Source organism: Acipenser ruthenus, chromosome 2 (genome assembly GCF_902713425.1).
Source record: "Acipenser ruthenus chromosome 2, fAciRut3.2 maternal haplotype, whole genome shotgun sequence".
NCBI lineage: Eukaryota > Metazoa > Chordata > Actinopteri > Acipenseriformes > Acipenseridae > Acipenser > Acipenser ruthenus.
In genome coordinates this window covers 115,126,841-115,194,807 of record NC_081190.1, presented here as the reverse complement: position 1 = coordinate 115,194,807, position 67,967 = coordinate 115,126,841, and the positions used below count along the sequence as shown (strand labels likewise).

The window sequence follows — 67,967 nt, the reverse complement described above, 5'->3', positions numbered from 1 at the left end:
CAAGCCCAAGGAGGGCTATGGCACCCAAACCCCAAACTCATGCAGTTATGGGCTTGGCCCCTGAACGGGAGCGCCTGTCAGCCTTAGGGCTTTCGACGGCGGTTATATCGACCATTCAGAGTGCGAGAGCGCCCTCTACTCGGTCGCAGTATGCGTATAAGTGGCAATTGTTTCAGAGTTGGTGTCTGGCTGAGGGCCATGACCCGGTCTCCTGCCCTATGGCAGTGATATTACAGTTTCTGCAGAAGCTGCTAGATGAGGGGAAATCTCCCTCTACACTTAAAGTGTATTTAGCCGCTATTTCGGCTTGCCATGTACGCATTGACGGGTTATCACCTGGTTGCCATTTTCTGGCATCTCAGTTCCTAAAGGGCGCAAGACGCTTGCGGCCTCCAAGGTCGACCAGTTTACCGTCATGGAGCCTTGATGTGGTGCTAGAAGCCCTTACCAAGGCACCGTTCGAGCCTCTCCACAGAGTGGATATGAAGTTCGTGTCTATAAAGACTGCGTTTTTGCTATCAGTGGTATCAGCATAAACGTGTGGGCGAGTTACATGCACTTTCGGTGCATTCATCATGTACTCGTTTCGCAGGAGACGGTTCTAAGGTCTCCATGCGTCCAAATCCGGCCTTTTTACCCAAGGTCATATCCACCTTTCATATGAACCAACCAGTCGAGTTGATGGCGTTCCATCCTCCTCCTTTTTCTTCCCCAGAGGAAGAGCGGTTACACATGCTCTGCCCTGTGCGGGCATTGAGGTGTTATATTGACCGCACAAGGACTGTGAGGCAAACAGAACAACTGTTCATATGCCATGGTTCTAAGACTTTGGGTCAGCCGTTGTCTAAGCAATGCCTTTCTCATTGGATAGTGGATGCTATTCAGTTAGCATATGATTCTGTGTGCCTTCCGCCACCAGGGCAGTTGAAGGCGCATTCCACTAGGGGTATGGCAACATCCTGGGCCCTCTTTAGAGGGGTGCCGATGTCTGACATTTGCGCTGCAGCCAGTTGGGTTACACCGCATACATTTACGAGGGTCCACCGGTTAAATGTACTGGAATCCTCTGCTCCGTCATTTGGAGCATCTGTGTTACACTCTATGACGCCTCAGGTTGCGGACGTGTAGAGTGGTTGACAATATGGTGTGACTATTCCACCTTAGGACAGGTGTCATTGCGAGCATAGACGCTGAGGCGCAGCTCCACATATGTGTAGATGTACTGCCTACGCAGTTGCGTTATGACGTAAGTCTGTCCTACTGCCGAGAATCCTCCCTCGCGACGGCTTGGGTACACTGTTCCCATACCTTGATGGTTATTTTCGACTTGAAAGGGAACGATAGGTTGCGGATGCAACCCCGGTTCCCTGAAAGAGAAAATAACCATCAAGCCGCGAGGTCGCTCTGGAGGCCTTCATGGCCTGAAGGGCAACAGAGGAAGTGACTCTCCGCGCGTTGCGTATAGTAAGCTCCCAGGGGGGCGGGCTTACACGGCAGCTTGCGCGGAGGCCTATCGGCAGCTTTGACATAAAGCTCAGCCAATCCCTACTGCCTGACGGCAATGTCCCATACCTTGATGGTTATTTTCTCTTTCAGGGAACCGGGGTTGCATCCGCAACCTATCGTTATACGTGATGACATGTTTAGGTTTCTGTTATGTTATATGCATAGTCATTACAGAAATGATGAGTGCAATCAATGTACCAGTGGCTGCCAGTTATCGGATAGTGTTGCGTTATTATCATGCTTATTTGCTAAGATTCAAGGTGGGGGAGAGGCAGAGATTTGCACACAGACACTGTGTTTTAAAGTGAGTTGAAAGCTGCCATAAACAAGCTTCCTTCGTTGGAAGTTTAAAATCAGTTGTTTGTCCATTTACTCAAAATACCCAGATGCAGTATGGAACACAAGCTTGCATATACCTAATAAACAGTGCGTTTATTTTGTATAATCGCTAATTACTGCTATCTGCATCTTGGAATTATTTCAAATATACTGGTCTGGCAGCTCTGCCCTCGAAGGGGCCCCAATGTCTGGGGCCCAGTGGGCAAACGCGCCACTGATAAATGAAACTTTGATTAAAACTATGCAACTCCCCCTTTCCACATTTATTTTGTTAAGTTTAATTCAATTTGACAGTTTTCACTTGTGTGTACAGCTAAAAATAAAAGGCATAAGTAAACCTCAGTATTGCTATTACTTATGAAAATGTGTCTTTTGCCACTTTGTTTATTGCGAAGAAACGAGTGACAGGGATACAAAAAAACGTGATGCCTGCATCTGTGTGTCAACCTTTGCGTTATATACGTATAGTTTATAGTTGCTTTGTGGGGTAAAGTAAGCGCTTCACAACCTATTAACCTGGGCTATTTTAATGCCGTTTTACATATAATTGTAGTAAATAAAAGCATTGCAAATCGTTGTGCTTGTGTTAGATTTAGCTGGGGATTGTGCAGCATGTGACTGGAACAGGAACGTGAATGCAGTTTTTATACTTATTTTTACTTCAATACGTTCGTAAAGTACTCTTGGGTATTGTAGTAATTATTTATATAAATTAATCTGAACGATTGGACTGTTATGTTTGACTCTATGTTGAAAACAAAAGTAGCAAAACAGCTCATTTATGTCTCGAGTCCAGTGTATGTTTAGGGGCTGCAGTGAATTGAAATCCAGTACACAGTGGGAGGGGCTGCCGTGTTTTATTATCTTGTTCTTTATTTTCTCCTCGGTCATTTATCAGAACGGCTATTGTGTAGCTCACACCACGCCAATCGGTTACTTCAAGATAAAGTTTGCGCTTCAGTTGTGGAGTGCTTACAAAAACAAGACGGTTCTTTTTCAATGGAGCGGTTTACCGGACGGCTGTTCGTAAGTATTAAGATTCACCACTGAGAAACATCCCGACAAACAAAGCCATGTGATTTGATTTAAGGATCAGGATTTGCCGGAGCCGTTTCTTCCCAAATCTAACAATGTTCATTATTTATTTATTTTTTTTAATAATAAAAAAAAAAAAAAAAAAAAAAAAAAAAAAGATGTTTGCATTGGCCGGGAATCGAACCCGGGCCTCCCGCGTGGCAGGCGAGAATTCTACCACTGAACCACCAATGCTTCACATACGAAATATTTAAATGAGAAAACTGAATATTAATGCTGCAAATTTCAGATTTTAAATCAATGGACAGGTGTGAGAGGCGGAGAAAAACAAAAGAGATGCGTGTTTCAGGAGACACGGAGAAAGAAGAGAAGATACATGTAATAGAACACAATAATAAAGCAACGTCGAACCCGCGTCTCCCTAAACGATTTCCCATTCATTCTCTATGGGTAATGCTAAACCACTACGGATGTAATACTGCTGCCGCCGCTACATGGTTTTGGCGCTGTTGTGCAGGTCTGTGCGTAAACCAGAGCTCTCCAGAGTGAGTACAGTGAGTGAGATATCAACAGCATAACATGCTCGCGTAGTATGTTCCCTTTCAAGTCGAAAATAACCATCAAGGTATGGGACATTGCCGTCAGGCAGTAGGGACTGGCTGAGCTTTATGTCAAAGCTGCCGATAGGCCTCCGCGCAAGCTGCCGTGTAAGCCCGCCCCCCTGGGAGCTTACTATACGCAACGCGCGGAGAGTCACTTCCTCTTTTGCCTTCAGCCTCAGTAGCGGTAGAACTTAGAGCTGTACACTGATTGTACTCCATAAGCTTAGGCTTGAGAAGCTGGTTTTTCCCCTTCTCTGAGTTTATTTCAGTGATTATTATTATTGTTATTATTATTATTATTTGTTAGGCGTGTTGCGTTGGCCTTGGCCCACGCGCATTTCTGCATCCTCGGTCTAGCTTAGGCTAGACCGTGCATGTGCGTGTAGTCTGCTCTGCAGTGTTCCTTCCCCACCGCGGCGCATTCCCGCCACGTGGTAATTGTACTACACCCGCTTACTTGTATTATTGCTGCAGCGTCCAGCAAAAAAAAAAAAAGAAAAAAGAAAATCCCTTTCACTATACAGAGGAAGACAACCACCAACGTGCAAAATCCCCAGCACCATCAGGTAGGTATTGCACAGCATCAGACACCGTACCAGCACTTAGCGTCTCCGCTTGGCGGGTCAGCTGACGCGTAGGCATCTGTGCTAGCGTTCCGCGCTTCGGCGCTCGCACTCCGGCGCTTTTGGTGTCAGCGCTTGTGCGCTTGGTGCAGCGCTTCGGCGCTTTGTGCAGCGCTTCTGCGCGTGGTGCTTAGTGCTTCTGCACTTGGGACTCAGTGCTCGACGCTCGGTGCACGTTCCATCAGCGCTCGACGCTCGGTGCTCGACGCTCGGTGCTCGACGCTTCGGTGCTCGACGCTCGGTGCTCGACGCTTCGGTGCTCGACGCTTCGGTGCTCGACTCTTCGGCCCTCGACGCTCGGTGCTCGACGCTCGGTGCTCGACGCAAGCACCCTCGACGCACGCACCCTCGACGCTCGACGTACGCACCTCAGCGCTTGATGCGGCGGTGCTCGACGCACGCACTTCGGTGCTCGACGTCAGTGTTACACGCTTCGGCGATCCACGCACGCACATCGGCACCATGTCTGGGTTCCACCACTGCGTGACCTGCCAGGCCAAGTTGCCTGCCAGCGACCCACATGAGGATTGCGTCGCATGCTTGGGGCCGGACCATGCCGCATCTGCCCTGGCAGATAGGGCATACTGCCAGCTATGTGCGGGGTTTCAGACGCGCACCCTTCGCCAGAGAGCTAGGAAGGCGGTTGGAGGTCGTTCCCCATCCTCGGGCTCGTCCCACACCGTCTCAGCCCCACCGTCATCTGTTGTGATGCCGCCGGTGTCGTCTCAGCTCCCTCGGAGCCCATCCTCCCAGCTTACAGCTGGTCAGAGGTCTCCAGCCAGGCGTACTCGGGAATGTTCCCGCAGTCCCTCCTCTCGCGGGGCGCGCCCCCGTCGGGAGTCTCGATCCAGATCTTGGTCGCCTTGCCGGAGAAGGCACTCTCACTCCCCTCGAAGGGGCAGGCGTTATCAGGACAGTAGTGACTGAGCTCACCTCCAAGATGTCACAGTTCATGGAGCTCATGATGGGACAGCAATCCCTCCTCATGACCCTAGCGAATGTGGCGCCTCGGGCCCCAGAGCTAGCAACCGGACCCATCGCTAGTCAGCCGATGGTTCCTCCACCAGTGCGTCACGGCCAACCCCAGGAAGTAGAGTGGGACGCCGATGCTGTCTCAAGGGAAGCATCTGACGCAGATCCGCTCTTTGAAGAGAGCACGGAGCCTGAGGTGGCATCCCAGCACTCTGGGCAGTGCTGCACCGCTGCACAAAGCGCCGAAGCGCTGCACCAAGCGCACAAGCGCTGACACCAAAAGCGCCGGAGTGCGAGCGCCGAAGCGCGGAACGCTAGCACAGATGCCTACGCGTCAGCTGACCCGCCAAGCGGAGACGCTAAGTGCTGGTACGGTGTCTGATGCTGTGCAATACCTACCTGATGGTGCTGGGGATTTTGCACGTTGGTGGTTGTCTTCCTCTGTATAGTGAAAGGGATTTTCTTTTTTCTTTTTTTTTTTTGCTGGACGCTGCAGCAATAATACAAGTAAGAGGGTGTAGTACAATTACCACGTGGCGGGAATGCGCCGCGGTGGGGAAGGAACACTGCAGAGCAGACTACACGCACACGCACGGTCTAGCCTAAGCTACACCGAGGATGCAGAAATGCGCGTGGGCCAAGGCCAACGCAACTTAGGCGTGGACTGGCCTGCGTTAGAGCCAACACGATGCTCTCTATTTGAGTTGCCATCGGCTCTGCCCCTTCAGTCCAGGATGCTCCCGGCATTCCTGGATTTTATTAAGGAGGTGCAGTCCACCTCGACGGCCCTGGCCTCCGCCCCTGCAACGTCTCGCAAGGGCGAGCGAAGCTGGGTTAGCGTCCTTTCCGCCAGTGGGCGCTGCGTTCGCCGTGCTAGTAAAGGCGCCGACATTATCGGGGCTGGCTAAGGACCCCTCCTGCCCTAACAGGCAGTGTAGGATTACGGAGGCCCACCTGAAAAAGGGGTATGCCTCGGCTACAGAGGCAGTTAGGCTGTCTAACGTGGCCAGCCTCCTGACGGTCTACCAGGCGGCGCTGATTCGTGATCTGCCTGAGTTCCCATCTGTTGGACTTAGGACCGAGCTGGGTGCAGTTGCACAGCTTTTGGTTAAACTAGCTCAGCTGAATGCGCGAGCACAGGGCAGGAGCATTGCTTCTCTTGTGGTGGCAAGAAGGCAGCTCTGGCTCTCGCAGGCCAGGGTACAGGAGCCTGATAAGGCCCCATTGCTAGATGCTCCTATATCCCCGGGGCACACATTTGGCCCAGCGGTTGAGGAGATGCTGCAACGCTCTGTCAAGGCGCGTGAGGCGTCGCAGCAGTTGGCAAAGATGTGGCCAAGCAAACCCTTCCAGCCAAGGCGGCCACAGGAGCACCAATGGCGCAGGGCACCGCCGCAGCAGCAAGCGCACCCACAGGGCAGTAAAACCGCCCCTTTGGGGGTTTCAGCACGCAGCCAACCCGCGTTTGCAAGACCGCAGCGCGGAGGGTGGCGCCCTAGAGGAGGTGGCAGACCGCGTCCTCGTGGCTCTGGCCAGGCCCCTCGCGAATGAGCGCAGCCTAAGCAGCCCTGAGAAACCCCGGCAGCCGTTAACCCAACCCTGCACTGTTCCACAGCTCCTGTTCTGGCAACAATGCACCAACGACATCTGGGTGCGCAAAACTATACTCACCGGGTACACCCTTCAGTTCCGGTTAACCTCCCCCCCCCCCTTCAGGGGAGTGGTGGTAACTGCAGTGAAGGACTCGGTTCAGTCCTCAGCTCTAAATGCGGAAATACAGGCATTGCTCAAGAAGCGTGCCATTCAACTAGTAGACCCTGCTCTGACCGACCAGGGGTTCTACTCCAAATACTTCCTAGTGCCAAAAAAGGGCGGCGGGCTCCGCCCTATTTTAGATCTGCGACTACTGAACAAATACCTACGGGTGTTGTCGTTCAAGATGCTTACGCACAGGCACATCGTCCAGTCTGTCCGGCAGGGCGACTGGTTTACCACCGTAGACCTCACAGATGCATACTTTCACGTTCCCATCTGTCCGGGTCACAGGAAGTACCTACGATTCGCATTTCAGAGCAGGGTCTACGAGTTTTGTGTCCTGCCATTCGGCCTGTCTCTAGCTCCTCGAACCTTTTCGAAGTGTATGGATGCCATTTTAGCTCCCTTGCGGGCTCAGGGCGTCCGACTGCTGAACTATCTGGACGACTGGCTCGTCTGTGTGCAGTCAAAGGAGCAGTTGGCACAGCACACAGTGACGGTTACAAACCATCTTCACCGGCTAGGTCTGAAGGTTAATTCAGAAAAGAGCCGCCTCGTGCCGAGCCAACAGACCGAATTCTAGTTGCCTCGCTGGAGCGGTGTCTCTCCGTATTCAGGTTGAGAGAAACAGTCAGAATGGAGCTGTGTCAGCGCATGCTGGGGTTGATGGCTGCCGCCTCGCAAGCCCTTCCTTTGGGCTTACTACACCAGAGACCTCTGCAGGCCTGGTTCAATGCCTTCGCGTTGCATCCGCGGAGGGACAAACACCGCAGGTTGAGGGTATCCCGAACCTGCTGGGAAGCACTGCGCTGGTGGAAAGTTCCGTCGAACATCCGCCAGGGCGTACGCTTGGGTCCCATCTTCCGAAGGGAGGTTATTACGACCGACGCTTCCAACCAGGGTTGGGGAGCAGTCTGGAACGGGTCGGGGACTCGCGGAGTGTGGTCAGGACCCTGGAGGTCGGCCCACATCAATGCTCTGGAACTCAGAGCGGTGGTCCTCGCCCTTCAGCACTTCTTGCCAGTGCTTCTAGGCAAGCACGTGTTAGTGCGGTCAGACAACACCACGGTAACACGGATGGTAACACGGCTGTTGCTTTGGGCACAAACACGTTTAGACTCTCTGCGTGCGGTTCACCTACCGGGCAGAGTCAATTACGCAGCGGATCTCCTGTCCAGAGGAGGTCCTCTTGCAGGCGAATGGCGTCTTCACCCTCGGGTGGTAGAGTGCATTTGGGACTGGTTCGGCACAGCGCAAGTCGATCTCTTCGCTTCGCGAGAGACCACGCACGGTCCCCTTTGGTTCTCGGTGAAGGACCTCGACAGCCCCCTAGGAGTCGATGCACTGGCTCACGAATGGCCGCCAGGGCTCCTGTATGCATTTCCACCGATTCCGATGCTCCCCGCCTTCTTGGAGAAGGTCAGGGTAGAGCAAGCGACAGTGATTCTGATCGCTCCTCGGTGGCCTCGGAAGATATGGTTCCCGAGTCTGGTGCAGTTGTTGCACGGTCGCCCGAGGGAGCTCCCTCTGCGAGCGGACCTGTTGTCCGAAGCCCAAGGAGGGCTATGGCACCCAAACCCCAAACTCATGCAGTTATGGGCTTGGCCCCTGAACGGGAGCGCCTGTCAGCCTTAGGGCTTTCGACGGCGGTTATATCGACCATTCAGAGTGCGAGAGCGCCCTCTACTCGGTCGCAGTATGCGTATAAGTGGCAATTGTTTCAGAGTTGGTGTCTGGCTGAGGGCCATGACCCGGTCTCCTGCCCTATGGCAGTGATATTACAGTTTCTGCAGAAGCTGCTAGATGAGGGGAAATCTCCCTCTACACTTAAAGTGTATTTAGCCGCTATTTCGGCTTGCCATGTACGCATTGACGGGTTATCACCTGGTTGCCATTTTCTGGCATCTCAGTTCCTAAAGGGCGCAAGACGCTTGCGGCCTCCAAGGTCGACCAGTTTACCGTCATGGAGCCTTGATGTGGTGCTAGAAGCCCTTACCAAGGCACCGTTCGAGGCTCTCCACAGAGTGGATATGAAGTTCGTGTCTATAAAGACTGCGTTTTTGCTATCAGTGGTATCAGCAAAACGCGTGGGCGAGTTACATGCACTTTCGGTGCATTCATCATGTACTTGTTTCGCAGGAGACGGTTCTAAGGTCTCCATGCGTCCAAATCCGGCCTTTTTACCCAAGGTCATATCCACCTTTCATATGAACCAACCAGTCGAGTTGATGGCGTTCCATCCTCCTCCTTTTTCTTCCCCAGAGGAAGAGCGGTTACACATGCTCTGCCCTGTGCGGGCATTGAGGTGTTATATTGTCCGCACAAGGACTGTGAGGCAAACAGAACAGCTGTTCATATGCCATGGTTCTAAGACTTTGGGTCAGCCGTTGTCTAAGCAACGCCTTTCTCATTGGATAGTGGATGCTATTCAGTTAGCATATGATTCTGTGTGCCTTCCGCCACCAGGGCAGTTGAAGGCACATTCCACTAGGGGTATGGCAACATCCTGGGCCCTCTTTAGAGGGGTGCCGATGTCTGACATTTGCGCTGCAGCCAGTTGGGTTACACCGCATACATTTACGAGGGTCCACCGGTTAAATGTACTGGAATCCTCTGCTCCGTCATTTGGAGCATCTGTGTTACACTCTATGACGCCTCAGGTTGCGGACGTGTAGAGTGGTTGACAATATGGTGTGACTATTCCACCTTAGGACAGGTGTCATTGCGAGCATAGACGCTGAGGCGCAGCTCCGCATATGCGTAGATGTACTGCCTACGCAGTTGCGTTATGACGTAAGTCTGTCCTACTGCCGAGAATCCTCCCTCGCGACGGCTTGGGTACACTGTTCCCATACCTTGATGGTTATTTTCGACTTGAAAGGGAACGATAGGTTGCGGATGCAACCCCGGTTCCCTGAAAGAGAAAATAACCATCAAGCCGCGAGGTCGCTCTGGAGGCCTTCATGGCCTGAAGGGCAACAGAGGAAGTGACTCTCCGCGCGTTGCGTATAGTAAGCTCCCAGGGGGGCGGGCTTACACGCCAGCTTGCGCGGAGGCCTATCGGCAGCTTTGACATAAAGCTCAGCCAATCCCTACTGCCTGACGGCAATGTCCCATACCTTGATGGTTATTTTCTCTTTCAGGGAACCGGGGTTGCATCCGCAACCTATCGTTATACGTGATGACATGTTTAGGTTTCTGTTATGTTATATGCATAGTCATTACAGAAATGATGAGTGCAATCAATGTACCAGTGGCTGCCAGTTATCGGATAGTGTTGCGTTATTATCATGCTTATTTGCTAAGATTCAAGGTGGGGGAGAGGCAGAGATTTGCACACAGACACTGTGTTTTAAAGTGAGTTGAAAGCTGCCATAAACAAGCTTCCTTCGTTGGTCCATTTACTCAAAATACCCAGATGCAGTATGGAACACAAGCTTGCATTTACCTAATAAACAGTGCGTTTATTTTGTATAACCGCTAATTACTGCTATCTGCATCTTGGAATTATTTCAAATATACTGGTCTGGCAGCTCTGCCCTCGAAGGGACCCCAATGTCTGGGGCCCAGGGGGCAAACGCGCCACTGATAAAAGAAACTTTGATTAAAACTATGCAACTCCCCCTTTCCACAATTATTTTGTTAAGTTTAATTCAATTTGACAGTTTTCACTTGTGTGTACAGCTAAAAAAAAAAAAAGGCATAAGTAAACCTCAGTATTGCTATTACTTATGAAAATGTGACTTTTGCCACTTGTTTATTGCGAAGAAACGAGTGACAGGGATACAAAAAAACGTGATGCCTGCATCTGTGTGTCAACCTTTGCGTTATATACGTATAGTTTATAGTTGCTTTGTGGGGTAAAGTAAGCGCTTCACAACCTATTAACCTGGGCTATTTTAATGCCGTTTTACATATAATTGTAGTAAATAAAAGCATTGCAAATCGTTGTGCTTGTGTTAGATTTAGCTGGGGATTGTGCAGCATGTGACTGGAACAGGAACGTGAATGCAGTTTTTATACTTATTTTTACTTCAATACGTTCGTAAAGTACTCTTGGGTATTGTAGTAATTATTTATATAAATTAATATGAACGATTGGACTGTTATGTTTGACTCTATGTTGAAAACAAAAGTAGCAAAACAGCTCATTTATGTCTCCAGTGTATGTTTAGGGGCTGCAGTGAATTGAAATCCAGTACACAGTGGGAGGCGCTGCCGTGTTTTATGATCTTGTTCTTTATTTTCTCCTCGGTCATTTAGCAGAACGGCTATTGTGTAGCTCACACCACGCCAATCGGTTACTTCAAGATAAAGTTTGCGCTTCCGTTGTGGAGTGCTTACAAAAACAAGACGGTTCTTTTTCAATGGAGCGGTTTACCGGACGCCTGTTCGTAAGTATTAAGATTCACCACTGAGAAACATCCCGACAAACAAAGCCATGTGATTTGATTTAAGGATCAGGATTTGCCGGAGCCGTTTCTTCTCAATTCTAACAATGTTCATTATTTATTTATTTTTTTTAATATAAAAAAAAAAAAAAAAAAAAAAAAAAAAGATGTTTGCATTGGCCGGGAATCGAACCCGGGCCTCCCGCGTGGCAGGCGAGAATTCTACCACTGAACCACCAATGCTACACATATGAAAGAATTAAATGTGAAAACTGAATATTAATGCTGCAAATTTCAGATTTTAAATCAATGGACAGGTGGGATAGGCGGAGAAAAACAAAAGAGATGCGTGTTTCAGGAGACACGGAGAAAGAAGAGAAGATACATGTAATAGAACACAATAATAAAGCAACGTCGAACCCGGGTCTCCCTAAACGATTTCCCATTCATTCTCTATGGGTAATGCTAAACCCCTACGGATGCAATACTGCTGCCGCCGCTACATGGTTTTGGCGCTGTTGTGCAGGTCTCTGCGTAAACCAGAGCTCTCCAGAGTGAGTACAGTGAGTGAGATATCAACAGCATAACATGCTCGCGTAGTATGTTCCCTTTCAAGTCGAAAATAACCATCAAGGTATGGGACATTGCCGTCAGGCAGTAGGGACTGGCTGAGCTTTATGTCAAAGCTGCCGATAGGCCTCCGCGCAAGCTGCCGTGTAAGCCCGCCCCCCTGGGAGCTTAGTATACGCAACGCGCAGAGAGTCACTTCCTCTTTTGCCTTCAGCCTCAGTAGCGGTAGAACTTAGAGCTGTACACTGATTGTACTCCATAAGCTTAGGCTTGAGAAGCTGGTTTTTCCCCTTCTCTGAGTTTATTTCAGTGATTATTATTCTTGTTATTATTATTATTATTTGTTAGGCGTGTTGCGTTGGCCTTGGCCCACGCGCATTTCTGCATCCTCGGTGTAGCTTAGGCTAGACCGTGCGTGTGCGTGTAGTCTGCTCTGCAGTGTTCCTTCCCCACCGCGGCGCATTCCCGCCACGTGGTAATTGTACTACACCCTCTTACTTGTATTATTGCTGCAGCGTCCAGCAAAAAAAGAAAAAAGAAAATCCCTTTCACTATACAGAGGAAGACAACCACCAACGTGCAAAATCCCCAGCACCATCAGGTAGGTATTGCACAGCATCAGACACCGTACCAGCACTTAGCGTCTCCGCTTGGCGGGTCAGCTGACGCGTAGGCGTCTGTGCTAGCGTTCCACGCTCGGTACTCGCGCTTCGGCGCTCGCACTCCGGCGCTTTTGGTGTCAGCGCTTGTGCGCTTGGTGCAGCGCTTCGGCGCTTTGTGCAGCGCTTCTGCGCTTTGTGCAGCGCTTCTGCGCGTGGTGCTTAGTGCTTCTGCACTTGGGACTCAGTGCTCGACGCTCGGTGCACATTCCATCAGCGCTCGACGCTCGGTGCACGTTCCATCAGCGCTCGACGCTCGGTGCACGTTCCATCAGCGCTCGACGCTCGGTGCTCGACGCTTCGGCGCTCGACGCTCGGTGCTCGACGCTTCGGTGCTCGACGCTCGGTGCTCGACGCTTCGGTGCTCGACGCTCGGTGCTCGACGCTTCGGTGCTCGACGCTCGGTGCTCGACGCTTCGGTGCTCGACGCTCGGTGCTCGACGCTTCGGTGCTCGACGCTTCGGCGCTCAACGCTTCGGCGCTCGACGCTCGGTGCTCGACGCTCGGTGCTCGACGCTCGGTGCTCGACGCTCGGTGCTCGACGCAAGCACCCTCGACGCACGCACCCTCGACGCTCGACGTACGCACCTCAGCGCTTGACGCGGCGGCGCTCGACGCACGCACTTCAGGTGCTCGACGCTTGGTGCCCGACGCTTCGGCGTTCGACGCACGCACCTCAGCGTTTGACGCGGCGGTGCTCGACGCACGCACTTCGGTGCTCGACGTCAGTGTTACACGCTTCGCCGATCCACGCACGCACATCGGCACCATGTCTGGGTTCCACCACTGCGTGACCTGCCAGGCCAAGTTGCCTGCCAGCGACCCACATGAGGATTGCGTCGCATGCTTGGGGCCGGACCATGCCGCATCTGCCCTGGCAGATAGGGCATACTGCCAGCTATGTGCGGGGTTTCAGACGCGCACCCTTCGCCAGAGAGCTAGGAAGGCGGTTGGAGGTCGTTCCCCATCCTCGGGCTCGTCCCACACCGTCTCAGCCCCACCGTCATCTGTTGTGACGCCGCCGGTGTCGTCTCAGCTCCCTCGGAGCCCATCCTCCCAGCTTACAGCTGGTCAGAGGTCTCCAGCCAGGCTTGCTTGGGAACGTTCCCGCAGTCCCTCCTCTCGCGGGGCGCGCCCCCGTCGGGAGTCTCGATCTAGATCTTGGTCGCCTCGCCGGAGAAGGCACTCTCACTCCCCTCGAAGGGGCAGGCGTTATCAGGACAGTAGTGACTGAGCTCACCTCCAAGATGTCACAGTTCATGGAGCTCATGATGGGACAGCAATCCCTCCTCATGACCCTAGCGAATGTGGCGCCTCGGGCCCCAGAGCTAGCAACCGGACCCATCGCTAGTCAGCCGATGGTTCCTCCACCAGTGCGTCACGGCCAACCCCAGGAAGTAGAGTGGGACGCCGATGCTGTCTCAAGGGACGCATCTGACGCAGATCCGCTCTTTGAAGAGAGCACGGAGCCTGAGGTGGCATCCCAGCACTCTGGGCAGGACGACCCTGAAGTGCTGGATACTAATGACCCTATCTGGTCAGTGGTGGAGAGGGCAGCCCGTCACTTAGGCATGGACTGGCCTGCGTTAGAGCCAACACGACGCTCTCTATTTGAGTTGCCATCGGCTCTGCCCCTTCAGTCCAGGATGCTCCCGGCATTCCTGGATTTTATTAAGGAGGTGCAGTCCACCTGGGGGGCCCCGGCCTCCGCCCCTGCAACGTCTCGCAAGGCTTCGGCCTTCACCATTCACGGGGCGAGCGAAGCTGGGTTAGCGTCCTTTCCGCCAGTGGGCGCCGCGTTCGCCGCGCTAGTAAAGGCGCCGACATTATCGGGGCTGGCTAAGGACCCCTCCTGCCCTAACAGGCAGTGTAGGATTACGGAGGCCCACCTGAAAAAGGGGTATGCCTCGGCTACAGAGGCAGTTAGGCTGTCTAACGTGGCCAGCCTCCTGACGGTCTACCAGGCGGCGCTGATTCGTGATCTGCCTGAGTTCCCATCTGTTGGACTTAGGACCGAGCTGGGTGCAGTTGCACAGCTTTTGGTTAAACTGGCTCAGCTGAATGCGCGAGCACAGGGCAGGAGCATTGCTTCTCTTGTGGTGGCAAGAAGGCAGCTCTGGCTCTCGCAGGCCAGGGTACAGGAGCCTGATAAGGCCCCATTGCTAGATGCTCCTATATCCCCGGGGCACACGTTTGGCCCAGCGGATTGAGGAGATGCTGCAACGCTCTGTCAAGGCGCGTGAGGCGTCGCAGCAGTTGGCAAAGATGTGGCCAAGCAAACCCTTCCAGCCAAGGCGGCCACAGGAGCACCAATGGCGCAGGGCACCGCCGCAGCAGCAAGCGCACCCACAGGGCAGTAAAACCGCCCCTTTGGGGGTTTCAGCACGCAGCCAACCCGCGTTTGCAAGACCGCAGCGCGGAGGGTGGCGCCCTAGAGGAGGTGGCAGACCGCGTCCTCGTGGCTCTGGCCAGGCCCCTCGCGAACGAGCGCAGCCTAAGCAGCCCTGAGAAACCCCGGCAGCCGTTAACCCAACCCTGCACTGTTCCACAGCTCCTGTTCTGGCAACAATGCACCAACGACATCTGGGTGTGCAAAACTATACTCACCGGGTACACCCTTCAGTTCCGGTTAAACCCCCCCCTCCCCCCCTTCAGGGGAGTGGTGGTAACTGCAGCTCTAAATGCGGAAATACAGGCATTGCTCAAGAAGCGTGCCATTCAACTAGTAGACCCTGCTCTGACCGACCAGGGGTTCTACTCCAAATACTTCCTAGTGCCAAAAAAGGGCGGCGGGCTCCGCCCTATTTTAGATCTGCGACTACTGAACAAATACCTACGGGTGTTGTCGTTCAAGATGCTTACGCACAGGCACATCGTCCAGTCTGTCCGGCAGGGCGACTGGTTTACCACCGTAGACCTCACAGATGCATACTTTCACGTTCCCATCTGTCCGGGTCACAGGAAGTACCTACGATTCGCATTTCAGAGCAGGGTCTACGAGTTTTGTGTCCTGCCATTCGGCCTGTCTCTAGCTCCTCGAACCTTTTCGAAGTGTATGGATGCCATTTTAGCTCCCTTGCGGGCTCAGGGCGTCCGACTGCTGAACTATCTGGACGACTGGCTCGTCTGTGTGCAGTCAAAGGAGCAGTTGGCACAGCACACAGTGACGGTTACAAACCATCTTCACCGGCTAGGTCTGAAGGTTAATTCAGAAAAGAGCCGCCTCGTGCCGAGCCAACAGACCGAATTCTAGTTGCCTCGCTGGAGCGGTGTCTCTCCGTATTCAGGTTGAGAGAAACAGTCAGAATGGAGCTGTGTCAGCGCATGCTGGGGTTGATGGCTGCCGCCTCGCAAGCCCTTCCTTTGGGCTTACTACACCAGAGACCTCTGCAGGCCTGGTTCAATGCCTTCGCGTTGCATCCGCGGAGGGACAAACACTGCAGGTTGAGGGTATCCCGAACCTGCTGGGAAGCACTGCGCTGGTGGAAAGTTCCGTCGAACATCCGCCAGGGCGTACGCTTGGGTCCCATCTTCCGAAGGGAGGTTATTACGACCGACGCTTCCAACCAGGGTTGGGGAGCAGTCTGGAACGGGTCGGGGACTCGCGGAGTGTGGTCAGGACCCTGGAGGTCGGCCCACATCAATGCTCTGGAACTCAGAGCGGTGGTCCTCGCCCTTCAGCACTTCTTGCCAGTGCTTCTAGGCAAGCACGTGTTAGTGCGGTCAGACAACACCACGGTAACACGGATGGTAACACGGCTGTTGCTTTGGGCACAACCGCGTTTAGACTCTCTGCGTGCGGTTCACCTACCGGGCAGAGTCAATTACGCAGCGGATCTCCTGTCCAGAGGAGGTCCTCTTGCAGGCGAATGGCGTCTTCACCCTCGGGTGGTAGAGTGCATTTGGGACTGGTTCGGCACAGCGCAAGTCGATCTCTTCGCTTCGCGAGAGACCACGCACGGTCCCCTATGGTTCTCGGTGAAGGACCTCGACAGCCCCCTAGGAGTCGATGCACTGGCTCACGAATGGCCGCCAGGGCTCCTGTATGCATTTCCACCGATTCCGATGCCCCCCGCCTTCTTGGAGAAGGTCAGGGTAGAGCAAGCGACAGTGATTCTGATCGCTCCTCGGTGGCCTCGGAAGATATGGTTCCCGAGTCTGGTGCAGTTGTTGCACGGTCGCCCGAGGGAGCTCCCTCTGCGAGCGGACCTGTTGTCCCAAGCCCAAGGAGGGCTATGGCACCCAAACCCCAAACTCATGCAGTTATGGGCTTGGCCCCTGAACGGGAGCGCCTGTCAGCCTTAGGGCTTTCGACGGCGGTTATATCGACCATTCAGAGTGCGAGAGCGCCCTCTACTCGGTCGCAGTATGCGTATAAGTGGCAATTGTTTCAGAGTTGGTGTCTGGCTGAGGGCCATGACCCGGTCTCCTGCCCTATGGCAGTGATATTACAGTTTCTGCAGAAGCTGCTAGATGAGGGGAAATCTCCCTCTACACTTAAAGTGTATTTAGCCGCTATTTCGGCTTGCCATGTACGCATTGACGGGTTATCACCTGGTTGCCATTTTCTGGCATCTCAGTTCCTAAAGGGCGCAAGACGCTTGTGGCCTCCAAGGTCGACTAGTTTACCGTCATGGAGCCTTGATGTGGTGCTAGAAGCCCTTACCAAGGCACCGTTCGAGGCTCTCCACAGAGTGGATATGAAGTTCGTGTCTATAAAGACTGCGTTTTTGCTATCAGTGGTATCAGCAAAACGCGTGGGCGAGTTACATGCACTTTCGGTGCATTCATCATGTACTCGTTTCGCAGGAGACGGTTCTAAGGTCTCCATGCGTCCAAATCCGGCCTTTTTACCCAAGGTCATATCCCCGTTTCACATGAACCAACCAGTCGAGTTGATGGCGTTCCATCCTCCTCCTTTTTCTTCCCCAGAGGAAGAGCGGTTACACATGCTCTGCCCTGTGCGGGCGTTGAGGTGTTATATTGTCCGCACAAGGACTGTGAGGCAAACAGAACAGCTGTTCATATGCCATGGTTCTAAGACTTTGGGTCAGCCGTTGTCTAAGCAACGCCTTTCTCATTGGATAGTGGATGCTATTCAGTTAGCATATGATTCTGTGTGCCTTCCGCCACCAGGGCAGTTGAAGGCACATTCCACTAGGGGTATGGCAACATCCTGGGCCCTCTTTAGAGGGGTGCCGATGTCTGACATTTGCGCTGCAGCCAGTTGGGTTACACCGCATACATTTACGAGGGTCCACCGGTTAAATGTACTGGAATCCTCTGCACCGTCATTTGGAGCATCTGTGTTACACTCTATGATGCCTCAGGTTGCGGACGTCTAGAGTGGTTTACAATATGGTGTGACTATTCCACCTTGGGACAGGTGTCATTGCGAGCATAGACGCTGAGGCGCAGCTCCGCATATGTGTAGATGTACTGCCTACGCAGTTGCGTTATGACGTAAGTCTGTCCTACTGCCGAGAATCCTCCCTCGCGACGGCTTGGGTACGCTGTTCCCATACCTTGATGGTTATTTTCGACTTGAAAGGGAACGATAGGTTGCGGATGCAACCCCGGTTCCCTGAAAGAGAAAATAACCATCAAGCCGCGAGGTCGCTCTGGAGGCCTTCACGGCCTGAAGGGCAAAAGAGGAAGTGACTCTCCGCGCGTTGCGTATAGTAAGCTCCCAGGGGGGCGGGCTTACACGGCAGCTTGCGCGGAGGCCTATCGGCAGCTTTGACATAAAGCTCAGCCAATCCCTACTGCCTGACGGCAATGTCCCATACCTTGATGGTTATTTTCTCTTTCAGGGAACCGGGGTTGCATCCGCAACCTATCGTTATACGTGATGACATGTTTAGGTTTCTGTTATGTTATATGCATAGTCATTACAGAAATGATGAGTGCAATCAATGTACCAGTGGCTGCCAGTTATCGGATAGTGTTGCGTTATTATCATGCTTATTTGCTAAGATTCAAGGTGGGGGAGAGGCAGAGATTTGCACACAGACACTGTGTTTTAAAGTGAGTTGAAAGCTGCCATAAACAAGCTTCCTTCGTTGGTCCATTTACTCAAAATACCCAGATGCAGTATGGAACACAAGCTTGCATATACCTAATAAACAGTGCGTTTATTTTGTATAACCGCTAATTACTGCTATCTGCATCTTGGAATTATTTCAAATATACTGGTCTGGCAGCTCTGCCCTCGAAGGGACCCCAATGTCTGGGGCCCAGGGGGCAAACGCGCCACTGATAAAAGAAACTTTGATTAAAACTATGCAACACCCCCTTTCCACATTTATTTTGTTAAGTTTAATTCAATTTGACAGTTTTCACTTGTGTGTACAGCTAAAAAAAAAAAAAAAGGCATAAGTAAACCTCAGTATTGCTATTACTTATGAAAATGTGACTTTTGCCACTTTGTTTATTGCGAAGAAACGAGTGACAGGGATACAAAAAAACGTGATGCCTGCATCTGTGTGTCAACCTTTGCGTTATATACGTATAGTTTATAGTTGCTTTGTGGGGTAAAGTAAGCGCTTCACAACCTATTAACCTGGGCTATTTTAATGCCGTTTTACATATAATTGTAGTAAATAAAAGCATTGCAAATCGTTGTGCTTGTGTTAGATTTAGCTGGGGATTGTGCAGCATGTGACTGGAACAGGAACGTGAATGCAGTTTTTATACTTATTTTTACTTCAATACGTTCGTAAAGTACTCTTGGGTATTGTAGTAATTATTTATATAAATTAATATGAACGATTGGACTGTTATGTTTGACTCTATGTTGAAAACAAAAGTAGCAAAACAGCTCATTTATGTCTCCAGTGTATGTTTAGGTGCTGCAGTGAATTGAAATCCAGTACACAGTGGGAGGCGCTGCCGTGTTTTATGATCTTGTTCTTTATTTTCTCCTCGGTCATTTAGCAGAACGGCTATTGTGTAGCTCACACCACGCCAATCGGTTACTTCAAGATAAAGTTTGCGCTTCCGTTGTGGAGTGCTTACAAAAACAAGACGGTTCTTTTTCAATGGAGCGGTTTACCGGACGCCTGTTCGTAAGTATTAAGATTCACCACTGAGAAACATCCCGACAAACAAAGCCATGTGATTTGATTTAAGGATCAGGATTTGCCGGAGCCGTTTCTTCTCAATTCTAACAATGTTCATTATTTATTTATTTTTTTTAATAAAAAAAAAAAAAAAAAAAAAAAAGATGTTTGCATTGGCCGGGAATCGAACCCGGGCCTCCCGCGTGGCAGGCGAGAATTCTACCACTGAACCACCAATGCTACACATATGAAAGACTTAAATGTGAAAACTGAATATTAATGCTGCAAATTTCAGATTTTAAATCAATGGACAGGTGGGATAGGCGGAGAAAAACAAAAGAGATGCGTGTTTCAGGAGACACGGAGAAAGAAGAGAAGATACATGTAATAGAACACAATAATAAAGCAACGTCGAACCCGGGTCTCCCTAAACGATTTCCCATTCATTCTCTATGGTAATGCTAAACCCCTACGGATGCAATACTGCTGCCGCCGCTACATGGTTTTGGCGCTGTTGTGCAGGTCTCTGCGTAAACCAGAGCTCTCCAGAGTGAGTACAGTGAGTGAGATATCAACAGCATAACATGCTCGCGTAGTATGTTCCCTTTCAAGTCGAAAATAACCATCAAGGTATGGGACATTGCCGTCAGGCAGTAGGGACTGGCTGAGCTTTATGTCAAAGCTGCCGATAGGCCTCCGCGCAAGCTGCCGTGTAAGCCCGCCCCCCTGGGAGCTTAGTATACGCAACGCGCAGAGAGTCACTTCCTCTTTTGCCTTCAGCCTCAGTAGCGGTAGAACTTAGAGCTGTACACTGATTGTACTCCATAAGCTTAGGCTTGAGAAGCTGGTTTTTCCCCTTCTCTGAGTTTATTTCAGTGATTATTATTCTTGTTATTATTATTATTATTTGTTAGGCGTGTTGCGTTGGCCTTGGCCCACGCGCATTTCTGCATCCTCGGTGTAGCTTAGGCTAGACCGTGCGTGTGCGTGTAGTCTGCTCTGCAGTGTTCCTTCCCCACCGCGGCGCATTCCCGCCACGTGGTAATTGTACTACACCCTCTTACTTGTATTATTGCTGCAGCGTCCAGCAAAAAAAGAAAAAAGAAAATCCCTTTCACTATACAGAGGAAGACAACCACCAACGTGCAAAATCCCCAGCACCATCAGGTAGGTATTGCACAGCATCAGACACCGTACCAGCACTTAGCGTCTCCGCTTGGCGGGTCAGCTGACGCGTAGGCGTCTGTGCTAGCGTTCCACGCTCGGTACTCGCGCTTCGGCGCTCGCACTCCGGCGCTTTTGGTGTCAGCGCTTGTGCGCTTGGTGCAGCGCTTCGGCGCTTTGTGCAGCGCTTCTGCGCTTTGTGCAGCGCTTCTGCGCGTGGTGCTTAGTGCTTCTGCACTTGGGACTCAGTGCTCGACGCTCGGTGCACATTCCATCAGCGCTCGACGCTCGGTGCACGTTCCATCAGCGCTCGACGCTCGGTGCACGTTCCATCAGCGCTCGACGCTCGGTGCTCGACGCTTCGGTGCTCGACGCTCGGTGCTCGACGCTTCGGTGCTTGACGCTTCGGCGCTCAACGCTTCGGCGCTCGACGCTCGGTGCTCGACGCTTCGGTGCTCGACGCTCGGTGCTCGACGCTTCGGTGCTCGACGCTCGGTGCTCGACGCTTCGGTGCTCGACGCTCGGTGCTCGACGCTTCGGTGCTCGACGCTCGGTGCTCGACGCTTCGGTGCTCGACGCTTCGGCGCTCAACGCTTCGGCGCTCGACGCTCGGTGCTCGACGCTCGGTGCTCGACGCTCGGTGCTCGACGCTCGGTGCTCGACGCTTCGGTGCTCGACGCTTCGGCGCTCAACGCTTCGGCGCTCGACGCTCGGTGCTCGACGCTCGGTGCTCGACGCTCGGTGCTCGACGCTCGGTGCTCGACGCAAGCACCCTCGACGCACGCACCCTCGACGCTCGACGTACGCACCTCAGCGCTTGACGCGGCGGCGCTCGACGCACGCACTTCAGGTGCTCGACGCTTGGTGCCCGACGCTTCGGCGTTCGACGCACGCACCTCAGCGTTTGACGCGGCGGTGCTCGACGCACGCACTTCGGTGCTCGACGTCAGTGTTACACGCTTCGCCGATCCACGCACGCACATCGGCACCATGTCTGGGTTCCACCACTGCGTGACCTGCCAGGCCAAGTTGCCTGCCAGCGACCCACATGAGGATTGCGTCGCATGCTTGGGGCCGGACCATGCCGCATCTGCCCTGGCAGATAGGGCATACTGCCAGCTATGTGCGGGGTTTCAGACGCGCACCCTTCGCCAGAGAGCTAGGAAGGCGGTTGGAGGTCGTTCCCCATCCTCGGGCTCGTCCCACACCGTCTCAGCCCCACCGTCATCTGTTGTGACGCCGCTGGTCAGAGGTCTCCAGCCAGGCTTGCTTGGGAACGTTCCCGCAGTCCCTCCTCTCGCGGGGCGCGCCCCCGTCGGGAGTCTCGATCTAGATCTTGGTCGCCTCGCCGGAGAAGGCACTCTCACTCCCCTCGAAGGGGCAGGCGTTATCAGGACAGTAGTGACTGAGCTCACCTCCAAGATGTCACAGTTCATGGAGCTCATGATGGGACAGCAATCCCTCCTCATGACCCTAGCGAATGTGGCGCCTCGGGCCCCAGAGCTAGCAACCGGACCCATCGCTAGTCAGCCGATGGTTCCTCCACCAGTGCGTCACGGCCAACCCCAGGAAGTAGAGTGGGACGCCGATGCTGTCTCAAGGGACGCATCTGACGCAGATCCGCTCTTTGAAGAGAGCACGGAGCCTGAGGTGGCATCCCAGCACTCTGGGCAGGACGACCCTGAAGTGCTGGATACTAATGACCCTATCTGGTCAGTGGTGGAGAGGGCAGCCCGTCACTTAGGCATGGACTGGCCTGCGTTAGAGCCAACACGACGCTCTCTATTTGAGTTGCCATCGGCTCTGCCCCTTCAGTCCAGGATGCTCCCGGCATTCCTGGATTTTATTAAGGAGGTGCAGTCCACCTGGGGGGCCCCGGCCTCCGCCCCTGCAACGTCTCGCAAGGCTTCGGCCTTCACCATTCACGGGGCGAGCGAAGCTGGGTTAGCGTCCTTTCCGCCAGTGGGCGCCGCGTTCGCCGCGCTAGTAAAGGCGCCGACATTATCGGGGCTGGCTAAGGACCCCTCCTGCCCTAACAGGCAGTGTAGGATTACGGAGGCCCACCTGAAAAAGGGGTATGCCTCGGCTACAGAGGCAGTTAGGCTGTCTAACGTGGCCAGCCTCCTGACGGTCTACCAGGCGGCGCTGATTCGTGATCTGCCTGAGTTCCCATCTGTTGGACTTAGGACCGAGCTGGGTGCAGTTGCACAGCTTTTGGTTAAACTGGCTCAGCTGAATGCGCGAGCACAGGGCAGGAGCATTGCTTCTCTTGTGGTGGCAAGAAGGCAGCTCTGGCTCTCGCAGGCCAGGGTACAGGAGCCTGATAAGGCCCCATTGCTAGATGCTCCTATATCCCCGGGGCACACGTTTGGCCCAGCGGATTGAGGAGATGCTGCAACGCTCTGTCAAGGCGCGTGAGGCGTCGCAGCAGTTGGCAAAGATGTGGCCAAGCAAACCCTTCCAGCCAAGGCGGCCACAGGAGCACCAATGGCGCAGGGCACCGCCGCAGCAGCAAGCGCACCCACAGGGCAGTAAAACCGCCCCTTTGGGGGTTTCAGCACGCAGCCAACCCGCGTTTGCAAGACCGCAGCGCGGAGGGTGGCGCCCTAGAGGAGGTGGCAGACCGCGTCCTCGTGGCTCTGGCCAGGCCCCTCGCGAACGAGCGCAGCCTAAGCAGCCCTGAGAAACCCCGGCAGCCGTTAACCCAACCCTGCACTGTTCCACAGCTCCTGTTCTGGCAACAATGCACCAACGACATCTGGGTGCGCAAAACTATACTCACCGGGTACACCCTTCAGTTCCGGTTAAACCCCCCCCTCCCCCCCTTCAGGGGAGTGGTGGTAACTGCAGCTCTAAATGCGGAAATACAGGCATTGCTCAAGAAGCGTGCCATTCAACTAGTAGACCCTGCTCTGACCGACCAGGGGTTCTACTCCAAATACTTCCTAGTGCCAAAAAAGGGCGGCGGGCTCCGCCCTATTTTAGATCTGCGACTACTGAACAAATACCTACGGGTGTTGTCGTTCAAGATGCTTACGCACAGGCACATCGTCCAGTCTGTCCGGCAGGGCGACTGGTTTACCACCGTAGACCTCACAGATGCATACTTTCACGTTCCCATCTGTCCGGGTCACAGGAAGTACCTACGATTCGCATTTCAGAGCAGGGTCTACGAGTTTTGTGTCCTGCCATTCGGCCTGTCTCTAGCTCCTCGAACCTTTTCGAAGTGTATGGATGCCATTTTAGCTCCCTTGCGGGCTCAGGGCGTCCGACTGCTGAACTATCTGGACGACTGGCTCGTCTGTGTGCAGTCAAAGGAGCAGTTGGCACAGCACACAGTGACGGTTACAAACCATCTTCACCGGCTAGGTCTGAAGGTTAATTCAGAAAAGAGCCGCCTCGTGCCGAGCCAACAGACCGAATTCTAGTTGCCTCGCTGGAGCGGTGTCTCTCCGTATTCAGGTTGAGAGAAACAGTCAGAATGGAGCTGTGTCAGCGCATGCTGGGGTTGATGGCTGCCACCTCGCAAGCCCTTCCTTTGGGCTTACTACACCAGAGACCTCTGCAGGCCTGGTTCAATGCCTTCGCGTTGCATCCGCGGAGGGACAAACACTGCAGGTTGAGGGTATCCCGAACCTGCTGGGAAGCACTGCGCTGGTGGAAAGTTCCGTCGAACATCCGCCAGGGCGTACGCTTGGGTCCCATCTTCCGAAGGGAGGTTATTACGACCGACGCTTCCAACCAGGGTTGGGGAGCAGTCTGGAACGGGTCGGGGACTCGCGGAGTGTGGTCAGGACCCTGGAGGTCGGCCCACATCAATGCTCTGGAACTCAGAGCGGTGGTCCTCGCCCTTCAGCACTTCTTGCCAGTGCTTCTAGGCAAGCACGTGTTAGTGCGGTCAGACAACACCACGGTAACACGGATGGTAACACGGCTGTTGCTTTGGGCACAACCGCGTTTAGACTCTCTGCGTGCGGTTCACCTACCGGGCAGAGTCAATTACGCAGCGGATCTCCTGTCCAGAGGAGGTCCTCTTGCAGGCGAATGGCGTCTTCACCCTCGGGTGGTAGAGTGCATTTGGGACTGGTTCGGCACAGCGCAAGTCGATCTCTTCGCTTCGCGAGAGACCACGCACGGTCCCCTATGGTTCTCGGTGAAGGACCTCGACAGCCCCCTAGGAGTCGATGCACTGGCTCACGAATGGCCGCCAGGGCTCCTGTATGCATTTCCACCGATTCCGATGCCCCCCGCCTTCTTGGAGAAGGTCAGGGTAGAGCAAGCGACAGTGATTCTGATCGCTCCTCGGTGGCCTCGGAAGATATGGTTCCCGAGTCTGGTGCAGTTGTTGCACGGTCGCCCGAGGGAGCTCCCTCTGCGAGCGGACCTGTTGTCCCAAGCCCAAGGAGGGCTATGGCACCCAAACCCCAAACTCATGCAGTTATGGGCTTGGCCCCTGAACGGGAGCGCCTGTCAGCCTTAGGGCTTTCGACGGCGGTTATATCGACCATTCAGAGTGCGAGAGCGCCCTCTACTCGGTCGCAGTATGCGTATAAGTGGCAATTGTTTCAGAGTTGGTGTCTGGCTGAGGGCCATGACCCGGTCTCCTGCCCTATGGCAGTGATATTACAGTTTCTGCAGAAGCTGCTAGATGAGGGGAAATCTCCCTCTACACTTAAAGTGTATTTAGCCGCTATTTCGGCTTGCCATGTACGCATTGACGGGTTATCACCTGGTTGCCATTTTCTGGCATCTCAGTTCCTAAAGGGCGCAAGACGCTTGTGGCCTCCAAGGTCGACTAGTTTACCGTCATGGAGCCTTGATGTGGTGCTAGAAGCCCTTACCAAGGCACCGTTCGAGGCTCTCCACAGAGTGGATATGAAGTTCGTGTCTATAAAGACTGCGTTTTTGCTATCAGTGGTATCAGCAAAACGCGTGGGCGAGTTACATGCACTTTCGGTGCATTCATCATGTACTCGTTTCGCAGGAGACGGTTCTAAGGTCTCCATGCGTCCAAATCCGGCCTTTTTACCCAAGGTCATATCCCCGTTTCACATGAACCAACCAGTCGAGTTGATGGCGTTCCATCCTCCTCCTTTTTCTTCCCCAGAGGAAGAGCGGTTACACATGCTCTGCCCTGTGCGGGCGTTGAGGTGTTATATTGTCCGCACAAGGACTGTGAGGCAAACAGAACAGCTGTTCATATGCCATGGTTCTAAGACTTTGGGTCAGCCGTTGTCTAAGCAACGCCTTTCTCATTGGATAGTGGATGCTATTCAGTTAGCATATGATTCTGTGTGCCTTCCGCCACCAGGGCAGTTGAAGGCACATTCCACTAGGGGTATGGCAACATCCTGGGCCCTCTTTAGAGGGGTGCCGATGTCTGATATTTGCGCGGCAGCCAGTTGGGCTACGCCGCATACTTTCATGAGGTTTTACAGGTTAAATGTACTGGAATCCTCTGCTCCGTCATTTGGAGCATCTGTGTTACACTCTATGACGCCTCAGGTTGCGGACGTGTAGAGTGGTTGACAATATGGTGTGACTATTCCACCTTAGGACAGGTGTCATTGCGAGCATAGACGCTGAGGCGCAGCTCCGCATATGCGTAGATGTACTGCCTACGCAGTTGCGTTATGACGTAAGTCTGTCCTACTGCCGAGAATCCTCCCTCGCGACGGCTTGGGTACACTGTTCCCATACCTTGATGGTTATTTTCAACTTGAAAGGGAACGATAGGTTGCGGATGCAACCCCGGTTCCCTGAAAGAGAAAATAACCATCAAGCCGCGAGGTCGCTCTGGAGGCCTTCACGGCCTGAAGGGCAAAAGAGGAAGTGACTCTCCGCGCGCTGCGTATAGTAAGCTCCCAGGGGGGCGGGCTTACACGGCAGCTTGCGCGGAGGCCTATCGGCAGCTTTGACATAAAGCTCAGCCAATCCCTACTGCCTGACGGCAATGTCCCATACCTTGATGGTTATTTTCTCTTTCAGGGAACCGGGGTTGCATCCGCAACCTATCGTTATACGTGATGACATGTTTAGGTTTCTGTTATGTTATATGCATAGTCATTACAGAAATGATGAGTGCAATCAATGTACCAGTGGCTGCCAGTTATCGGATAGTGTTGCGTTATTATCATGCTTATTTGCTAAGATTCAAGGTGGGGGAGAGGCAGAGATTTGCACACAGACACTGTGTTTTAAAGTGAGTTGAAAGCTGCCATAAACAAGCTTCCTTCGTTGGAAGTTTAAAATCAGTTGTTTGTCCATTTACTCAAAATACCCAGATGCAGTATGGAACACAAGCTTTCATATACCTAATAAACAGTGCGTTTATTTTGTATAATCGCTAATTACTGCTATCTGCATCTTGGAATTGTTTCAAATATACTGGTCTGGCAGCTCTGCCCTCGAAGGTGCCCCAATGTCTGGGGCCCAGGGGGCAAACGCGCCACTGATAAATGAAACTTTGATTAAAACTATGCAACTCCCCCTTTCCACATTTATTTTGTTAAGTTTAATTCAATTTGACAGTTTTCACTTGTGTGTACAGCTAAAAAAAAAAAAAGGCATAAGTAAACCTCAGTATTGCTATTACTTATGAAAATGTGTCTTTTGCCACTTTGTTTATTGCGAAGAAACGAGTGACAGGGATACAAAAAAACGTGATGCCTGCATCTGTGTGTCAACCTTTGCGTTATATACGTATAGTTTATAGTTGCTTTGTGGGGTAAAGTAAGCGCTTCACAACCTATTAACCTGGGCTATTTTAATGCCGTTTTACATATAATTGTAGTAAATAAAAGCATTGCAAATCGTTGTGCTTGTGTTAGATTTAGCTGGGGATTGTGCAGCATGTGACTGGAACAGGAACGTGAATGCAGTTTTTATACTTATTTTTACTTCAATACGTTCGTAAAGTACTCTTGGGTATTGTAGTAATTATTTATATAAATTAATATGAACGATTGGACTGTTATGTTTGACTCTATGTTAAAAACAAAAGTAGCAAAACAGCTCATTTATGTCTCCGGTGTATGTTTAGGGGCTGCAGTGAATTGAAATCCAGTACACAGTGGGAGGGGCTGCCGTGTTTTATGATCTTGTTCTTTATTTTCTCCTCGGTCATTTATCAGAACGGCTATTGTGTAGCTCACACCACGCCAATCCGTTACTTCAAGATAAAGTTTGCGCTTCCGTTGTGGAGTGCTTACAAAAACAAAACGGTTCTTTTTCAATGGAGCGGTTTACCGGATTAAGATTCACCACTGAGAAACATCCCAACATTCAAACGTGATTCGTAGACGCATGCGCAGTTTATACACGCCTTATACACGCCCAAACCAGCAACAACACAAACGAAGCCATGTGATTTGATTTAAGGATCAGGATTTGCCGGTGCTGGCTGTTTCTTCCCCAAACTAACAATTTTCAATTAAAAAAAAAAAAAAAAAAAGATTACTTATTTATTTTCTTTTTTTTTTTTTTTTTAAAAAAAAGGTGTTTGCATTGGCCGGGAATCGAACCCGGGCCTCCCGCGTGGCAGGCGAGAATTCTACCACTGAACCACCAATGCTACACATATGAAGATAAAGGGAGAAAAACAAGAGATGCGTGTTTCAGGAGACACAGAGAAAAACTAATAGAACACAATCATAAAGCAACGTCAGGACACAATGCTCACATATAATGAAGATTACAAACGGCATTTTCTAACATCACAATATGTGACATCCATTGTCTCGCATCCTCAATATCAAAATATTTAACGAGTTAGCTGGTAATACGAGTTCTCTTTTTTTCTTGTGTCTGACACAGTCTACTTAATAAGAGCTCATTCTAGATCGTATCCGTATTCTTTTTGCTATCGCAGGTGCTTTTTAAATCATTTAAAATACCCAGCGAGACTTGGTAAAGTGTAGTTTCTATGTCTTTATAGTTTAAAATAACGTAGAGACATAAGTATGAACTGTCACGTGATTTTGGATAATAAACCGTGTATTTCTCAAAAGTTCTGTACTAAAATTAGGACACACCACGCCTCCAAGTGTCAGAATGACCAAAGATTCCTTTGTCCAATTATGCTAAAGAATAGAGCTGTGTCGTGAACCAATCCGATGGCAAACTGTGTTATCCAATCTGGTTTTAGTTCATTGATTGTCTCCCTCTCCATGGAAACGAGGATTTCGACGTCTTGAAAGAGGGTCACTGGGGATGTAGAACGGTATTGCTAAAAACCAAAACAAAACAAACATCTTAATTTCAACATGAAACGATTTCTTAAATCCAGTGTGATTTTTTAAAAAGACAATCATGAAAACTACAGGCAATGTATGCATCTCCGGCCGTATTCGCTACACTGCAGTGAGTTAAATCTCTGTCTCTGTAATCCCAGTAATTAATCCAGACATTGCGAACGTCGTTGTGTTTATGCGCCGTATGCATAAATAATTATTTGTAAGTATAAAGCCATTTTGAATACTTATTAAAGTTTATCCCGAGCTAGAGAAGATGGAAATAAATCTGAACCGCGTTGATTATCTCCAGGTAAGACCACTTTTTTATTTATTTTTATGGCTAAGCAGTACAGTATCTTATAATATTTTGTATTTATTTATGTATTTATTTTTAAACAAATATATTCGACTGCTTTATCTCAACGTTATTTGTTTGAATTCTACAGCAGGAAGAATCGGTCAAATGATGCAGAGAGTAACGATAATAATAATAATACAGTATCAATCAATCAATCTTTATTTTATATAGCGCCTTTCATAGTGGACCAGCATCACAAAGCGCTTAACAAGATGCAGTGACAACAAGAAAATCCACAATACTTTAAATACAGAGAAATACACAATACATTAACTACAGTATGATCCTATGAAAAACAATGTCGTCCCAATCGCAAACTCATTAGTCCTGTCTGAAATAAGACGCGTGCACACCTCAAAATGTTAGAAAAAATCTATTATTTTCTGTCCTTACTTCATCAGTGGTGTGAGGGATACTTAGATGGTACATTACAGCACGCTTGCCATGTTTGCAGATTAGATTTGCTGATTCAATGTCAATTTAGAGTGAATGTGCTTCTCTTAAGCACATTTTCAGGTCAGTGTGTATTTCATTTATAACAAATACCAAAGCAAGATGTTTTCAATAGTATACTGTAGTTATACTATAGTCTATTATAGGAAAGTATTTTGGGCCACAGGGTCACTAAAAGTTCCAGCTTTTGAGAGGTATATGTTCCAAAAAGATGCACTAGACTCTCCTTACAGCATGCCAAATTTCTATCAAGAATGGTTTGTATACATTTTGTATTTATTTATATTTTCATTAGAACTATATATATATATATATATATATATATATATATATATATATATATATATATATATATATATAATCACCTGTTATCCAGAAAAGAGAAGGACTGGAAGCTGTCTGCTTTTCAGAAAGCTGGTGTTTTATCTGGAGACGCATTAAGGCTACAGATGGGGTAAATTTATCAAATTAAACCAGATAGAAAGTTTACTTTTAAAAATAAACAGTGGACATGTGGAAGCAGATGTTTTACAGAGGTATAGGACTAATCTCACAGAATTACCAAAACCCTGAAGTTTGGATACCAAATATTTAAAAATGCATTAAAAAATTGAAATGTTATAATGACTATTAGGTCTGCGCAGTGTATAGGAATTTAAAAATGTATTTTGATATGGCCATCTAAATAGGTTGCCAGTTTTCACCTAATCCCATTCAAGATAACAGCCCGTTTGGTAGTCCTGTGTTTCTGTTTTATTTATTTGTTGATAACATATCCGGGGGTTGAGCAAAAAATGCCACAAATCTATTACTTTTATACAGAATGGTTATTGAACTGTAACACAAGAAAATGTGGCTAAAGGATCGATATGAATGAACTCCAGGCTTTTACAGGAATACCTGCTGTATTTAAATGACGTGCATGGAGTCATGATGCAGTACAGTATGTACCTGACCAGGCTTTAAAGTCATCACACATATTAGCAGGGTTGATTTATTAATGGTGAAGGATTGAAATGTCCTTTTCTTATACTGTAGGTTGGAGTGACATCACAGAAGACGATGAGGCTTCTTCCAGCATCAGGACGCAGAGCAACGCAAAAGGTAGTGCCTTCCTTGAGCAGAACAAGACACACATTTAAAATGAAATTACGGATTCATAGAACTACCAAATGTGCATTTGTTGTTGATGCATAACGTGTACCTGCCATCTATACTGTTTCAGTATCTGCTTGTATCATTCTGCTAAAACTAATAAGGTTTATCTGAGCGATCAGATCTCTTTCAGAGAATGATTAATGCACAGCGACTCAAAGAGAGAGATGTAGCATACTGTACCATATTCTGAAGTAAACATGAAAAAAAATACTTGTGCACAATGGATTTAGACTGATCTTGTTTAAAAATAGAGAAGTGTTGGTATTTAAACATGGTTTCTTTGTTTGTTAATTACATCTTCAACCACTATGTTAATGTATTATATATGTAATTATTATTATTAATTTTTATTTATTTATTCATTTATTTATTTATTTTTTTAAGGTTGCAGTTGCAGACCAAGATGGTGTCATTACTTGTTTTGGAATGAAAAAAGGCGAGCCTGTGGTAAGTTCATTCCAAATATTCACCAAGACATGGACATGATCAAATCTATGATTGGATACAGTTAGGAATAGTATCTTTCATCAATGAAATAAACAAAGTAAGGAATACTGCTCCTTGGTTTGTTATCCTGAAGATGCTGTTGGTTTTCCAGCCAGTGTTCAAGAGCTTACCAGGACCGAAGATTTCTAGGCTGGAGCTGGGGGGAGCCCTCGGTACACCAAAGGAGAAGATCTTTGTGGCTGCAGGGTCAGAGGTCAGAGGATTCACAAAGAAAGGGAAACAGTTCCTTACATTCGAAGCTAACCTTGCAGAGAGCATCAAGGCCATGTATGCATCCTTTTTACTTATATGCTTTACATGTAAATGTTTTAGTGCTTGTTTTTAAATCACATTGCAGTACTGTAATAACATGTCAATAGCATGTTGGAAATGGTCATGATATCCAGTTGTAGTTATCAACCTTAGTTTTTAGCAACTTTAGCATTTAACCACCTTAGCATAGCACTCTATACTTATTCCATTGAACAACCGTAGCATAGCACTCTATTTATTCCATTTCTGATAGCCTCAGACAAACGTTTTGGCACCATATGTCTCCCACAATCCAAGGTAACAGATTAAGGACACGCTTTTAGTAAACTTCAACCACTTTTTAATAAAAGAAAAGGCAAAATACGCAATCTCCAGGAATTTAACAAATACTCTTTATCCAAAAACCACCCAACTTTTTTATTATGGCTTTCCTATGTTTATAATAATTATTAACCAGTATGTTACATCTTGTTGGTGTAATCTGGGCCCATTTTGTCTTGTATATTTCCTTCAGCTCAGACAGACTGGATACACAGTGCTTGGCTGCAGCTTGTTTCAGATCAGTCCAAAGCATTTCTATTTGATTGAGATGTGGTGACTGTGAAGGCCGTTCCAGATCTTTTATGTTTGTGTTTTTTTTTCAGTTGAATTAGCGTATACTGTGGGTTGTTTGTCGTGTTGGAAGATAAACTGTCTCAAACATGAATCCAACTCCTTTGTCTTGACCATCATCTGCTGTGTTGCCAAAACTTTCTTCTTCACAGATGTTGGAAATAATTTCCTCTTTTTGTGGCTATTGACTTTATAATGCAGCTTAGTTACTGTGTGTAGTGGTTTTCAATTGCTGTAATGGTTTTCATGCCATTTTTCTGATGTTCATATCATGTCTCTTTGTGTTGCTATAGAAGTAGTGTTACACTTGATTTGTTTGTCTGTCTCAGGTATGTTTCAGGTGCGGACCTCTTTGTTTGTGCCAGCTACATCTACAACCACTATTGTGACTGCAAGGACCAGGATTATTACCTGTCTGGGGATAAAATCTGTGACATTGTCTGCCTGCCTATGACCAAGCTGGGACAGACCACTCCAGTGCTAGCCTGTCAAGATAGAGTTCTCAGAGTATTGCAGGTTCAGTGGCTTTATATTTTCAAGTTACCCACTTTTGTATATGCTATTAAGTGTGCACTCTGAAATTGATAACCTGGTATTTATAAATTATAATCATGTTGTATTTTGATTTAGTATGATGTTATTTATGTATTTTGTGCTGTAGGGATCTGAGCTAGTATATGACATTGAAGTTCCTGGACCTCCTGCTGTCTTAGAAATAAACAATGCTAAAGAAGGTATGTGGATTTCAAAATGTCGTATTGCTTTTCAATGTAGACATTAAATAGCAAAAACAATTAGGGTTATTATGTTGAAGGTGCTAACCTACAATGTGTGTTTGTATGCAAAGATCGGTTCTCTATGCTTTGAAGAGTCCAATCTGAATTCAGTTTTTGAAGACAGTGGTGTATCTTTGTGTTTAGGAGAAATTGAAGATGAACTTTTGTATGGCACAACTGATGGAAAGCTGGGGCTTGTTCAGGTTACTGACACCTCTCCAGTATATAAATGGGAAGTGACCAATCAGAAGAAGAGAGGAGGTATGCACATTTTTCAAAATTTCAACTAAAATGTATTCATGACAGTATCCTTTGCTCATTTTTAGTTGTTCTGGCCATGATTCTTAGTAGGGATGCAAGTCGGTTCTGATTCTTAGTAGGGATGCAAGTCGGTTCTGATTCTTGGTAGCGATGCAAGTTGGTTCTGATTCGTTCTTTTTTTTTTTATCAAGTCTTTCAGCTATTTTTGACAGTTTTTCGGTAAAACCGAAATGAATGTTTTAAAGCGAAAAAAACAGCATTTGTGCAGCCAAGGGAACAGGCACACAGTTATTACAAGTGGTTTTTTAAAAAAAAAACTGTGACAAATAAGCTCAATACAGTGTTATTGCAAGGCTTGAAGTTAATGTATTTTTGGTAGCATTTTGCTACCCAAAGCTCTTAATTTGCTGCTAGTTTTTTTATGCAGTAGCATTTTTCTGATCCCTTACGCTGCAGTTGACCGACCCTGAGTGAACACGTACATAACTACCGGTATTAGTTTTTTTTAAACACATACATTATTAGTATCTTTTATAAAGCAGGAAAGCATTGCTAATAGAGCTTCCCTCTAGATGACTGAGGTTTGTACAGCCCCATGTAGATACGCGCGAGATTCGCAATGCAAATCGTACTCGACAGTGGAGTACAAATACTGTCACAAATCACAATGCGGATACAATTTAAAGGTAAGAAGTTTATTTTATATACCAAAAGTAAAATTAAATAAAAACATTACGATTTTATAAGATAACAGGAAGTGACCAAACAGGATATTAAGTTTCTTCAGTGTCTATTAAATGCTAATTTAATCTGTCATGGAGATTATTTTGTTATGTTAACCCTGGTTTCACCCACACTCCAAATGAACACATAATAGGTAGATAATTATTACTGTATCAAAATTCTGACTACGAAAAAAAAAAAAAAACAGGAGCAAATAGCTAGCTGTAACGTGATCCAAGTAACAGCTTTGTTGTTTCATCAGTACGAATAATGAAATACAATTTTATATATCTTTTCTTTTTATAATATATTGTCACTACCTTGCGTACTTCTCTGTTTAATGTGTGCTTTAACAAAAAATATTATATTGTTCAAAATAAAATTCTAGATATTAGAAATGAAATCATAGACTCATCCTATTATGGATGAACCTTGCTTAGCCAATTCATCTAGTCCGGTTAAGCATATGGTGGAGTCTTTTTCAATGATTTCTTTAGAGGACCTGACAGAGCTAGTTCTGCATAAGAGACCAGCGACATGCTCTCTTGATCCCATGCCTTCTAAATTATTAATAGAAGTATTTTGTGTTTTCAATACACACATAAAATAAATTATGAATGAATCACTTGCCTCTGGCATAGTTCCTTTAGCACTCAAGGTAGCAGTGATAAAGCCATTACTTAAAAAAACAAACTGAGACCCGAAAGACCTCAATAACTTTCAGCCAATTTCCAATCTGCCATTTTTTAGAAAAGGTTCCTGAGCAGATTGTTGTAATATATATATATATATATATATATATTAGTTTGTTATATACAAAAATGCCTTTTCTTTTTTCATTCCCCCCTAAAATTTTGGAATCCCCCCATTGGCTGCAGCATAGGGGGGAAATCCCCCCCAGCACACAGAAATGAAATTCAAGCCCTGCCTCTACTGGGGTGCTGTTAGTTGCATGCCTTACTGACATAAAGTGCTGGATGTCAAAATATTTAAATGTTGAATTCCGACAAAACAGAGGTCATGCTTGTGGGCTGTCAGAACCAAATAAAAAGCATTCTTCCAGGAGTTAGGGTTCAGCAGTTTGTCATCAAATCAAAAACTGGAAATGAGGAATTTGGGGTGACTTTTGATCCAAATGTATAATTTGAGCCTCATATTAAAAAGTATATTTTTATCATTTGAGTACCTGACTCTGAAAAGCTAATGCATGCCTGTTTCATCCAGAATAGATTATTGTAATGCTCTTTCTGGAATTCCTAAATATGTGGTGTTTCATTTCCAGCTAGTTCAAAAGCTTGTCTGACTCAGATGTCAGCTCTGTCCAGGTTGATGTGGGCTTTCATGTCCCTGCCTACCTGGACGTCAGTCTATCCCGGCTGAGGCAAGCTTACCTCTTCCCTGCTTACACACACACACAGGGTCCTTAGCCCAGTCATGTAAATCCCGGGTCGTTACAATGTATACAGTATAATAGGAACTGCTATTCCACCAGTTATTTAAAGTGTATATTTTTTATAATAAATGTTGTAAACTGTAAATAAATAACACAGAATCCAAGGACGTTTCTACACACTAGTATTGTTTCGTACTTGTTTTGTAACATTAAACCTTATGTTGACTCAGAAATATCTTCATCTAGACAATGTGGGGAAGCTATAAAAAAGGCTAACAAGATGCTCGGATATATTGTGAGAAGTGTTGAATTTAAATCAAGGGAAGTAATGTTAAAACTCTACAATGCATTAGTAAGACCTCACCTAGAATATTGTGTTCAGTTCTGGTCACCTTGTTACAAAAAGGATATTGCTGCTCAAGAAAGAGTGCAAAGAAGAGCAACCAGAATTATCCCGGGTTTAAAAGGCATGTCGTATGCAGACAGGCTAAAAGAATTGAATCTATTCAGTCTTGAACAAAGAAGACTACACGGCGATCTGATTTAAACATTCAAAATCCTAAAAGGTATTGACAATGTCGACCCAGGGTACTTTTTTGACCTGAAAAAATAAACAAGGACCAGGGGTCACAAATAGAGATTAGATAAAGGGTCATTCAGAACAGAAAATAGGAGGCACTTTTTTACACAGAGAATTGTGAGGGTCTGGAACCAACTCCCCAGTAATGTTGTTGAAGCTGACACCCTGGGATCCTTCAAGAAGCTGCTTGATGAGATTCTGGGATCAATAAGCTACTAACAACCAAACGAGCAAGATGGGCTGTATGGCCTCCTCTCGTTTGTAAACTTTCTTATGTTTTTATGCTCTTATGTTCTAATGGACAGCTTGTTTTTACTTTTAGAAAAATAAAATACAGTGCAAGCATGGTAGCTTTATAAGTACTATATGTCCCAGTTTCAACTTAAATGGGTTTAAATACGGTAATGTAAAACAACAATAAAACCCAACGTTTGTGAGTCAAATTGCATTGTGGGGGAAATGGGAGCCACAACCTTACCGTGTTCTAACTGGTTCCGCACTATAACGGGTCACATTATAACGGGGTAGCATTGTATTACCCCCATCTTAGCCTCTTTGCACTGGATTCCTGTGCATTTTAGAGTTGATTATAAGATTTTGTTTTTAACTTATAAAACCTTAAATGGATTGGCACCAAGTTATTTCCAGGAGTTGTTGACCCATTAGAATCCAAGTCGTACTCTGAAGTCACATGATGTAGGGCTGTTTGTTTTTCCGAGAGTGAATAAAGATGCATTTTTTAACAGAAGGTTTAAGTGAGGGTACGGGTTGAGCACCCAGACTGAGTATGAAGTCGCAGTTCTTCTCACTGAGGGCTGTCGGAATGAATCATGTGCAAGTCATATCATGTGTTACAATATTACAGTTATATGCAGCAAAGTGTGCCATGAGCTCCTGAAAGCCCTGCAGGTTTTTAGTGCTGTTTCTGCCAACGCTCATTCATTGTACAGGAAATTCGGTTTCAGTTTGTTTTTTTCTTTTGTCGGTATTGGTCAGATTTGAATTTTATGAAAGTTTCGGTTTGGGAATATCACAACCGTTGCATCCCTTATTCTTATCTATTGAGTCACCAAAGTCACTTTTCTTTTTACATTTTTTTAATCATGACAGAATACATGTCGCTTGTAGGCTGTGTGGTCCAATGATTAAAGAAAAGGGCTTGTAACCAGGAGGTCCCTGGTTCAAGTCCCAGCTCACTCACTGACTCATTGTGTGACCCTGAGCAAGTCGCTTAACCTCCTTATGCTCCGTCTTTCGGGTGAGGCGTTGTTGTAAGTTACTCTGCAGCTGATGCATAGTTCACACACCCTAGTCTCTGTGAGTCGCCTTGGATAAAGGTGTCTGGTAAATAAGCAAATAATAATAATAATAATAATCCATTCTGGTTATCAATTTAGATTTGCCTTTGGTGAATCTATGCATTTTTAAATTTGAATCCTAGCATGTGATTTTATGTGGTAGTAATTGCAGAAAAGAGCATAAATTAAGCATTTACAACAACTCCTCTTTCTCGTTTACAGGTATTCTGTGCATTGATAGGTTTGACATTACTGGTGATGGAGTAAAAGAAATACTTGTTGGCCGGGATGATGGAACAGTGGAGATCTATAGCCTCGACAGTACAAACGAACCTGTGATTCGTTTTGAGCATGTGAGTTAGAATGGAGTTCAGTTCAAACACACACACACATTTTATATATATATATATATATATATATATGTATTTTCACGTTCGGATATTCGCTCATAATTTAAATATTTGTTCGGATATTCGTTTATTTTTCAAAAAGTAATAAAAGCCATTATATTTCTCTGAACACAGGCAGAGACAGCATAGCAGCAGGGGCCCCTGTGTGTGTGTCTTTATTTTACAGCAAGACCTTACAATATGTAACACGTTAAAATAGAAAAATATCCCAGGAGTAAAGAATAAGTTCCACTAGCGTTATAAATCGAACCCTGACGTTGACATCGATTACCGTGCAAATTCTATCGAGTTAAAATAAAATAAAAAACTTCCGTCACAGTAACAGTTTAAGAACAGTAAGTCCTCTTTACAGAGCATGGTATAAAAACTCATTCAAACAAATCCCAATGTTTTAAGACACGTCTGATAAATACATTGGCATTTAAATATAGCACTATCCAGCCTTGTTTTGTGTAAAGTCTGACAAATTTCCAGTGTAAACATAACAGTAAATTAAGAAGAAAAATAAATCAACCCCAAAGGAGAAAAAAAACAAGGTTTGAAAACGACATTAACATTATGGCCTATTCACATGGAAATAATTCAGTCTGTTTTTTTTTATTTTTATTATTTGCTGTTGATTACGTGGCCCAGCATCTGCTAGCGAAAGCAGAAGTCCCTTCCGGTGTGCCGCGGCTGCAGAGATACATTTCACTTTTTGATGTAATATTTTAATCAAAACTTTACATGACTTTGTATAACCACTTAGATTTGCATAATCTTCAGTGAATACTATATCGTCATTTTTCCAAACTGTACATTAGAGGGAGCCTACTCTTTCCTGCAACGGAACCTTCAACAGCAACAACTCCAGTTGATCATTTTATTTTGTGTCTCCATACTTAAATATGTATAATATCTCTTTCATACATGTATGTGGATTTATTATTAATTGACTTACTGCCTACATCGCAACCAAGATATGTAGAATGTCTCTTTCTTACATGTATAGGCCTAATCAATCTACATATCACGTCGCAACCAAAAATGCCTCACATACTGGAGTGCTCAGAGAAGCATTTCAACCACGTGGATTCGCTTACACTTGCACAGTACATTACTAAGGCCCTACCTATTTCATTATTTCTAAATTCATTCTTCACCGTGAAAACTGTCTAGTTTGTGTACTTTTACCCTGAACTTAAATCCAACTAAGTTATGTGTATCGGTCCAGGTTCCTGATGTGATTATAAGCTTCAATTTCAAAAAGAAAACTGGACAAGATTTATTGATTGACACTTAACAGTAGCCAATAACTGCTCTGGGCGCTCCTCAAAAAATGAAAGGAGGAATAATTCAAATTTTAAAATGTCCAGAACACAGTTAACAAGAAGACTCATATTTGAGTATTTAATAGTCCTCCCATGCCATGAGTGCTACCCCCCCTGCCCCCATGGTCATCGAGCTCTCCATACTCAATCATTAGTGGACAGATGTGATTTATCGGTGAACCAGACAGATGTCCAGTGACGGCTGCCAGGTCTGGTGATGAAGGCAGTGCTGTGGGGTCAGTTGAGGAGCTGCAGACAGTCTTCTTGACCAGCAGCCTTGCACTCTGTTTCTTACAGTTCCTGTCCTGAAGATTCCTCAATGCCATACTGTGTAGATATCAGACCATGCATGTTGTAGAAATCTGTAAACCACACAGAGTCACACTGAATTGATAAGGCACATGTCTTTGTGTCTACCCATATTCCAGCGTTTGAACAGCTCCCGCAGTCTGACCTTCAGTTTCAAATCTTCGTCTGCCACTCCCTGGCATCATTAGCAGCCATGATTCCAAAACCAACAACAAATGATGTTATTACCGGAGCAGCTACTTCACTGATGATCAGTTGCGGTGCCAGCTCAATGCAGGGCAGCCAGTTGTCTTTGCGCCTTTGATTTTTTTGAGTAGTGTATACATTGCATAATTTATTATGTATATTTAAGTCACCTATATTTAACTCTTGTGTATTAGGAAGTGATCTATGAAAACTCAAGTGTTGTCATTCTTTCATTTTAAATGCACACAATGATTGATACCAGTAACATATGGTCAGGTGTGTACCAAACTGGCCATTAGAGAGCGCACTTGACTTGTATAGTTTTAAAAGAGACCATGTTTTAGTCCGGTCTGAGTCTGTGAGTCTCATAAACTGTAATTGTATTTCATAGAAATTAGCTTTTGAGTCAAAGTTCTGAATCTGAATTCTTTGGGAACATAAGCTCTGGTGGATCAAATGCTCAAAATATCCAGCACTTATTTAACCTTATTTATGCTGCTCCACATTGTGGTGTTTGTTCCAGGTCTTGTCAGAAAGTGTCACATCCATTCAGGGAGGCTGTGTTGGAAAGGACGCTTTTGATGAGGTGTTGACAGCCACTTACACAGGTAATGCATGGGTGGTTGATGTAACTTAAAAAAAAGGATGGTGAGTAAGTAGATTCAAGAAAAGTCCTTTTCTTCAATCAGTTGTTAGGTTTATTGAAATATGCAGGGAGTCTGGTCCCAGATACAGGACAAACAGAATACTCGTTCTTACAATTTTTGCATGACATTAAATACCCTTCTGTATAGATGGTCCACCTCCTCTTTCTCTGACACTTAACCAATAGCAAAGGTACAACACATTATTATGTTACCATATATTTAATTTAGTGTGTGTGTGTGTGTGTCTGTGTGTGTAGTCTAGTGTGACGACCTCTGAACTCAGTGCATTCTTCAGACCCCTGGTGCCAAAAAGGTCCATACATCTGGCTTTTGTTATCTTCTTGAGACCCTTTGATTCCAGTGGCATTATCTCTTTGGATCTCTCTGAAGTCTTAGAGCCTGGCCCCTTCTGGTCCACAGCATTGTTATCTTGTTAGCTTGCAGTCAATGTTGGGCAAGAAGCTTGTAGACGCAAGGTCTCTTATCAATTGTTAGCAGTACATGCAAAGAACACCAGTATAGTTCTGCCAGTCCACATGCGTAGCAAACTGCTAATCAATTCTCAATCCATGTATTCCAACAGTGGTGATGAAGGAAGTGGTGCTACACAAAAGAACACTGTGTGAAGGTAACAGTGTGCTTTGCTTTGTGTAGGTTGGGTAACAGGGCTAACTTCAGAACCACAACAAAAGGAAGCTGGGCCTGGAGAGGAAATGAAGATGAGTCCAGAAACGCAGAACAAAATTGTGGCACTGAGGTACGGAACCTGAGATTGTGGCACTGAGGTACAGAACTTCAGATTGTGGCACTGAGGTACGGAACTTCAGATTGTGGCACTGAGGTACGGAACCTCAGATTGTGGCACTGAGGTACGGAACCTCAGATTGTGGCACTGATGTATGGAACCTGAGATTGTGTTATTAGTGTGTATTAGGTTATTTTATCCAATATTCATTTCTGTCTAGAAACTCATTCAACTAAATTCAAAATACCACATGCCTGGTAATTTTCAAAATCTTCTGTAAGTGCCAATTGACTTCCTGAAACAAATGCAACACCATTTGGGGAAAGCTATCTCTTGGTACCTACATGAAAGGGGGACATCATAGTATTTTACTTATTCTACTTAACGCACTCAAATCTTTTAATCAAGGATGCCAAAGAATCTTACTTTTCCAAAAGATAGATTGTAAAAGTAATGAGCTCTTAACTTAAATGTAGCTTTGCACAACCAAAAAATAGTCAGCTAGAGCGTATAACTTTAGACCCCATCCGTTCACTTTGGCAGTCCAGAAACTGTAACACCCTTTTACATAAGCTGCACTTTTTTTTTAATATGATTTAGTCATTGCCAATTAGTTTTTTTTATTATTTTCTCCGCAATTTGGAAATGGACAATTATTTTTAGGCTCAGCTCACTGCTACCACCCCTGCGCTGACTCAGGAGGGCGAAGACGAACACACGCTGTCCTCCGAAGCGTGTGCCGTCAGCCGACCGCTTTTTTTTCACACTGCGGACTCACCATGCAGCCACCCAAGAGCTACAGCGTCGGAGGACAACACAGCTCTCAGGCAGCTTACAGGCAAACCCGCAGGCACCCTGCCAGACTACAGGGGTCGCTTGTGCACGGTGAACCGAGGACACCCTGGCTGACCTAACCCTCCCTCCCCCCAGGCGGTGCTCGGCCAATTGAGCGCCGCCACCTATATAATTGGCTACATGAATGAATGAATGAATTAACAGACAAGAGGAATACCAAAACAAAACAGAATGTATATTAATAATAAAAAAAAATAATTGAGAGGCTGATAGCCAAACAAAAATACTCTCCTCCAAAAATAAGAATGAGCACCAATAACCACTGCCCTAAAAGTACAGTAATATAAAGGTTGAATTCACCTCTATTTCAGTATTAACCTGAATGACTGATTCACTCAACAGAATAAGAGAGAAAAAACTGTGTATACTGCTCTAGTTCAATCAATCATATATGTTCATAAACAGTAGCATGCTTTTACATAAGCTGCTTCAGAGTTTTTCTATTTTCACACAGTAACATATTTACATTAAATAAAAAAATCCAAACAAAGGGTAAAAAACAGCTTGCTTTCACACAGAGTATAACACAAACCCATTTTCTCAATTTGTTTATAGTCGATAAGTTAAGTTTGGGTTATTTGATGTGATCACGAAGAAAATCAAAACAGGAGAAAAGAAAAAAAAAAAAAAAAAAAAACTTTTGTGCTTTCCAGAGACAATAGATATTCACACATGCTTCTTAATCCAAACACAGTTCGAACATAAGCCTGCTTTAGGGCTACAGTATGCGCTATTGTCCCGAAGTAAGAAAAAAACCAAAACAGTTCGGCCTTCCACATACAAAACAAATAGCAACCCCAAGTCTCAATCAGTCACTGTTCCAGCATAAGATTTAAGAGCTGAGCGTTCTGATCCAGCTAAATAGCTCGCTGAATTGTCTCAAAGAACAGAACAGTCGCTAATGCAAACCAGCAAGTCCCAAAAAATTAAAAATAGGTTGAACGCCGAAGACAATCCTCCCCAGCTCTGGATGACTGCCCTTGAATGTATGTTAAATCGAGTAAATAGTGCATGTAGATCAAAACTGGATAACTGCTGCCAACTCCAGTTTAACTCAGTACTACAATAATTATTTTCAGACAACAAAAAAACAAGAAAACCCTGTTAGTTGCTACTCCTCCATGCACGTTCGCCTCCGCTGTTTTTCCTCTTCTTACTCGAAAAACTGCACTGCAGCTCCCCCTGCTGTCCTCCAACAGGCTCTCCATCTCTCTTCCTTACTCAAACCTAGCTATACTTTTTTTTTTTTTTCCTGGTCCGATGCATCACATCGGCACACTGTGATGTTTGGACCTTGTGTGCTTCAGATTGTGAGTGCATCACATGTTTCTAGTTCCTCTCTGTCACAAGGGGATTATTCTAATACTGGGGAGTTTGTACAGTCCTACAGGTCATCAACTCAGTGCATAGGTCTTGTTATCAAGGTACTTGGACAGTTCAAGTTAATCTTGGTAATGCATTGCTTGTCATCATTTGATCTTAGAACTGAACTGGAGCAGCTCCAGGTGAAGGTTCTGCAGGAACGTGAGAAATACCAGCAGTCTGCCCAGTCCAGCACTGCCATCTCATCAGTACCTGTCTTCAGTGTCAATGACAAGTTTACTCTCTGTCGAGATGATGCCAGCTACAGCCTTACCCTGGAGGTGCAGACCGCCATAGATAACGTTCTGCTTCAGGTAAGGCAAACTTTTGCAGGAATGTATTTGACCTTTTTTATAGGTTTCTAAAGTACAATACATATTGAGTCACATAGTATTAAGTTAAGAACCATCTCCCAGTTATGTGTTACTCTTTCTGTACATTATTTAGAAAGGTAAAATAGCGTTCTAGCCTTTTTTTGCAGTGAGGTTATTAAGAGTAGCACCGTTTTGTTTTCCCTCTGGGTTTATGGAATTTCTAAAGACTTGTTCTCCTGGGCAAGCAGATATATTTTTATATTAACTGTAGAGTGTTTTGGCATTATATTAACCAAGCTAAGACTGTTTCACATGCAGAATTTAGAGTGTATCAAGAACCCCGTGGAACTAACGTGTCTTAACGTTCCTACCAGAGTGACGTTCCTATAGACCTGCTGGATGTGGACAAAAACTCTGCAGTTGTCAGTTTCAGTGGATGTGATTCAGAGGTAATATATTTTGTAACCTGAAGTACCACTGTATTCTGTTTTCTAGTAAGCCTTGAATCTTTTTGTTTGTTTGTTTGTTTTTGTTTTATTTGTTAAGTGTCTAAGGTATGTAAAGGTGTAACCTTAAACTGGAAAAGGGAAACGGAAAATATTTTTTAAGATACCTGACACCATGAAATAATTGGAGCAATCAGCAGCTTGGTAGAACAAGCAAACTAAGAGCCCTTTACCTTTAACCCTTTCAGGACCAAGCACTTTTCAGTGGGGTGCTCCCCCAGGACCAGCGGTTTTTTTGCTGTAGTTGACTCCTATACAGATTCACTAAGAGTCTATTTTTTATAGATATAATATACATAGATGTATATTTGCACCCTTAGTCATTTGAAAAAAAAGGCATAATACCACAGTATTGATGTCAAAAACTGATAATTCCTCTAGAGGAACAATATGCTTGAACTTTGACCCATTCGACTCCTCGAGACCATCACTTTCAATTCAGATACTGTCACTTGACAACACCCACAGTACAGAAATGTTAAAAAAAATTATATAAAGCTGGTACATTCATATCTCGGAGAAACTGGAGAGGAACAGGAAATTAAAACAAGGTAAAGGCAATCATCCAAATAAAGCGAAAGCACTAACGGATAACAACATAGAACGTCTGTACAGCACTGAAACACTATGTTTAAAAAAACCCAACTGTACTGCTGAACCTCGTCTTCTTTAATATTAGCATCACAAGTGTATCCATGTATTATAAAAAAAATAATAGATGGGCCTCTTCAGTGAGTTACAGGAAAACAATTCCATCTCGGGTTTCTGTGACAGTTTATAAACGCAACCTTTGGTCGCGTAATTTATGACATCACAGAAACCCTAGATGGAATTATTTTCCTGTAACTCACTGAAGCCAATCTGTTATTCTCTCTCTCTCTCTCTCTCTCTCTCTCTCTCTCTCTCTCTGTCTCTCGCTCTCTCTTTCTCTCATATATATAATTTTTTTTTTTTTTATTTTGTATTCTACATAGAGATACATGTATAAAAACGTGTTATTCTATGACCCAAGGGACCTTACAATAATAGAAAAATATTGATGTTTGAGTAAATTACAAGTCATTGTTTCACCTGAGTGATTGCAATGACATCATACATGTTCATTCTCGGGGTCTTTATAAGCAATAATGGACACTACTCTCGATTTTTGTTTTCTTAAAATAAATATTAATAAATGAGTTATTCATTTAATTATTATCAGTAATAAGGGGAAAAAACGTACCTGATATAAATCAAGTTCATGAAATAGTATCTGCTTATATCCACTTGTTTCTTTGGTCTCTGCCATAAACTGTCTCTGCCCTTTAGACACTAAATCTGAGTGTCTCTCAGTGATGTCACACAATCGTGGTCCTGGGAAGCCCACTTTAGTATGATCCCGGTCATTAAAGGGTTAAATTACTGTCAGCCACCTATTTCTGGACATGTCCACTGTCTACATCATTTATTAAGTCTGTCTTGTCAATCTGCAAGACAAAAGTAGCCTTGTCTGTTGTCCTAGGTCAAACTTTAAATGTTATCTTTGAGTTCTGTTACTCTAAACAGAGTTTCATGTTCTGTGGAGTAGAAGACAATGCATGTCTTGTATGCATTGAAGACAATGCATGTCTTCAATGCATGGTTTAAAAGTACATCTGATATTTGACTGGTCTGTCCATAACTCATACATAGCTTATGTAGTTTATGTCTGTTTTGTAAGTAAGTTACCTTTTCTTGTTCACAGCCAAATGGAAACTTTCTTCTTGCTACATATAGATGCCAGGCCAACACCACAAGACTTGAGCTGAAGGTAACAACTGTTTCATCAAGTAATCATTAATCTTTACCTATAATGGACATGTATCTTATAATCCATTTGTTTTTTTTTTCTTTCCCATCCCTATTTTGACCACTATAATGACTGTCAAATCTCACAACTACCAGTATTTAGCCACGTCACAGGTTTCGAAATGAACACCCGCCAAACGCGGGTTAATTTGGCCTGTGGCGGGTAAATTTCACATACTTACAAGCCACAGTGGCAGGTACGTTTTTGTACACTTAACATCGTTCACCTGTCGTTGAAGAGCAAGGCGACCTGCAATCTTTGCTGTCGTGTCGCCGTGCAGTTTATACTTTTTACCAGCAATCGCCCTGCTCAAACTGCAGTCGTTCAAATCAACTGAACTTTGACCTCGTCGCTGACCTCTTTTCTATGGTTATTACAATGCCAAAATGGATGACAGGCTGTTTGTTGAGAAGCTGCTCAGTGTTTATCCCTGTGTATATGCAGTCGACAGAGCTGATTATAAAGATCAGATGAAAAAGGAACAAATGCAATCAACTCGTGAGTATTTTAACCTCACTGAAGTGTAATAAATATAGCATAGCATGTCCAATATTTTCTATTATTATTATTATTATTATTATTATTATTATTATTAATTAAGCATAGCATGTCCAATATTTTATTATTATTATTATTATTATTATTATTATTATTATTATTATTATTATTATTATTATTCATTTTGAACACGGAAATAAAAACAATTTCACATGCTGATTTTGTATATATATGTACATTTACACCAGACGCGCGCAGAGAAACAGGAACACCATTTATTTCAGTCTGTTTTGCCTGCATCGTACAGTATTCTAAAAAACATTGTTACATTGTTGTGAAAGGACCTTAAACTAAGTTTTGTACTCTAAAGTAACATTTAAACTTGCCAGCAATAGTCTTTTATATTATTGGTTTTTGTGTACTATACCTTTCCATGAATTCTTGTTTTTTTTTTAGCAACTCGCCAGTGAAATGTACTAAAAATCACAGTGGCAAAATCATATCACGATGAATTTTGGTGAATTTACTATTTTATCTGAAAAAACATAGTAAGTTAATGCTTAGCAGATCCTCAGTCAGAAAGTGTGACATTAGAAAATAGCCTTCTTTTTATTTTAATGATTTAAATTATTTTTAATAATGCAGGGTTGATGAACAGAATGGGCTAAATCTAGGCAGTACTTACAGGACTGACAAACATATAAGAGTATTTATGCACTACATTGCTGAGGTAGAAAGAAGGCAGCTGCAAGAGAAAATAAAAGGTTCCTGTCAGTGATGTCAGATGGTTCAATTGATAGTGCTATCATAGAAGAGGAGCTAGTATGTGTATGATTCTGCCAGAAAGGGCTGGTGACTATGCAGTTTGCAGGCATGCAGTCTGTGGAGAGGGCAGATGCCCAACACATCTCAGAAGCTATCTCTTCACTCATGAGGCAGATTGATTCAGACCCTGTTGAGACTGCTCAGAAATGTTGCTTGTTTTTGCATTTTCTTTTGTCGTCGTCTCCTCCGGAATGATGTTGGCTGGTAAAATGCCTGTGTGGCCAGTAGATTTTTCCATCCGCTAGCCATTGTGGCTAGTGCATGGAAAAGTTAATTTCAAGCCCTGACGTCATGTACAAACATCAGGTATTTGCTTTCAAAGAATTGGTTTGATTTTTATTTGCTGTTTCTTTTTGAGGTGCGGTCAATTGAAGGCCAATATGGGATTCTGCAGGCCTACATTACTCCACGTCTGCAGCCTAAAACCTGCCAGGTTCGTCAGCATCAAATCAAACCCCTGTCTCTCCACCAAAGAACCCATGCCAGTGAAGAGCACAGGTAATGCTTCAAAATGTTTTGTTTCTCAAGATTTCAAATCTTAAAAAGCCTTTCTGAGGACCAACCTTCTGATTCTATTGGAAAAGTACATTACAGTTTGTTAAACAGAGCTTGAACCATTAGATGAGCAGAACATGTTAGCTACCATTCGACTTGCTCACTGGGTAATGTCTTTCTTATCCCAGCTTTTAATAATGGCATATACAATATTAAACAGTGCAAGTGTCGGGTGTTTTATTTTGTTTAGACCATTGTCAGTGATGAACCAAAATTAAAATAAAAAAAATATATATATATATATTTGTTTATTGCTAAATTGAATAATTTTGGCTGGTGTACCATGTTAAAATGCACTGGGGGAGGGGGGAGAATTCCTCAATAAATATAGCCTATAATAATTCACTTTCTTCACCCAATCCCCAATTTTTAATTTTTTTTTTCAAACCAATTATTCCATTTAATATGCTGTACTGAAGCCATTCTCATCTGTGTAGAGTAACACTGCACTCTGCCATTGGGTTTGAATACATGCAAGATAGATTCCAAAATAAGAAAAATATTCACCCAGGACCACCAAATGTTAAAACGTTATTGGATGATGGATGTCTCAATGTTTGTTGTACTGTATAAGAAACATTATTTGATGGTACATATCTCTGTGTTTGTTGGATAAGAAAACGTTATTTGATGGTAGATATCTTGGTGCGTGTTGTATAAATATATTTCTCTCTCTCGCTCTCGCTCTGCACAGACCCATGAATACTCTGACACTGACTGGCCAGTTCAGTTTTGCTGAGATTCACTCCTGGGTTGTTTTCTGTCTTCCTGAAGTCCCTGAAAAGACCCCAGCAGGGGATGATGTAACCTTCTACTTCCAGAACACCTTCCTCGATACACAGCTGCAATGCACATACAGGTAAGGCACTCTATTTCAGAACACCTTCCTCGATACACAGCTGCAATGCACATACAGGTAAGGCACTCTATTTCAGAACACCTTCCTCGATACACAGCTGCAATGCACATACAGGTAAGGCACTCTATTTCAGAACACCTTCCTCGATACACAGCTGCAATGCACATACAGGTAAGGCACTCTATTTCAGAACACCTTCCTCGATACACAGCTGCAGTGCACATACAGGTAAGGCACTCTATTTCAGAACACCTTCCTCGATACACAGCTGCAGTGCACATACAGGTAAGGCACTCTATTTCAGAACACCTTCCTCGATACACAGCTGCAATGCACATACAGGTAAGGCACTCTATTTCAGAACACCTTCCTCGATACACAGCTGCAATGCACATACAGGTAAGGCACTCTATTTCAGAACACCTTCCTCGATACACAGCTGCAATGCACATACAGGTAAGGCACTCTATTTCAGAACACCTTCCTCGATACACAGCTGCAGTGCACATACAGGTAAGGCACTCTATTTCAGAACACCTTCCTCGATACACAGCTGCAATGCACATACAGGTAAGGCACTCTATTTCAGAACACCTTCCTCGATACACAGCTGCAATGCACATACAGGTAAGGCACTCTATTTCAGAACACCTTCCTCGATACACAGCTGCAATGCACATACAGGTAAGGCACTCTATTTCAGAACACCTTCCTCGATACACAGCTGCAGTGCACATACAGGTAAGGCACTCTATTTCAGAACACCTTCCTCGATACACAGCTGCAATGCACATACAGGTAAGGCACTCTATTTCAGAACACCTTCCTCGATACACAGCTGCAATGCACATACAGGTAAGGCACTCTATTTCAGAACACCTTCCTCGATACACAGCTGCAATGCACATACAGGTAAGGCAGGCTCACCAATTAATCTTTTACCAATAATACTACCATTTCAGATTGGTACAGTGAAACAATTATTTATTCCATCTCTCTTCTCTGTTTTTAGCAAAGGAGAAGGTATATTTAAATCTGACAACATTTCTACAATATCCATTCTAAAAGATGTGCTTTCAAAAGAAGCAACCAAAAGAAAAATCAACCTGAACATATCCTATGGTAAGCACCTTTCTGTTTCCTGTTTCATCTGGGATTGTGTTACTGTAAGTACAATGCTTTCAACTCCTAAGCAATCAATCAATCAATCAATCAATCATTCAATATTTATTTTATATAGCGCCTTTCATAGTGGACCACCATCACAAAGCACTTTACAAGATAGTGAGGAACAATGCATAATACATTAAATACAGTGAAATACAGGGCATAGTACATTAAATACAACAATAAAAAAACAATGCAAATAAATTAAATACAGGCATAATACATTTAAATAAAGGCTAGGATGTGAATTCTAAACATTGTGGATGCTTGTGTCAAGCAGAATTATACGAATATGATAAGTAAAAAATCTGAAATAGCAATTTCTAGACAACAGCTAATAACAGATCCTCTGTTCTCCTGCTTACAGATGTTAACGAAGAATCTGTAAACCACACCTTGAAGCTAATCCACCCCAAACTAGAATACCAGTTGATTCTGGCTAAAAAAGTTCAGTTAATTGATGCTTTGAAGGTAAGAGGAGTGACTCTAAAGCATGGGTGTGTGGATCTGAGATCATTTTTCATATACAGTATTATGTGATGCTGAGGCTGGAATCTTAAGAGTCAGGATCGTTCAATGAAGAAAACGGTTTGCCAGCTTGAATGCAATGAATGTTGACAAGCTTGGTGGTTCTCTTCCTCCCTCCCTCCCTCCCTCCCTCTTCCAGGGTATTAAATGTGTTTGTTAAATCTCTAGAACAGAGGCAGTACACCCCTAAGGCAAGACATGTATTTATTTATGTTAAAATCCTGAGGACTTTATTATGTTAGTGACATTTTATATTTGTAAAAAAAAAAAAAAGTCACTTCTAACATAATAAAGTTGTAGTGATTGTCATTCAATATACATTATGGACCTTATGTCCTTTTAAATACCACCATAGTTAAGATAATTAAAATAGGAACTTCCCTGAAGTTTTATCAATGTTGTGTTTCTAACCTTAGCACACAAAAGACTTATTTTTGATCTGCCGCAATTGAGATCTTTAAAATAGTTCCTACATCTTTTGCCCCCTCATCTGTATCATGGACACAGTAAACCCAGGTGTAAGAAGTGCTTATTGAACAGGAATGGTTCTTTCCATGGACACAGTAAACCCAGGTGTAAGAAGTGCTTATTGAACAGGAATGGTTCTTTCCATGGACACAGTAAACCCAGGTGTAAGAAGTGCTTATTGAACAGGAATGGTTCTTTCCATGGACACAGTATACCCAGGTGTAAGAAGTGCTTATTGAACAGGAATGGTTCTTTCCATGGACACAGTAAACCCAGGTGTAAGAAGTGCTTATTGAACAGGAATGGTTCTTTCCATGGACACAGTAAACCCAGGTGTAAGAAGTGCTTATTGAACAGGAATGGTTCTTTCCATGGACACAGTATACCCAGGTGTAAGAAGTGCTTATTGAACAGGAATGGTTCTTTCCATGGACACAGTAAACCCAGGTGTAAGAAGTGCTTATTGAACAGGAATGGTTCTTTCCATGGACACAGTAAACCCAGGTGTAAGAAGTGCTTATTGAACAGGAATGGTTCTTTCCATGGACACAGTAAACCCAGGTGTAAGAAGTGCTTATTGAACAGGAATGGTTCTTTCCATGGACACAGTAAACCCAGGTGTAAGAAGTGCTTATTGAACAGGAATGGTTCTTTCCATGGACACAGTAAACCCAGGTGTAAGAAGTGCTTATTGAACAGGAATGGTTCTTTCCATGGACACAGTAAACCCAGGTGTAAGAAGTGCTTATTGAACAGGAATGGTTCTATCCATCCTTTTGATGTGTTTCCTCTATGTGTATCCCCCAGGAGCTGCAGGTTCATGAAGGTAATGTGGACTTCTTGATTCCAGAGTACCGCAGTATTCTGGAAGAGGCTGATCACCTCCTAGAAGAGTACAAGAAGCAGCCTGCCCACCTAGAAAGATTGTACGGTATGTTTTCCCATCATTCCACATTGTTTGTAAATTCTGTGATAGGGCCCCAGAGTAAAAGAGTTTTTATTTGCTAAGCTCATTAAGTTGAGGAACAAAAATGTACTTTTGTCTTGAAGGTGCGCAATGCACTATTGGAACACCTCCTGATTCTGTATAATGGAGTTGTTCCTGCTTTGTGTATTGGCTCACGCTGCGTGAAACCCCATTTCTTATAAGAGTGACCTTGTTATATATCACAAAGATGAAGACTGTGCTCAGGAACTGCTAATACGTTTTAAAAAGGGTTAATTTCAACATTCGAATCGTGCTGTTTGTTCTTTGCACAGGGTGATATCTGCACAGGATACTCATTTCTCATACAGAATTTTTAATTTAGAAAGAAGTATGTGTGTGTGTGTGTGTGTGTGTTATATGTATTTTACTTTACAGTTGCCTTCTCTTGCAGGTATGATTACAGACCTCTTCATTGACAAGTTCAAATTCAAGGGAACAAATGTGAAAACCAAGGTTCCTCTGCTGCTTGAAGTTTTGGATAACTATGACTCTGATTCTTTAATTGCTTTCTTTGATTCTGCTTAATCCTGTGGAGAAAAAAAAAACCGACAACCTAGTACTGTACATCTTTACATAAAAAAGCCAAACTATGCTTATTGTTTGCTTAATATGTTAAAGAAATTTAGTGTTATGTTCAAGACATTTTAATTGTTACAATGTTAGATATATTGTCTTCTAGTTTTTCAAAATCCAGGTATATTAAAGACACGTGTAGTTCATTTTAAGACACAGTCTTCAGCATTATATTCTTTGTTCGAATGTTATTTATGTAAAATGTGCAAATGTTTTATGATGCTTTTTAAAAGTAACATTTAGTATATATGTATATTGAAAAATATTTTGAGAATATTTTAGTCCTTTTAAAGATTGGTCTTAGTCGTCAATAAAATAATACTTGTTACAATTCTATATGTTTTATAAAGAATTTAAATGCTAATGTAACATGCTGCTTTGAATAGTTCATTCCCATAAAATTTTATTTTCGCTGGCTTTTTGTTTCATGATACAAATATCACTTGTCTACACAATTGTTTGACTAAAAAGACGAAACCCAAATTTGTCAAAGTTGAAAAGCATATGATGTAGGCACTTTATCTGTCATTCGCTATTTTATAAACACATAACTTTACAAAATAAATCCTGATTAATCTTGAAAGTGTGTAGATTAGAACTATAAAGTTAGGAGGGAACGGCCCAAAGTATATTAATTCTTTTATCCTTATTTGCATACAATTACATGTAATGTTAATGATGTGACTTTGCACATTTCTTTTTTTTTTTTTTTTTTTGAAAACCTGTTCAGATTTGTAAATGGCAATGATCTTTTAAACTTCTGTCAATGCTTATAATTTGCCACCCACTTACATTCTACATTGCTTCAAAAGTTTAAAGTCATTTCTGGTTGATCAAGATACACATATCTGGCAGCTTCTAGCACACAGACATTTATCTGCTAAATGAGTGGATTAGACTGCTGCTTTGTAATATGAGCAATGTGGGATTGGGCAGCTGCTGCACAATACCTTACTTTTCTGCTGGGAGAAAGGTCCTTTAATCCTATTTGCACACTGCACTACACATCACTGCCATGCATCCATCACTCAACCTGCTTTAAAGCATTTCACTTCAGACCAATGGGAGAAACTAGGAAACGGGGGCTCCCCAAAATTGATGTATGGGTTCAGGTAGAAACAGGAGGTGTTAAGATCTTCTCACACCCACACAAGTGTAAAGCAGGTATTTGAAATGGATTTGTGGTGCTTTCTATTTTACACTGCCTACAGTATGATTTACAAAGTCTAAGAAAGAAATTGGTTGTAAAAGATGCATGAAAATTTTCAAAAAGAGGCAAAAAAATAGTCACAAACCAAGCTAGTTTGTGTCTGAAACCAGCATTCGTTACTACACATCATTACTTCATCCAATTTATGTCAAAACATTTCGATATGCCACATTAACCAGGCTATATGTGTTTCTTAGCAATGTATGAAGTCAGAAGAAAGAAACTGTTGTCAGTGTACTAATGTTCTAAATCTAAACGAATGTGTATTGTGCAATACTACCTTTGTTAAGTTTGAACTTCCAGTAGTCCAGGAACCACACCTGTTTCACATGCAAAAATTTCCAGCTGATGTTGTTTTTTTTCTCAGTACAGCTTTCTTTCTGTATCACAATTTATTTGTCACTTCTAATCACTCTTTAAATTTAAAGTATTCAGTAAAAACTTTTTGTGGAAGTTGTGGTTCACCAATCACATTCAGACATTTAAGTCTGTCTTCTTCAAAGTAATTAGATCGATCAATGGAAGGGACTCATACCATCTTTTTTTTTTTCTTTCTTTCAACTAGCATGTTAGGTCTGGGTGTCTGTCTTATTGTTAAACATGACTGAACGTTATGTGTAACAGTAAGATATTCTAGAACTGGAGGAGGATCAAAAGGGCGTTTTTCATTTACAAAATGCAATATAGTTTCAGAGGAAATGGCCCTGTGAATTGAAAAGTTAGATAACTAATAACAGGTTTAACAGCGCTATAGTTCAGACAGTAATAATGTGTATCGTCAGGTATGTCCTGGTGCTCCAGTTGTCAAGACGGTATTAGTTTAACACAACAAATCACAACCTATTTAATATAAAATGTGGTGCACTAATTGCTTAGTCTTGTGGTTATGGTTTCCAATAGAGTCCGGTTCCAACTAGGACAATAGCTTCAGTAGCATGTTAACACTTTCTCCTTGAGAGGATGGCTTTCATCAATAGCAGTTGTAAAGGGCACCTAATATGAGGCTTCATGTGACGACACTTGTTAATGTTCTACGAAAGCCTGAGGACACTGTCTGCTGTACCAGCTTCCACAACAAAGAAACTCAAATCATTACCCTAATGAAGATGATAATAATAATAATAATCTTTCTTTTTTAATATAGCGCCTTTCACAATAAAAATTGCAGCAAAGCGTTTCACATGAATAAAAACATTGACAAATATTAATAAAATAATGCATTAAAAGCAATAAAAACAAAAACACAGAACAGTAAAACAAGGCAGAGAATAAAAAATGCTACATTATAAAAGTGTGTTTTTAATCTTGTTTTAAAAGCAGTGACACTTGGTGCTTCCCTTACAGAGCTATGGAGGTCATTCACAGTTTTGGGGCCCTATAACAGAATGTTCTACCACCTGTGAAGATGGCAGCTTCAGTTTGTTTAAAAAGCGCAAGTGAACTGAAGCCCTCTAGGCATGAATCTCTGAAGTTCTTAACCCAAACAAACACGTGCATGTTGATCAGGTTTAACCCTGCCATGCTGTGAATCATTCATGCCTGGGTGGGTCTGATTTGCATGTCTCCTTATATAGTATTATCTGTTAATTGTATGAAAATCAAGTAGTCCTAAAATGTATTGTATCTTCATTGCATCTTCCTGTCGATTGTATAAACCCAGCTGTTTTAGAACACATATTTTTCTGTTTTTGGAACACATTTTGGAACTTAAATATATTGAAACTATTATAGGAGTCTTTTTAAGATCTTACAACATGCTTTTTATTGAAGAAGTAATAACAAACCAAAAAATTCGATTTACATTTGAATACCTGTAATTGCGTGTGGTGGGTTGCCTTCAATTTAAGTATAATAAACAGTTAAGGATATATAAGACAAGCAGCAGTGTGGAGTAGTGGTTAGGGCTCTGGACTCTTGACCGGAGGGTTGTGGGTTCAATCCCCAGTGGGGGACACTGCTGTTGTACTCTTGAGCAAGGTACTTTACCTAGATTGCTCCAGTAAAAACCCAACTGTAAAAATGGGTAATTGTATGTAAAATAATGTGATATCTGTATAGTGTGAAATAATGTATAATGTGATATCTTGTAACAATTGTAAGTCGCCCTGGATAAGGGCGTCTGCTAAGAAATAAATAACAATAATAATAATAATAATTTGTTTACATGTTACAGCCTGTCAATCTCAATTTGTCAATGCTGGTGACACCTGCAATTCATTGTGTCATAACTAACTGAGTGGTTCAGTACTACAAAGCTATCAAGTTTACAGGTTAAAGCTGGGAGTCCATTTCTGAGGTGATAAGAGGTCCTAGTAATCCAGTCAATGGGGTTAGTGAACTGAATGAGATCTTCATTTGCATTGGTATAGCCAGGACTTTGCTGACATACAACACACGGCCAACTGAAAACAAAGCTTGAGGGGCAGCTTCAATGACCAGTCAGAGCGAATAAATATTCTATTGTTTTCAAAGTCACTGGTCATCATCACTTCCCAAACCCTAATCAACTGTTTATCAAAGGGGGTGAGAAGGAGGGGTGTTGGAGAAGCTATCTTCTCAACCAGCTTGTCTCTTCAACCTAACCCATTGTTACTCTTCCTATTTGGCACTCAGTTTTTATGTAGCATCCTGCTTGTTGAATTGTGTTTATAATACTGCTTGGTTTTAACAATAGCTTCGGTCCCAGATGCAATGTTTAAAATGGTGACTACTGTTTAACTGTTTAACACTGAAGCGATTTGTGTATTGGCCTCAAAGGCGCTATCTATACAAGTGCAATGTTGTGTTCTCCTTGGGTTGGTTGTATGTTTTATATAAAATGCCATGGACCTGGATTCTCAACAATTAAGATGTTTTTTTAAAGTGCGAACTCAATTAATATGCTGAAAAATCAGCTGCCCTCAAACAGCAGTGTCTGCACACCACGTGTTGTTGGTCTCATAACCACTGTAACGAGATTATTATTTCAGAAAGTTTTTTTTTTTCCAAGTTGGAAAAAAAACAAGCCCTTTGTCACGTACATAAATTGTATTTAAGAAATACAACACATTTCCAAAACACGTTTCATATCATGCGGATACTCTTTTCACTGGCTTCTAGGATTTGTTAAATACAAAAGAGGCAGTACTCCGATTTGGACTCGGCCACCGTAGTTCCTGTGACGTATTCAATCACTTGGTCTGCGATTGGATAATTTCAATAGTCGCGGGCTACTTGAATAGAGAAAGCAGCAGTTTTAATAGTAACTGCAGGAACTGACAGAGAAAGAACGATTGGGAATCAGGCAGAAGAGATAGAACTTAAAGTTGTCTTAAACAGAAAATAAAATCGGCATGGAGAATTGAAGAAGACACTGTAGAGCACGCTGTTTGCCGATTTATTGTATGGCTTCTAGCTGGGCATTTATTTTAGATTTTGCTTTTAATTTGTGTTTTTGTTAACAGCAGCGGTGCTCCTGATGTTATTGTTTGCACCTTTGTTACGCTCCTGCTTTGATTCCAAATTCCGCTTTTATTTTAGACGTGCAACTGTTCATCTAGGTTTCGAACTTCTTAGGCTTCCAGTTTTATTTTGAAAATGTTTGGTGCCAGTCAGGTGACTGTGACGGGGGATAATAGCGAGAATCAGGAAAATGTGCTTTCAAGGCAAAGAGTAGCTGGAAAAAATGTGTTGGAAAACCAAGAGAATACGAATCCCAAAGCCTCAAACCGAACGGTTTTGGGAGTTTTGCAGAATGCCGATAACCAGCGCATCACCAGAGTTCAGTCACAACGCGCCACAAAGCAGGTCGGTACATTTACTGTGAGTTACTACGCAATATCGTTACATTCGTGTATTTAAATGTGTACCAATTTATATATATTAACCAATATTCCTGTGCAGATAATGTCAGTTTACAACTTGTATGTTCCGCCGTGGTGGCCGGTAATTAAGTGTAATGGTATGCTCTGACTAGTAAAGTAGGCTGTCCAGATTCGTCTAAGAAATGTAAACTAAGTTTATATGTTTAAGGCTGTGTGTGTGTGTGTGTGTATGTATGTGTGTCTATATATATATATATATATATATATATATATATAACCAAGCGTGAAAGCATCTAGTTTTATTCTCTAAATTGAAATGCAATGTGGTGACACACCGTTGTTGGTTACTTATAATGTCGAATTTAGTTTTTCCCTTAGAGTACATCCATTTTCTAAACTTGCTGCTGTAGTTTTACAATGGCAGTGTTCAGTTTTAACATTAATGCTTTTGCGTCTAGGTTTGGGTTTCTAAGCCTTATTTTAACCCTACGATCTCGAATTGATTTTAGTTATTGCCTTGGTCTTAATGCCTTTCCTGCACAACGGCATTTTGAATTCTCGCAGCATCGAAGCGATTATTTCATGGCTTTGGTTGTCGTTTTACATTTGTAGAAGAGAATTAAATAATGTGTGTCTTGACCCCTCTGCAACCTAGAGTAACTATACCGAATCAAAATACACCGCCATTTTAGATGCCCCACCACCATCTCCTGCGTGTTCAGGTTGGACTGGTGTTGAGCAATGAGCTTCTATAGCACATGCTGCCTACATCTCTAAATGTACTTTGTCTAGGTGGATGACTAGGTGGAAGGTCAATCTGATATCTTAAATGTCTGGTTATTCGATATATAAAGCAAACTTACAATGTAGGCCTACATTAAACTTTTGACATTAAATTACTATATTTTTCTAGGCTGCTTCCTGCAGTGAGACCTATGGCCAGGACTGTGCTGGCAAAGTGGGAGCAAAACTGCCTGCTTTCACAATCCATGTGGACCAGCCTGATGGTGCCTGCAGTAAGAGGCAACATGCCTCAGCAGCAAAACCGGAGTCCGAAAACCCTCTTGCACTTAACCCACCCGTGAAATCCTCCCTTGTGAACAGACAGCCACTTTCTACCATTGAATGTTCGATGGATGTCAGCTTTGGTAGGTAGATCGTCAATCCAGTGACCAGGTTTTCTGTAGTTTCTTATCAGTTAGGAAGGCTACATCCTAGTGGCACGCATGGTTTGCATGACTATTTGGGTTAGCAGTGTGCTGGTCATTGGTTGCATAAAGGCATTACAGAATAATTTGGAATATGTTTTACCCTATTAAATCCCCCCCCCCCCTTCATGATCTTAGGGTGCTAAATTGCCACCAGTGGTTTTGGGGCCACATCTCTGATTGTCCTAAATTAAAACCTGCAACTGTCTATCCAGTAACCCCTGTTCTTAAATATAATACTATCTTAACTATGACTTTTGAATTTGTGTGCATACTTGAATCCTGTCCTTGTCAAATCTTTCCAGACTCCCCTATGGTTCTGGACATGTCCATTAATGAAGCAGAAGAAAATAAGTGTCTTGTTAATGAAGTCCCTGATTATGCATTAGACATCCACAAATATTTACGAGAAATGGAGGTATGTATATCCCAGTGAGGGCTACAATCTTGAGGAAACTGTTTGCCTTAAGATTTGGCATGCAGAACAGAATCCAAAGTTAACTGCCTTAAATTTTGTAAAGGGTTTTGACATTGAAACATACTAGACATCTCTTTTCTGTTCCTGGAATAGCTGAAGTCCAGGCCGAAGGCAGGTTACATGCTGAAACAGCCAGACATCACTAACAGCATGCGAGCCATCCTCGTGGACTGGCTGGTGGAAGTCGGGGAGGAATACAAGCTGCACAGCGAGACCCTCTACCTGGCTGTGAACTACATCGACAGATTCCTCTCATCCATGTCTGTGCTGAGAGGGAAACTGCAGCTCGTTGGCACAGCTGCCATGCTTCTAGCATCGTGAGTATTTCCAGCTGTCCTATGAAATGTGCTTAAATGCTGGCATCTTGTGTCTTCAAAGCAACCTTTTCTGAGGGTTTTTTCTCATTTCAGAAAATTTGAGGAGATCTACCCACCAGAAGTGGCAGAGTTTGTCTACATTACAGACGACACTTATACCAAGAAGCAGGTTCTAAGGATGGAGCATCTAGTTTTGAAAGTCCTTTCTTTTGATCTTGCTGCTCCAACAATAAACCAGTTTCTTACACAATACTTTCTGCATCAGCAAGTGAACAAAAAAGTGGAGAGCTTGTCACTGGTGAGACACTTTATAATCTCTTCTGATTGTCAGGTTTGGACATGCTCTGTATCCACCAGACATGGCTACCAGAACACTTTGTACTTGCACAGTGCACATTTTTATTTTTTAAATTTTAGTAATTGCTGATTTTTTAAATTTTATTTAATTCCACCCCCCCCCCCCTGTTTTGAAAGTTCAGCAGCAGAGAGCTTACTGCTTCTAAATTCAATAATACCCTAATCAAACCCCCCCCTCAATGACACAACCATTCTGTCCTGTCTGGATGAGTGGGTGGGGCATTTGAGTAGTTTGGACCCAGTGAGACACTATCCATGGTTGCTAATGAATAAATACATGTCTACTGGTGTAAATCTAGTGATCATTGCCATCCCAATTGTTTGCGCTGTTTGGAGGAGCTAGGCATTTCTGCTGGTACTTGGTTGAACCTCAAATTGTGAAGTGCTGTATATAGCACTGAGGTACAGCACCAGATTTAACAATCCAAATAGTTATGTACATGGAGCTGTTTGGATTAAGTTGTTACAGATGTGTCAAACTGTACACGGCTACATTGTTGCAAGAAACTATGGATACTTTGTTGCAGTTTGCAAATAGGCCTATATTGCATTCTGCTCAAAGGCTTATACTTTTTCACTAAACTTTGTTCAGTGTTAAAGTACTATTTGTACAACTATTGTGGTTAATTACTGCACAGACTATCTGTAATATGACATTCTTCCCAAACATATATTTAAGGAACTGAAACCAGGCTAATCCTACAGATGGCAGATTTGGGATTAAACAAAGTAAACTCAAAGCTACCCTAATTTATTTGAGAAACAGCATTGCGTGTCATTAGGTGTGTAAAACATGGTACTGTGTAGCCTGATTCCGCTGTGCAGGAGTCTAATTTTTATAGAGCATGTGTGCTAGTCTTTCTGTTTTCTTTCCAGTTCCTTGGAGAATTGAGCCTGGTTGACTCTGATCCTTTCCTGAAGTACCTGCCTTCTGTCATTGCTGCAGCAGCAATGATTTTATCAAACGTTACAATCACAGGAGATACCTGGGTAAGTCAATCTACAAGTGTCTTATAGCATGAAGAGTCCCCTGTGTATTTATGGAAACAAAGAACTGTAGGAAATCTTTCGTAGCAAGTGTTGCTTTTGTGTGAGGAAAACAAGTTACAAAAAATGTCTACAACTTTCTTTTTTTTTTTTTTTTTGCAAAACTAATTCATACCCTGACAGAATGAAATTGAATAGCTAGTTGAGGCACCTTTAACTGCTTTTTAAACAATTGGGATATTTAGGAAATATGAGCTTTTGGCATGATTTCTGACCGTTCTTAAACAAAATTGTTCCAGTTCATTCAAATTCCAATGACTTCTCTTGTGCACAGTCTTCAACTCATACCAAAGATTCTCAATTGGATTTAGATTGGAACTTTGACTAGGCCATTCCAGAACCTTGATTTTATTCTTTAACCATTCTGAAGTAGATTTTTGTGTGCTTTGAATTGTTGTCTTGTTGGAATGTCCAGTTGCGCTTTTAAACCAAGTTTTGTAGTGGAGGGTTTCAGATTGGCCAATATCTTTTGATATGCTATGGAATCCATTTTACCGTGTATTGGAACTAAAATTTCCTGTGCAGTTAGAGGAAAAACAGCCCCATAGAAGGATATTGCCACCTCCATGCTTGACAGAGTAGGTATGGTGTTCTTTTATTTGTACGCCTCACCAGACTTTCTCCAAACGTAACGACCATCAGGGTGACCGAATGGCTCTTTGTTTCATCACTCCACAAAACCTTGGATCTGAACTTGTATCCATCATTCAAATGCCGTTCTGCAAACTAAGTGATTTGTCCTTGTGTTTTCCCAAGAGTGGCTTTTTCCTTGGCCTGTGACCATTTGAGACCTTCACCATGCAACTCAATAACCTATTGAAATGGAAACCCCAGTCCCACTTGCAGCCAATTCACTTTGAATATTTTTGGCAGTTAATCTGTTTCCCTTTTGCAATTCTTCTACTTGTTCTTGGTGAAAGACCCTTCTTTCTTCCAGACCAAGGGAGCATTGTACCATGAGTCATGTACTTATTGATGATAGAAACAAGTTGCAATTAGGATTCCCAATGTTTGGAAGTCTTCTATCCTTCTCCAGCTTTATGACAATTTTCTGCCTAAGGTCTTCAGATAGCTTTTACTTTTTCCCATATTGACTTATTGGTAATGACAGCAATCATCCTATGCCTAACCCTTTTATACTCTCCAAGAACGTTCACCTACAATCCTACATTTTCTAGAATTGGGTTCTGCATTATCATGTTGACATGTTAGCACTTGGTATACAAGACTAACATAGCATCAAAGGGTATGATTTTTTTTTTTTTTTTTTTAAAGGAGTTGCAGAAATGCTGAATTGTGGACATCCTATTTTTTTTTTTTTTTTCCCCCTCATCCTCTTGCTGTAATTTGAGAAATTTCTATTAATTTATAAATTCATTGGGATATGTAAACTTCTGACAAAGTTTATGTATAGATCTGTCTAACTTCATTACAACAAACCCCCTGGGACCTGGAGAAATGTTTGCTTTTTATATCTGGTTAACTAGAAGAGGGTTTGGCAATGTGCTGTATCAGAATAATGAAGAAACGCCCAAATTGAATTGAACATCTTTTATACAGTAGTTTTTTCAAGATAACTTCACATCGATCAATTTAAACTAAAATAAATGAGAATTTAAAAGTAGACTTGCATGCTGAACACAGTAATTGCGTACCCGTTTTCTAACACACCCAGCGTAGCTTTCTTTTCTCAATGCATGCTGTTTCAGTCTTGTTCCCTCCTCATGTCTGTTGCCATGGTTGCAGTTATGTTTGAAGATGGCAAGGGTCGCTTAACTTGCACATGATTCTCGCTACAAAAGCTTATCAATGAATCCGCCTTCTCTCCGAATTAGCTTGCCAAGGGCTTTTGTTCACTGAGTAACACCTTCGCAATGGAGAAGTATCAGTCGCTACCGAGATTCTCTTGTCTGGGTAAATTGTCTAAGTGATCTTTCTAATAGGGCTAATTTTTTGTTTAAAGGCGGTTCATTATAGTGAAGTTAGACTGTAACAAATTAATTTTTCCCCCCCCCTCCTTTTATTGGCTTACCTGCCACATTGCCTTACAAATGCCCAAGGTATTGTACAAGATAAATGACCATGGCTAAATTGCCATTTGCAAACAGTAATTGAGTTTGGTTGAAGCCCAAAGCTGAACTGTGTGTGACTTCACTGGCTGTCTGACTAATTCTTTTTCCTAAACAGCTTTGTAAAGTTGTGCCTTCATCAATGAAAACAAGCCGTAAAGGTTAGCAGCTGTGTGGATACAAATCAATAACTTTGTTCCTGAAGTTGATTTTTTTTTTTGTTTTGAATTGCCATGCATGGGGGGGGTTTTAAAATTGAATCTGCTCAGAGACCAATCTGTGTGCTGTGCTTGGTGGAAATGTATCCATGCTATTTTTTTTATTTATTTTTTTCCCCCTGCTCTTTTGCAGCCAGAGTCCTTGGTAGAATTGACTGGCTACACGCTAGAGACCCTGGAGCCTTGCATAAAGGACTTGTATCAAACCTACCTCGGTGCACCTCAACACGCACAGCAGTCTGTACGGGAGAAATACAAAGCTGCTCAGTAAGTGCCTCATTTCACATGGGTTTCAAACCCGGAATGTGTACATGCCTAGAATCTGGCACCTACAGTCTTAGCATCCATACCTCGCAACCTGCTTGCCTGCTATTGAAAGTATTCACTGTGCTGGTCTCGGCACTTCAGTGCTGTAATCTCTGCACTCGCTGCATGCCACAGTTAAGCGGGAAGCTTTAGAACACTAACGATACAATAATCTAACGTATGCTCTTGAATTTTCCCTTGTCAAAACATCTTGTCCCTGACTCTCCGTATGTTTGCATGCTTTCAACTAAAGGTCATTGTGGTTGCTAGCGGCACATTGCAGATGGGTCTAATTTGAAGAGAGCCAGTGATTTTAATACTGTTATCAGACTTGTCAAACAATCTCATTCCTTGATTTTTTTTTTTTTGTTTCAGGTACCACGGAGTGTCTGTTATTGAGCCACCTAAGAAATTGACCCTAGCTTCAAGACTTAACTTTTTATTGTAATTCCATGCAGAGATGTTTTAGGACTTTTGTTCTGTATAGTATTTTAATTTCTTTTATATTTTTATACAAATGTCACAACTATGACCAGAATATAACAGACCATATTTCATAATTCTATGGTAATTGTAAAGATGAATAGGAGTGACTTGTTTAAGACATACCTGTACATTTGCTGAACCTTTTATTTTTTTTTTCCTTGATGCAGCCCTGCTATATAAAGAGCTGTTCTAATAATGTTAGGAATGTGTATTTTAGTTAACCCAATTCAGGCATTATGTTTTAAACTGCAAAATAAAAATGTTTTAAGTAAGTTGGTTTGTTCAAGTCTTATTGCGCCTCCATCAAAGGCATTTGTCCAACTTGTAACAGTATTCTGGATTGCCCCCACTTTGATTCCCTGGTCAAGATGCTGTTTGATACTACTTGCCTCCCATCATTGCAAGACAGGTGACATATGAAGTATAACGAGGCGTGCAAACTTGGAATTTGACCAGTTCTAGAATGAGTAACTGACCCATTTTGCAATTGCAATAGTCTCTATATATAGCAGCAGTTCACAAGAGAACACTTTGGTTTAGGGAACAACCTTGTGGTGAAATGGAATTGCCCCATTGGAAATTATTATTATTCATTTCTTAGCAGACGCCCTTATCCAGGGCGACTTACAATTGTTACAAGATATCACATTATACATTATTTCACATTATACAGATATCACATTATTTTTACATACAATTACCCATTTATACAGTTGGGTTTTTACTGGAGCAATCTAGGTAAAGTACCTTGCTCAAGGGTACAGCAGCAGAGTCCCCTACCAGGGATTGAACCCACGACCCTCCGGTCAAGAGTCCAGAGCCCTAACCACTACTCCACTGCTGCCTTGGAAATGGAAATGCATGGAACGATGTAAACGCCATGCCTAGAATCTGTAAACTCGCAATATCCCTTATTTATGTTCAGTTGGAAGTTTTGAGTGGGCTTTTATTGGTAGTATTGATGAGAGTCTATAAAGTGTTACGCTGATCTGCTTCCAGGAAGGTCGCCTGTGGCTTATTGGTTAGTAAACCTCGGACCCACGCGGCTGTGTCTTAACTTGCCCTCGGTTAATTCGTAAACCGCTTCCCTATGCTATGGGAAGCTGCGAGTCCCTAGTTGCTTGCATAACGGCTGTGTTGGCCACAGACAATTAGATTTGACAGTTGGTATTTAATGAGCTTTGTCCGCCTTATTAGAAGCATATTTATTTTGCTTACTAAAATAATTGGCTTGCACATAATTCTGACTTATTTTCAGTATTTGACCAATTGTATCTACTCATTTTAAAAATTAAATTGATACCCGTTAAGCCGTTCGTGTGTTATTTCTTAGAAGCCCTAATCCAGAGCGATTTACACTGTTGCAGTTGTGAAGTGCAATTTCAGAAGAGCAGTTAAGATACACTGATACCACTAAATGGGCTTTAAGTCGTAAGTCTTACGTTTCAATTTAAAATCAGAAGCGGCGACTCTTTACTGATGAATAGTTACGCATAACGATTGTAGTGTGGCCAGCATAATTTTTTTTTTTGGTCTATACTTAATACAGACTATTAAACATGTTGCGGTTCCGTTTGTACTGGGGGGGGGGAGGGAGGCTTGGCCGATTATAAGCGCGTTTAGTTTCACAGAAAAAAAAAACAAAAACAAACCACTAACACGATTCTCAGTTGATTGATACGACTGGCTTACAGGTACCAATTTAATTGTTAAAGGAGAGCACGTTATACAATTGGGGGTAAAACTCAGAAATCAGGGCACTACGTATAATTTAGGATGTCTTTTGGGGAATTAAAATAATCTCTGAAAAGTAATAAAACGTTCTCTCAACTTGACATAGTCTGGTAAACATTACTACAGCCTTTATACTAGACCGCAGGTTAAAAAAAAAAATGTCTGAACTAGTGATTTTGTCTGGTTATACAAAATATGCAGAACGACTCGAATCCAAAAATAAAAATTAAAGTAAATGATCATGAATTGAGTATTGTATGTTATCGCCAAACCAATTTTTCGTTTGTGTTTAGTAGCTCAGGGGTTTAAATTTGATTAGTTTCAAAACTACCATCCAACTGTACGCATGCGTGGTTTTGATTGAGGCGATTTCACAACAGGCAAAGTTAGGGGCGTGACGGGGGCGTGGTTTCAACAGAGGCACTGCTGTGATGTATATACACTTCTTAATTGCAAGAACGAAAACGTTATGTTGTTATAACCCTTATTCCCCGAAATAGAAATGTAACAAGCAGGGCCGGCCCTAGGCGGTGATGAGTAAGTGCGGGTCCAGAACATCACATGAATGCTACAGTAGCAACCCTGTCTTAAAGTCAGTATACAGGTGCATCATGTAATCATATACACCTACATACACTAACGTTAAGATACCGCAAATAATAGGAATCATATTAAAATGTTAATGAATACTTGCTTCAATTCATTTGTTAGACTTTATCAGTTTATATAATTCACAACTTCAAAGCACTCAGAATTCCAGTCTACTTCAAACGTATCATGTAGTGACTTTTTCTAAAATGATCTTGCCCCAATGGGCCTATTAAAAATACTGTAATGCCCGACTATAAGTGGGTTCTGACAGAAATAAATACATAACAAAATACCTCTTTGACATTGTGCAATGCCACTTTTTACATTTATTTTATTATTTTTTTTTTTTTATTTTTTTTTACAGATTAACATCTGGGCATTATCATTTTTATTTATTTTTGTATTCATTTTTTTTGTATTCATCGATCTAAATTACATAAAACATTTTCCAAGCTTTAACAGCAGCAAAGTCCTTTATCAAAGTCCTTTTCCAAAACTCTCCCAGTAGCTGCTAGAGGCCTCATTCTAACTCTTACCATTAGCTGTATTTAAGTAATATTATAAAGGTGGTGTTGTTTTAATTACGTGATCTACTGTTTGTGATTAGTACCAGGTGAGTGTGGTTAAATTGAATAGAGGTTGATTTGCAATCTGATTGGTTTCCACACAGTTTTTGTAGTTGTGTGATCCTACTGAAGTGCATTGAAACTATTGTATTGCTTAAGTATTGTCTTTAGTGCAGTTTAGAATAATATACAGCTAGCCTATTTGTGTGCCAGCACGAAGCGGCAGACAATGGAGAAAATATGAACCTAGCAGCGCTCTGGAAGATGCCAACTACTAGACAGGTCTGTACCCTCCCCCCACCACTCCTGCCCCCACTACTACTGTACCTATCAATCTCACCTGTCCTGCTATGACTGTCTCTCACATCCCTGTTATTCTGTCCTCTCACTCCCGTCCTCTGTCCTCTGTCCTCTCTCTGTCCCGTAACCACTCTAACCTCATCCCTCTGCCTCTCCCCCCCTTCCGCACACTCTCTGGTGCACTCTGGAACTGTCACTCTTCTGCTAACAAAGCTGATTTCATCTCTGCCTTTGCCTCCCACCTCTCTCTCGATTTCCTTGCTCTCACTGAAACCTGGCTCTCTCCTGATAACACTGTAACTCCTGCCACCCTGTCCTCTCTCTACGTCCTGTCCCATACTCCGCGTCTCACTGGACGGGGAGGTGGGACTGGTCTTCTCTCTCCTTCCTTACTCTTTTCTGTCCCCTCTGACCTCTATTCACTCTCTTGTTAACGCCTTTGAATTTCACGCTGTCCAACTAACCTCTCCCTGTCAACTCCTGCTAATTGTACTGTACCAACCCCCTGGACCTCTCACTCACTTTCTCAATGAACTCGACTATCTACTCTCCTCCCTCCCCTCTCTGTCTACCCCAACTGTCCTGTTAGGTGATTTCAATATTCATCTTTCCAACCCCACACACTCTGCCGGATTCCTTCCTTTCCTTCACTCCTTCAACTTCTCTCTCTCTCCATCCTCTCCTAACCACAAAGCTGTCCGTCAACTGGACCTCACCTTCTCCAGGACCTGCTGCCCCTCCACCCTCTCTGTCACCCCTGTGGACCTCTCTGATTATTGTCACCTCCCGCCGTAACCCATGCTCTCTCTCCCCCTCTGTCCTTGCCTCCACCGCTCTCTCTCACCTCCCTCCTATCGACTCCTCCCAACTCTCTGTAGACTCTGCTACCTCCACCCTCTTCTCCTTTCTCACCTCCTCCCTCGACTCCCTCTGTCCCCCCTCCCCAACCCAACCCTGTTTCCTCTGTGCCATGCTCAGCAAGAACAGAACTGCGCTCTGCTGAAAAGAAATGGAAGAGAACCAAACTCCCTGCAGCCCTAGACCTATACTGCTCCCTCCTCC

The 67,967-nt window shown here is 44.0% G+C and overlaps 2 protein-coding genes and 4 non-coding genes across 7 annotated transcripts; 2 read left to right on the top strand and 4 right to left on the bottom strand.

The window, feature by feature from the left end:
* Nucleotides 1-3,043: 3,043 nt before the first annotated feature.
* Nucleotides 3,044-3,114, bottom strand: trnag-gcc (transfer RNA glycine (anticodon GCC)). The gene has a single exon. It is a non-coding gene; the product is annotated as a tRNA-Gly (tRNA).
* An 8,281-nt stretch (nucleotides 3,115-11,395) lies between these two features.
* trnag-gcc (transfer RNA glycine (anticodon GCC)) lies at nucleotides 11,396-11,466 on the bottom strand. The gene has a single exon. It is a non-coding gene; the product is annotated as a tRNA-Gly (tRNA).
* Nucleotides 11,467-19,682: 8,216 nt separating this feature from the next.
* trnag-gcc (transfer RNA glycine (anticodon GCC)) lies at nucleotides 19,683-19,753 on the bottom strand. The gene has a single exon. It is a non-coding gene; the product is annotated as a tRNA-Gly (tRNA).
* Nucleotides 19,754-28,179: 8,426 nt separating this feature from the next.
* trnag-gcc (transfer RNA glycine (anticodon GCC)) lies at nucleotides 28,180-28,250 on the bottom strand. The gene has a single exon. It is a non-coding gene; the product is annotated as a tRNA-Gly (tRNA).
* Nucleotides 28,251-28,823: 573 nt separating this feature from the next.
* On the top strand, nucleotides 28,824-52,632 carry bbs7 (Bardet-Biedl syndrome 7). Of its 2 annotated transcripts, none has more exons than XM_059006496.1 (19): nucleotides 28,824-29,221; nucleotides 30,761-30,826; nucleotides 31,265-31,327; nucleotides 31,461-31,654; nucleotides 32,581-32,767; nucleotides 32,913-32,985; nucleotides 33,172-33,288; nucleotides 37,505-37,635; nucleotides 40,021-40,105; nucleotides 40,799-40,901; nucleotides 43,228-43,420; nucleotides 43,795-43,869; nucleotides 45,650-45,715; nucleotides 47,436-47,575; nucleotides 48,327-48,491; nucleotides 49,504-49,613; nucleotides 50,026-50,129; nucleotides 51,462-51,585; nucleotides 52,034-52,632. In XM_059006496.1, exons 1-19 carry the CDS (start codon nucleotides 29,186-29,188, stop codon nucleotides 52,165-52,167), a joined length of 2,166 nt encoding a protein of 721 aa, XP_058862479.1. In that variant the 5' UTR covers nucleotides 28,824-29,185; the 3' UTR covers nucleotides 52,168-52,632. The 2 variants fall into 2 exon arrangements, with proteins under 2 accessions (XP_058862479.1, XP_033871816.3); XM_034015925.3 differs by having other exon boundaries at nucleotides 28,825-29,221; nucleotides 31,479-31,654.
* A 4,020-nt stretch (nucleotides 52,633-56,652) lies between these two features.
* Nucleotides 56,653-63,986, top strand: LOC117409547 (cyclin-A2-like). The gene is made up of 8 exons (XM_034015766.3): nucleotides 56,653-57,211; nucleotides 58,142-58,376; nucleotides 58,742-58,854; nucleotides 59,008-59,231; nucleotides 59,325-59,529; nucleotides 60,465-60,578; nucleotides 63,056-63,189; nucleotides 63,604-63,986. Exons 1-8 carry the CDS (start codon nucleotides 57,002-57,004, stop codon nucleotides 63,674-63,676), a joined length of 1,308 nt encoding a protein of 435 aa, XP_033871657.3. The 5' UTR covers nucleotides 56,653-57,001; the 3' UTR covers nucleotides 63,677-63,986.
* Nucleotides 63,987-67,967: the final 3,981 nt, after the last annotated feature.

Coding starts and splice junctions, on each gene's coding strand:
- bbs7 (XM_059006496.1), top strand. CDS start 29,186: ATGGAAATAAATCTGAACCGCGTTGATTATCTCCAG. Junction 40,106..40,798: donor GTTGACAGCCACTTACACAG/GTAATGCATGGG, acceptor TGCTTTGTGTAG/GTTGGGTAACAGGGCTAACT. Junction 50,130..51,461: donor AGTTAATTGATGCTTTGAAG/GTAAGAGGAGTG, acceptor TGTATCCCCCAG/GAGCTGCAGGTTCATGAAGG.
- LOC117409547 (XM_034015766.3), top strand. CDS start 57,002: ATGTTTGGTGCCAGTCAGGTGACTGTGACGGGGGATAATAGCGAGAAT. Junction 60,579..63,055: donor CAATCACAGGAGATACCTGG/GTAAGTCAATCT, acceptor GCTCTTTTGCAG/CCAGAGTCCTTGGTAGAATT. Junction 63,190..63,603: donor GAGAAATACAAAGCTGCTCA/GTAAGTGCCTCA, acceptor TTTTTGTTTCAG/GTACCACGGAGTGTCTGTTA.